Below are 72,089 nucleotides of genomic sequence, written 5' to 3' on the forward strand. Positions count from 1 at the left end.
AAAGTTCAATGTACAAATATGCAATGTGCAAACTGCGAATAAAGTGCAAATATTACAATTAAAGTGCCATGTGCTATTATTAAAGTGCCTCATTATGTTGTATGTTTAAAAAAGTGCTATTAAAACCCAGACCCAGTTGTGCCATATTCCCATAGTCTCTTGTAATGAAGGGCTCTTCTTTACAGTCCTTCTTCCACTTATAACTTTTAGCTCTGTTTATATTATAATTGGCTTTAAGAAGCAATAAAAGAGTCTATATTACACATTATGCTGCAACTAGGAAAGTGATTGTGTTAATGATGATAAAGTGTTTATGGATATTTATTGCGACTAATAACATAATGTTTTAATGAAAGAAATGTGAGATTTGAATTTGTATGTGCAATTACGTGTTTTAACTTCACGGGAAAAAGATGAAGAGAAGAAAAGGAACAATTTGCAGGAGCAGTGTTTCCTCCGGGGAACTTGTGACGTAGACAAACAATCCGGTTAAGTTTCACTTTCACTTGTTGGAGAATCTGTGGCGCAGTAAGAAAAAGATCATCTGGTGAGTAAATTGAACTAACTGCTTTTAAATAACACTAAATAAACTAAATATGAACCTGCTTCACCTGAAAACGTTCAATCAGTGATGCGGGTCGATCAGAGAATCGATCATTTAACTTCATAAAGCTTCAGTATAACGACTGAAAATCGATCATTGATCAGGATCGCTGCAGTCTGTTAAAGTCACATTTAGGCTCAGACTTGTTATTCTCATATTAAACTTTGTACAGATAGAAATGATCTGGTCTCTGACTTTAAATATTATTTCTGCTGTTTGAAACTGAACAGTCCGCAATAATAAAATGATGAGTGTGTATTTATATATAAAGACGGAAGTCTTGATTATTGCAGAAGATGTTTAATCAGATATATTTATCTAAATCTTCTCTGTGTGAGTCTGATGTTTGAATTGTTTTATATCAGATTTCAGAGAAGTTACCAACAATAACCAGGAAGAGCTGTGGATCTCTCTGTCTTCTGAAGTTTAATTCAACTATTGAGATTATTTTCATCTTTATTTGATTTAAAAACACACAGGACCAAACCCTAAACAGAGTTAGTTTTGCAACTGAGAGAAAACAGTAATCAGTAGTGGTTGTAGCTTGTATGGCGCAGTGGGCAAACCCCCTTCAGCGCCCCCTATGTGTGTGTGTGTGTGTGTGTGTGTATAGTAGTCTGCTCCTCCCTTTTTCACACACATCAGAACCATAGTCTGATGGTTTTGGGGACATTAAATTAAAAAAACTTTAACCACTTACCAAAAATCAGACTTTTCCCAACTGGGGACATGACATTGTCTTCAGTTAACTGGTTTTAAGTCTGAAATTTATAGTCACACACACACACACACACACACACACACACACACACACACACACACACACACACGTGACTTCCAGTAAACGAAAAAGAGGAACAAGCAGACAGGAAGTGAAGTTGAAAGTTTTCAGTCAGACTCCATTTCACAGTCATCAGAGCAGAAGCAGGAAAACAGTGTGAGGCAGGTGAGTGTTAATATCAGGACTGTAAATAATGATTACTGTCATTATTGATCAATCTGATGATTATTGATCATATTCATTGTTTAGTTGATTAAATGTGAAATGACAGAGTTTGAGGTGTTAAACGTTGTTTCCTGTTGTTTTCCTGGTTTGTGCGTCCTCACAGCGATGTCACGTGACTCACTGCTGAGCTCTAAATAGAGAGAAGTCACAGTTAAGAAGCACACACACGTTTATCTGAAGTCTGTTTGTTGGATTTAAACCAGAGTCAAAGTTTCTCTTTGTGATGACTAGAAAACACACATACAGAAGATGAAGAAAGAGGAGGAAGAGGAGGAAGAGGAGGACGGAGCAGAGTCTGTAATATCCAGCTGTCTGTCTATGAAGAGTGATCGGTCTAATGATCAACCTCTAAACTTCAGTAATGAACCTGGACCCTCAGACACAAAGTAAGAGACTGTTTCTACTGTAAACTGACCTGAAGATGATTCAGTTTAATATCATTTGATAATCTTCATTACAACAATATTTATTTTATAATACTGTGAGTTTTTTATAATTCAGTCACTGATCCTTTTGGTCTTTGAGCATTGACTGTATTATTTCTTCATTTATATTTTTCATTTAGTGAAAGATGCTTGATTGCTGTTCTGAAATGTTTATTAGTAGCTTGAACCAATATTTAATACAGGTTAAGTAGCAGAGGACAGATTGTGTTGTTGGCTTTGTAGACAGGAACAAGTTAATATGACAGTCCAGCATCAGGCAGCAGTGCCTTTAGTTTAACCTCCTGAGAGCTTTTGGGTTTATTTTACTGTGTAACGCAATTCATTCACCAGTGTATAAAACCATGCTTCCTTACATCTACATCTTCCCTTTGCATGAAGGATAATAAAGCCCCAATGTCCTCAAACGAGTCCTAAACCAGTAGCAGCATTGTAGCTAAAATTAGTCAAATTTGTATCAAACTACAAACGTTATTAAGCATAAATAAACAAGTTTCAACCATAAAATTTGATACGGTTTTGTACCTGGTCCACTTTTGTCTGGGATCAACTGTTTTTACACTGTAATGGGCTTTTGTTACCACTAGGTGGCTCAAAAAAGTGAGTATGAACGAGGTCAACAGGTCAAAGTTCAGCAGAATGAAGTATAAGGTCTAGCAAACCTCAGAATGTAATGTCCCCATATGAGGACGCAGGGTCGTAGGAGGTTAACTGTCACTAAATAAACTGTTATATAAAATCATTAGTTGTCATTTGACATTTTAACACCTCAAATATCAGACAAACATGTAGATGTTAAAACCTCTTGAGTGAAATTGATTCATTTTGCAGCTGTAGATAAAATGTTTAGAACATGCAGAAGGAGATATGAACACAACTATTAATTATCTTTATTAAATCATGTTTCATGTTACATCTGAGCTTTAGAAGAACTAATGATATGTGTACATTTGATATTATATATATGTAGTTTTAATGGTTGATAGAAATGTGTATATTGTGTAACTACAGTCAGATGTGTAGCTCTCTATAGAAATGTACTACTGTGTTTTCTACAGCAGGAAAGTTTTCAGTGAGCTTTATTTCTGACAGCACGTCTTGTTTTTGGTTGAATAGAGATTTATTTGAAGGTGGTTATGATGCGTATGAAAACATGTTAGTGTTTGAAGTGAGGTCAACGTGTAAAATGAGTTATATAGATTTATTCATCTAACACACACACACACACACTTATACTTCATTCTGCTTAACTTTGACCTGTTGGCCTCGTTCATACTCACTTTTTTGAGCCACCTAGTGGTAACAAAAGCCCATTACAGTGTAAAAACAGTTGATCCCAGACAAAAGTGGACCAGGTACAAAACCGTATCAAATTTTATGGTTGAAACTTGTTTATTTATATTCATGACTGGGTTTATTATACTGTGTATGTGTGTGTGTCTCCAGTGTTACTGGTTTACCTCTCAGACTCCAGAAGATGAAGAAAGAGGAGGAAGAGGAGGACGGAGCAGAGTCTGTAATATCCAGCTGTCTGTCTATGAAGAGTGATCGGTCTAATGATGTACCTCTAAACTTCAGTAATGAACCTGGACCCTCAGACACAAAGTAAGAGACTGTTTCTACTGTAAACTGACCTTAAGATGATTCAGTTTAATATCATTTGATAATCTACATTACAACAATATTTAATTTATAATAATTTATAGTTTTTTATAATTCAGTCACTGATCCTTTTGGTCATTGAGCATTGACTGTATTATTTATTCATTTATATCTTTCATTTAGTGAAAGATGCTTGATTGCTGTTCTGAAATGTTTATTAGTTGCTTGAACCAATATTTAATACAGGTTAAGTAGCAGAGGACAGATTGTGTTGTTGGCTTTGTAGACAGGAACAAGTTAATGTGACAGTCCAGCATCAGGCAGCAGTGCCTTTAGTTTAACCTCCTGAGAGCTTTTGGGTTTATTTTACTGTGTAACACAATTCATTCACCAGTGTATAAAACCATGCTTCCTTACACCTACATCTTCCCTTTGCATGAAGGATAATAAAGCCCCAATGTCCTCAAACGAGTCCTAAACCAGTAGCAGCATTGTAGCTAAAATTAGTCAAATTTGTATCAAACTACAAACGTTATTAAGCATAAATAAACAAGTTTCAACCATAAAATTTGATTTGGTTTTGTACCTGGTCCACTTTTGTCTGGGGATCAACTGTTTTTACACTGTAATGGGCTTTTGTTACCACTAGGTGGCTCAAAAAAGTGCGTATGAACGAGGTCAACAGGTCAAAGTTAAGCAGAATGAAGTATAAGGTCTAGCAAACCTCAGAATGTAATGTCCCCATATGAGGACGCAGGGTCGTAGGAGGTTAACTGTCACTAAATAAACTGTTATATAAAATCATTAGTTGTCATTTGACATTTTAACACCTCAAATATCAGACAAACATGTAGATGTTAAAACCTCTTGAGTGAAATTGATCCAGTTTGCAGCTGTATATAAAATGTTTAGAACATGCAGAAGGAGATATGAACACAACTATTAATTATCTTTATTAAATCATGTTTCATGTTACATCTGAACTTTAGAAGAACTAATGATATTTGTACATTTATATATATATATATATATATATATATATATATATATATATATATATATATATATATATATATATATATATATATATTGTTTTAATGGTTGATAGTGTAGAAATGTGTATATTGTGTAACTACAGCCAGATGTGTAGCTCTCTATAGAAATGTACTACTGTGTTTTCTGCAGCAGGAAAGCTTTCAGTGAGCTTTATTTCTGACAGCACGTCTTGTTTTTGGTTGAATAGAGATTTATTTGAAGGTGGTTATGATGCGTATGAAAACATGTTAGTGTTTGAAGTGAGGTCAACGTGTAAAATGAGTTATATAGATTTATTCATCTAACACACACACACACACACTTATACTTCATTCTGCTTAACTTTGACCTGTTGACTTCGTTCATACGCACTTTTTTGAGCCACCTAGTGGTAACAAAAGCCCATTACAGTGTAAAAACAGTTGATCCCCAGACAAAAGTTGACCAGGTACAAAACCAAATCAAATTTTATGGTTGAAACTTGTTTATTTATATTCATGACTGGGTTTATTATACTGTGTATGTGTGTGTGTCTCCAGTGTTATTGGTTTACCTCTCAGACTTCAGAAGATGAAGAAAGAGGAGGAAGAGGAGGACGGAGCAGAGTCTGTAATATCCAGCTGTCTGTCTATGAAGAGTGATCGGTCTAATGATCAACCTCTAAACTTCAGTAATGAACCTGGACCCTCAGACACAAAGTAAGAGACTGTTTCTACTGTAAACTGACCTGAAGATGATTCATTTTAATATCATTTGATAATCTTCATTACAACAATATTTAATTTATAATACTGTGAGTTTTTTATAATTCAGTCACTGATCCTTTTGGTCTTTGAGCATTGACTGTATTATTTCTTCATTTATATTTTTCATTTAGTGAAAGATGTTTGATTGCTGTTCTGAAATGTTTATTAGTTGCTTGAACCAATATTTAATACAGGTTAAGTAGCAGAGGACAGATTGTGTTGTTGGCTTTGTAGACAGGAACAAGTTAATATGACAGTCCAGCATCAGGCAGCAGTGCCTTTAGTTTAACCTCCTGAGAGCTTTTGGGTTTATTTTACTGTGTAACACAATTCATTCACCAGTGTATAAAACCATGCTTCCTTACATCTACATCTTCCCTTTGCATGAAGGATAATAAAGCCCCAATGTCCTCAAACGAGTCCTAAACCAGTAGCAGCATTGTAGCTAAAATTAGTCAAATTTGTGTCAAACTACAAACGTTATTAAGCATAAATAAACAAGTTTCAACCACAAAATTTGATTTGGTTTTGTACCTGGTCCACTTTTGTCTGGGGATCAACTGTTTTTACACTGTAATGGGCTTTTGTTACCACTAGGTGGCTCAAAAAAGTGCGTACGAACGAGGTCAACAGGTCAAAGTTAAGCAGAATGAAGTATAAGGTCTAGCAAACCTGAAAATGTCCCCATATGAGGATGCAGGGTCGTAGGAGGTTAACTGTCACTAAATAAACTGTTATATAAAATCATTAGTTGTCATTTGACATTTTAACACCTCAAATATCAGACAAACATGTAGATGTTAAAACCTCTTGAGTGAAATTGATCCAGTTTGCAGCTGTATATAAAATGTTTAGAACATGCAGAAGGAGATATGAACACAACTATTAATTATCTTTATTAAATCATGTTTCATGTTACATCTGAGCTTTAGAAGAACTAATGATATGTGTACATTTGATATTATATATATGTAGTTTTAATGGTTGATAGTGTAGAAATGTGTATATTGTGTAAATACAGTCAGATGTGTAGCTCTCTATAGAAATAAACTACTGTGTTTTCTACAGCAGGAAAGTTTTCAGTGAGCTTTATTTCTGACAGCACGTCTTGTTTTTGGTTGAATAGAGATTTATTTGAAGGTGGTTATGATGCGTATGAAAACATGTTAGTGTTTGAAGTGAGGTCAACGTGTAAAATGAGTTATATAGATTTATTCATCTAACACACACAAAGACTCAAACTTATACTTCATTCTGCTGAACTTTGACCTGTTGACCTCGTTCGTACCATAGACTGTTTATAAGAAATGGACGTAACATCCGTGACGTCACCCATTGGTTTGTGGACTGCTGCTCGGAAGCCAATAGTTTCGAATCTAGGCAGCGCCATCTTGAGAATTTCAGGTGCATGCTGGGAAAAAAAGAACACGGATTCTACTTATATGGGCATGAGGCGGAGTCATGGACGGAAGTATGGGCGGGACTAACGGCGGAGCGGGGAGGCTGCGATTGGTTGCGAGGGCTGGATCTCAAGGACATTGGTCAATCAACCTGTCAATCAGGACGTAGCCCCGCGCTAATGCATACCCTGCTTTATCGTCACATATAAAATCAGGGAGGCCAAAATTTCACAAATGAACACCAGACTGCATTGAAGAAGGCTTTAAACTAGCGATTGAGACCATAAACACATTTTGAAAACGTTTACTGAGGTTAGAAATCAAGTGAGAAGTTGGTGAATTCTCCATTGACTTGTATAGAGCCGGAAGTCTTTTTGAACAATAGAATGCAGCTCTAAGTTACTTCCGCATTGGCTTCTTTTCAGAGGATAGGTACTCCCCGCCTGGTTCGTACGCACTTTTTTGAGCCACCTAGTGGTAACAAAAGCCCATTACAGTGTAAAAACAGTTGATCCCCAGACAAAAGTGGACCAGGTACAAAACCAAATCAAATTTTATGGTTGAAACTTGTTTATTTATATTTATGACTGGGTTTATTATACTGTGTATGTGTGTGTGTGTGTCTCCAGTGTTACTGGTTTACCTCTCAGACTCCAGAAGATGAAGAAAGAGGAGGAAGAGGAGGAAGAGGAGGACGGAGCAGAGTCTGTAATATCCAGCTGTCTGTCTATGAAGAGTGACCGGTCTAAAGATCCTCCTCTAGTCTTCAGTAATGAACCTGGACCCTCAGACACAAAGTAAGAGACTGTTTCTACTGTAAACTGAGCTGAAGATGATTCAGTTTAATATCATTTGATAATCTTCATTACAACAATATTTATTTTATAAAACTGAGTTTTTTATAATTCAGTCACTGATCCTTTTGGTCTTTGAGCATTGACTGTATTATTTCTTCATTTATATCTTTCATTTAGTGAAAGATGCTTGATTGCTGTTCTGTAATGTTAATTAGCTTTAGAAGAACTAATGATATGTGTACATTTGATATTATATATATGTAGTTTTAATGGTTGATAGAAATGTGTATATTGTGTAACTACAGTCAGATGTGTAGCTCTCTATAGAAATGTAGTACTGTGTTTCTACAGCAGGAAAGTTTTCAGTGAACTTTATTTCTGACAGCACGTCTTGTTTTTGGTTGAATAGAGATTTATTTGAAGGTGGTTATGATGCGTATGAATGTTAGTGTTTCACTAGCAAGGACCACACCCACCACATGATGTGCTCGAACGATTTATTGAGAAAACGATTTATGAGAATAGTTCTTCTGTATTATAAATAGTCATGGTGTCGCAATAGAACGACAGGTAGTTTGTGTTGAACGTGTAAAAGGGGGCGGCCTCAGCTGGCCATTTGGCAGAGAACGATCATCCACCATGGAAACCCCCAAAACTGGCTTGCATGGTTCTGTCTGTTTAAGTTACGGGAGTGGTGCTTGGGGGAAATGACATTACGGTGCCACTGCCCGGGAGAAATGAGCTGCAAGGACTGAATACGGGTGATCCTGGTACCTTGGTGAGGAGACAATGGGGGCGCTGGTATCCCGGTGGCAGATGTCCCAACTGAAGCAGAGTGCTGGCAGGCCTCAGTGTCAGGAGCCTTGACTAGAGCAGGCTGCTGTGGCAACTGGAGCCGAATGTCCCTGATAAAAGCTGCCTGCTATCAAAGTAGGCGAGGAGCCAAGGTTGGACGGGGTTGCTAACATCAAACATCCTGGCCGAAATGAAGTAGTGCGGATGGAGTGAAGAAACGGCAGGGGTCACTGGCATCCTGGTGCCGATGTTCTGGTCTAAGTGAAGTGCTTTGATTGGAGTGAGGAGATGGCAGGGGTCGCTGGCATGCCTGATATCCCTGCTAGGTCCTTGTAATGCAGACGATTTAGAAGTGATTTTGGGTTAGTTGTATGTGTGATAGCTGTGTCAGTAGCTTGCGAACCGGTGCTTTTAAGATAGTTGTATTTCAGAGAAGTTGTGTTAGTTGTGTTTGTAACGTGCGACACGATGCAGTTAATGGCAGATGACGCTGAAATGTTGATTGATCAGATGTACTAGCAACGTGCAACCCGGTGTTCGTAATGTGCAAGCGCACGTAACGGTGTGCAATAAGAAAGTGATGTTAGAGTAGCCTCAAGAGGAGCTTGCAGCTGGTGAAGAAGATCTTTAAATTAATTATGATTTCTTTTCTATAAGGTAGTGAAGGTGGATAACGTATGATGCAGAAATTATGTCTTGTGCCGTTGGTTTAAATAGTGAGAAGTCTGAGTAGAATGAGGAACTGTTGCAATGCAATACTACCTGGCCCCCGCCAGGGGGGGCTGTGCCTGTGGTGCTACGGGGCTCTGTGACGTCAAGCGTATCGATGCGGGCGGTGATTGGCTTTGGCGAAAACCGGAAGCGCGGGAGACTGTGGCTGTTGTTGCTGCTGAGTAAACAACGAAGCTTTACTTTAATGTAGCTGAGGTTGATAGGGAATGCATCCTATGCAGGAACCATTGGAAGCGGTTCAGTTGCTGATGTCGGGGTCCGTTTGAGGATGTAAAGGCGGCCGGAGGGAGAGTGCGAGTCCGGTGTGGTGGAGAGTTATCTGGACTGTTGAAGCGGCTGAGGAGGGGAGAGTTGAAGCTGCTGCTCCATTGGCTTTGTCTGTTGCTTCCCTGGTTTTTTGCCCTCGCTAGTGGAGGAGAGGAAGCCGGAGATCTACCGGGAGTGTCGCATCAGGGGAGCGTGAGTTGAAGAGCCCGCGAGGCCTGGCATGTGCCCCGCTGAGCGCAGTCGCTCTGCCGGGACGCTTGGCTGCGGTCTGCTGCTGGGTGACGAGAGGAGAACCGGTTTCACATGAATCTTCAGTCAAGTCGGACGGGTTGATCTGCAGTTCGTGATCCGTGGTGAGTTTGCTCTTGGAGTCGTAATCATAGCGGTTGTTCAAGTACGATCTGTTTCTAGGATAAGCATGAAAGCTTGACTGAGACTGCCTGCATGTGAAGCGCAGAATAGAGAGCGGAAGGGGAGGAGAAGTCTAGGTGGTATTTATTAGGGATCCACCGTTATGGTTTTTTAAGGGCCGATACCGATTATTAGTAGTCAAGGAAACCGATAACCAATATTTAGTAGGGCTGTCAAACGATTAATTTTTTTAATCGCGATTAATTGCAGAATTCCCATAGTTAATCGCGATTAATCACATTTTTAATTGCATGTTTAACCCTTAAACAGTGTTGTGTTATAAAATTTGAGAGTTTAAGCCAGTTTCTGTTCTGTTCAGTTAAAGTGCTGTTTTTCCCGAGTGTCTGTGAACGCGTCTTGAGAGTGAGACTTGCAGCGTGCAGGTGTGTTGTTGTTGTTAGCCTCTGAGAAGAAGACGGCAGCACATGTGTGGCTAAGGAGCTACTACATTAGGTTTGGTTGTTTTGGTGTTGGCTACGGCCCACAGTAGCCTGTGTAATAAAAAGGAATAAAGAGCTAGCTAAACCGGCTAACGTCTCGGTGTTTATTGAGGGACGTTACAATATATTAAAAATATGAGTGGAAATATTTTACTTACATCTCATTTTCCATCCCTGCCTGTTGAACGGTTTAAATCCTCTTATTTTACATTTCAAGGCAGTTTTAAGTCCACAATGTAAAGCATTTCTTACCAGAGTGTCTTAACTGGGAATCGATCACGGCTCTGCTGCACACTCCAAAACGCTTGGCTGCACCTGGGTGTTTAGCGTGGAGGTGCTAACTCAAACTCCACGTACTCCGGTGGTAGTTAAACTCCGTTTGACACAGGTTGCATTTTACTTTTGACTTGTCAACTGAAGCGTCTGGAAGTGTTTTAAAGTTAAACAAGCCGTTCAAAAGTCCAGTAGCTCTCTTACTTTCCATCAGCGCGGTAGGTTTACTGCAGGAGGCCACTTCAAAGCATAGCGCTACAGCTAGAGGAGCCGTCTACGGGAGGGAAGGAAAGGAGGAAGGAAGGAAGGAAAAGAGGAAGAAGGAAACTGGGTTGCGGTAGGTTTACTGCAGGAGGCCACTTCAAAGCATAGCGCTACAGCTAGAGGAGCCGTCTACGGGGGAGTAGAAGGGACAAAAAGGCTTGCAACATTAAAATGCGATTAAAAAATATACAGTATACTGTGAAAATCTGTGATTACAAGACCTTAAACTTTTGTAGAATAACACAAACTGTGATCTTGGTTGAAATGGTTCAAGCAATTGTTTTATTATATAAAAACAAAAAGTGCAGAGATCTCTTAAAGTTCAACAGGTTCAGCTCTTAATCTGTGGCTACTTGCTGTACCCATATGTTGCTATGTCTTCTTTTTATTAAATAAAGGAGCTCCAGGTCATGGTCACTTGATCATTCTTTTTTATTATTATTTTTTTTGCCGTGGTGCTATTTATTTATTTATTTATTTATTTATTTATTTATTTTTAGAAGCGTTTCATTTAAGCTATTTGCAAAATAGTGTCGCAATAGATGTGAATATAGGCAGGCTGGTAGGTCCTAATGTTTTCATTGAAACTCAGAATCAGGTTGAGGTGTCTTTAAAACTTCACCAAAGAGTATTTTTTATTGCAACTTCAACATTTTCTGTTGCCGTCAAACACCACACTGCTGCTTCACGGAGCAGTCCTCTCCTCCTCTCCTCTCCTCTCCTCTGCTCCTCTCCTCTCTTCTCCTCTCCTCTCCTGTCCTCTCCTCTCCTGTGTCTGTCCTTATTTACTAAAGGACAGCAGCAGCAGGTACAAAGTTTGGTCTCATGTAATACAGACTGTGTCTTAACGTGTTCCTGTTCAAAGACACTAAATATGGGAGGAGGTCATGTAAATGTATAGAAACAGCCTGCTGCAGCTGATTTATCACTGCAGACTGACCACTGCAGCAGAGGTAACAGAGTCTGATGTTTAACGTTTGGGAAAAGTCAAATGTGTCAAAGTGTTGTATCACACTCACACAGAGGGAGAGAGACTATAGCAGAAACAGAGAGAGAGAAACACTAATGAAAAGATGCATTATGAAGATATTTAGCAGAGCTCTCTGTTCAGCAGCACTACACAAAAGAGCAGCAGTCTGTTATTTTTCACTACGGTTGCAAAATTCCGGGAGACCACGCCCCTAATGCACTGTGCATACTGAGACCACGCCCCCTATATGCACTGTGCATACTGAGACCACGCCCCCTACATGTACGATGCATACTGATGCCACGCCCCCTACATGCACTGTGCATACTGAGACCACGCCCCCTACATGCACTGTGCATTCCTCTATCACATGCACAGATGATTTCTACAATCCTAGACCACACTTTTGAGCCCAGATCACACAACTTGAAGCCAGACTTTTGAGCCTGTGGTTTTGATGACATTATATGGTAATATATATTTAGGGATATTTTTATGTGTAAGTGCTATATTAGCCTTATGGTGGAAAAAATAAAACTGGTCAAAACCAAATAAACCACAATTTATACAGTAAATATCACTTTAAGAGACAGGAGTGGAACTTTGATGTTACTAGTTATATCATTTGCACCTAAGTAAATAACAATAACTAATAGTTTTTTTTTTTTTTTTTTTTTAAATATATTTTTTTCAGGCTTTTTTGCCTTTAATGTACAGGACAGTGGAGAGAGACAGGAAACAGGCAGAGAGAGGGGGGATTGACACGCAGGATAAGACCGCTCGGCTTGGGATTCGAACCGGGGTCACCTGCAACGAGGACTGTAGCCTCAACACATGGGGCGGGAGCGCTACCCGCTGAGCTATGCTCAACCCCCAATAACTAATAGTTTTAAATTTTATGAGTTGTATCTCCACCAGGATACATTGGACACATCCCCCTCAGGGATGTGTAGATTCACAGACACATCGTTGTATTCGTTGTGTGTGAAACCATTAAGAATAATAACATTTAGTTACTTTTTAATATTAAATTATAAATAATTTTATAATTTAATATAACTTCAACAACTCAGGGACATCAAGCGACATTGTGCACCTTTTTTTTATCGTCAACTTAAAATAATGTTCTGTTTTTTAATGAAGGGGTGGAATTTTTTTGTACAATTAATCAATCAAATGATGATACCTTTCCACTAAATTACCCTCAGTTGCCATAAATTCCCATTTAATTCCCATGGAAAGTTTCCAATTTGGAATATTTCCAAAATTCCCCAGCTTAAATTCCCATGGAAATTTACCTGAAACTTTCCGGAAATTTACCGGAAATGTTCCACCCCTTTGCAATCCTATGTCAAAAGTTGGCTATAAGAGACCCTTAATGGAGTGGACAAAATATTAGGAACACCATTCAATATAATGCACACCACAATCACTCAATAATGAACATAAAGCAGAATTTTGACCTTCTTGTCAAAAAATGTATTTAAGCTTCATAAATGTAGAATTCATAGCAGAGCTGCTGTATTGGATTAAATTTGATTGCACAGGTTAAATAGTGATATTCAGCTTCATAGCATCACGTTTTTGTTGAATCTGCCTCTCTCTCTCTCTTCAGGTCTGTTAGATGAGAAACATCTGAGTGACTTAAAATTGACGTATTGTAACATCAGCTGATGAAACGCGCAGCACCGCAGCATTTTACACATTATACCGCTAATATCAGCTGTTTAGTTGGAGCCGTTCATTTACTCTGAGCCAGTTAGCCTGAAACTTGTTGCTATAGTAACGTCACTGTTAGCCGGAAGCTTGTTGCTATAGTAACGTCACAGTTACCTGTCTGAGGATTAACGTTGTTAATGTTGACATCACATGGCGTTGTTTTCATTAGTGTTTCGGGCTCCGGTGCTTTTTTCTGAGCAGGTTCTGCCTCAGATGATGTAGATTTATGTTTTAACCAGCGGTCTGTGTTTGTTTCCTTAAACTTAGTATCACTGTTAGCTTGTCTGTGTTATGCTAGCGGGAGGTACGGAGAGCTACAGGTGTGTTCAGGGTCGCAGTCAGACAGTCGGACACAGCGGTTCCGGCCCGCTGCAGACGTTGGTTGGATTTGTTTATTTTATTTTATGTTATTAATTTTTTATTTTTTTTTGAAGACGTTAGTTAAGGCGGGAGGCTTGTGTTGCTTAGGCGGCCGCCTTAGCTGTAAAGTGCTGTGGGAAACCCTGGAGCTGTCGGTTGGCCTCCACTAATGTCATGTGACATAAAGAATGTGTTCATGTCCACAGAGAGAGGAAGAGGAGGGCTGTTTCTGTGGAGGAGCAGCTGTCCTGCTGTTCTTTGTGTCAGGACGTCCTGAAGGATCCAGTCTATACCAGCTGTGGACACTGGTTCTGCAGACAGTGCATCACCTCATACTGGGACCAGTCTGCTTCATCAGGACACCCCTCCTGTCCCCAGTGTGGAAAAAGATCCAGAACCAGACCTGGACTGCAGATAGACAGTCAGACCAGCACTGTACAAAGTAAGACTGAAGATCTGTCTGCTGATGTCATCATCTCTGAAAACAGGAATCTACCTCCTCTATCCTACTGAACATTAACAGTCACACTGATTTCTGTTTCATTCTACCTTTTTTCTTCTCTTTCAGCAGAAAGTGGTCTGCAGGAGGTTTTAGATGAACATCAGATCAGTCTGAGCAGCACATGTGAATGTGTGACTCAAGGAACTGATGAAGCAGGAACTAAAACCTTCCTCATCAGCATCTTCACTGAGGTCCACATCACAGAGGGACAGAGTGAAGAGGTTAATACCCAACATGAGGTGAGGCAGCTCGAAACAGCTTTCAAGGTGAAGACCCTCCATGACGCTCCAATCAAGTGTCAGGACATCTTTAAAGTCTTACCTGAGCAACAGGAAACTGAAGAGGTTAATACCCAACATGAGGTGAGGCAGCTTGAAGCAGCTTCCAAGATGAAGACCCTCCATGACGCTCCAACCAAGGATCAGGACATCTGTGAAGTCTTACACAGAGTCAGAGTGGTTCTGATGAACGGCGTCGCTGGCGTTGGAAAAACCTTCTCAGTGCTGAAGTTCACTCTGGACTGGGCACAGCGCTCCAACAACCAAGATATCAGTCTGCTGATTCTGTTCTCGTTCAGGTCGCTGAACTTGATCAAAGATAAGCAGTGCAGCCTGCTCATGTTGATCCATGTTTTCTATCCAACATTACAGAAGCTCACAGCAGAGAAGCTCGCTGGCTGTAAAGTTCTGTTCATCTTTGACGGCCTGGATGAAAGCAGACTTTCACTGGATTTCAACAACAGTGAGGTCGTGTCTGATGTCACACAGAAGTCATCAGTCAGCGTGCTACTGACAAACCTCATCAAGGGGAAGCTGCTTCCCTCGGCTCTCGTCTGGATAACTTCCCGACCTGCAGCAGCCAATCAGATCCCTCCTTCATGTGTTGACAGGGTAACAGAAGTACGAGGCTTCACTGACGACCAGAAGGAGGAGTACTTCAGGAAGAGATTCAGTGATGAAGAGCAGTCCCGCAGAATCATCTCACACATCAAGACATCCAGGAGCCTCCACATCATGTGTCACATCCCAGTCTTCTGCTGGATCACTGCTACAGTTCTGGACCACATGTTGACTACAGACCAAAGAAAAGAGCTGCCCAAGACCCTGACTGACATGTACTCACACTTCCTGCTGGTTCAGACAAAGAGGAAGAAGAACAAGTATGATGAAGGACATGAGACGAGTCCACAGGAGCTGACGGAGGCTGACAGGAACCTTCTTCTGAAGCTGGGGAGGCTGGCGTTTGAACAACTGGAGAAAGGAAACATCATGTTCTACCAAGAAGACCTGGAGCAATGTGGTCTTGATGTCACAGAGGCCTCTGTGTTATCAGGAGTTTGTACAGAGATCTTCAAAAGAGAGAGTGTGATCTTCCAGAAACCAGTCTACAGCTTTGTTCATCTGAGCGTTCAGGAGTTTCTGGCTGCAGTCTACAAGTACCACTGTTACACCAGCAGGAAGACAATGGTACTGAAGGACTTCCTGAAAGAAGAAGAAGAAGAAGAAGAAGACTCATCTCTGGATAACTTCCTGAAGAGAGCCATGGAGAAATCTCTCAAAAGTAAAAATGGACACCTGGACCTGTTTGTCCGCTTCCTTCATGGCCTCTCTCTGGAGTCCAACCAGAGTCTCTTAGGAGGCCTGCTGGGTCAGACAGACAACAGTCCAGAAACCATCCAGAGAGTCATCAACAACCTGAAGGAGATGAACACTGGGGATATCTCTCCTGACAGAAGCATCAACATCTTCCACTGTCTGATGGAGATGAACGACCGCTCAGTACATCAGGAGATCCAAGAGTTCCTGAAGTCAGAGAACAGATCAGAGAAGAAACTCTCTGAGATCCACTGCTCAGCTCTGGCCTACATGCTGCAGATGTCAGAGGAGCCTCTGGATGAGTTGGACCTGAAGAAGTACAGAACATCACAGGAGGGACAACAGAGACTGATCCCAGCTGTGAGGAACTGCAGAAAGGCTCGGTAAGTCCAGATGTGATTAACATTATAAATCAGTGTAGATTAGTAGTTTAGTTCTTCAAATATAAATAATATAAATGTTTTATTATAGTTAAAATAGTGCTCTACTTGTTTATATGTGAAATAACATGTCAGTTATATTTAGTCTCAGATGTTGTTGAGCTGTTTAAATGTTGAGTTTAAATAATGTTGATGTTTATAGCTGTTAAGTTAATGAACAGTTATTCTATTTATTTCTAGTCATTATTGGATTTGACAATGTTTTCTTCTCTTTCTCTTCCTTTGTGTGTTGGAGGATTCATTCAAACCTGGTGAAACACATGAAGGACTTTAGAGGTTGTGGTTGAGGTTTTATTACAGCAGCATTTTATCAACATATATCAGTATTTTACAGTTATCAGTGAAAACAGTAAAGTTATTATTACATGATATATAATCAGACATACAGGTAATACCTGATTTTACTCAGCAGGCTTTAAAATAAGATCTGAATTATTTTGATCTGTTTCTGAATTGAACTGATGAGCAGGTTGGCATCCTGCGTGTTAGTCATCAGTGTTTGAATATGGGTTACAATCCATTTAATGTATTTATTCTATTAGTAACAACCTGTAAACAGTTTTCATGCCTTTACAGCACTTTGTAAACTTGTGTTTGAAACATGTAGATGAAGGATTATAATAATAATAGTAATAATGAATTATTAAATGTTATTTAAAACAAGTATGTCACTATGACAGTGGTTTAGTATCACAAGTAGAGAATAGTCATCTAATCATCAAACTGATTCAGTAATGTCAGTTATACAACATCATGTAAAGTTAGCTAACGTTAGCCAACATTAGCCTCCGTAAACTTGTGTTTCACTAGCAAAGACCACATCCACAACATGATGCACTTAAATGATTTATTAAGAAAAACAATTAATGAGCATAGTTCCTCTGTTACTGAGTGTGTCTTGGGGAGGCCAGTAGGAAGTCAACCGTAGCAAGAGGAAGAAAAGGGAAGAGAAAATTGGGGTGGGGGTTGTAGAATATGAGAGCAGAAGGGGAGGAGAAATCTAGGTGGTATTTATAGGAATGGATGGAGGCGGGGAAGTTTTGGTGTAGTCCTGCTCCTGAAACTACACTTTATAAGCTTCCTTTTACTAGCAAGGACCACACCCACAACATGATGTGCTCAAATGATTTATCAAGAAAAGTGATTGTTGGGTGCATTTTAGAGGCTCATAGGAAGTCCCGGGCAGTGAGGACCCTAAAAACCACTTATGTGGATCCTAAGGATGGTGCAACGATATGTGGCAAAAGTGCTGATATAAAATGATTAAAATGATTTAGTTTGGTTCTTTAAAAGTGCATAATATTATATATTTACTCAATGTAACTGTAATCAGATTACATCCGTTACTCCCGTAGCCTGGTAAAGACACATCATTAAAGTGACTTTAGATCAATACTATAGGAACTTGCGACCCTGCACATGTAACAGCAGACAACTGATATTTAAGTGACATTAGAAGATTTTATTTAATTATGGGAACGACACGTTGTGGAGGTGGATGGACGATGATGCAAGAGTGGCATTCTGGTGTTGGTGGTTTATTTATTTGGTGTAGAGTGAAGAACTTGAGGCCGCCAGACAGTTCTGCCTGGTTCCCATGAGGGGTGCTGTGGCTATTAGGGTTATGTGACATCATGCTAGCTGATTTGAGCGGTGATTGGCTTTGGTGAAAAAAACGGAGGTACAGGAGACTTGATACATACCTGGATTGTGGAGGCAGCTGAGAAGGGGAGAGTTGAAGCCGCTGCCCCTGCCACTGCTCCGGCCCCTGTGGCTATGACTGTTGCATCCCTGGTTCTCGGCCCTCACTGAATGAGGAGAAGGAGCCTGACATCTACCGAGAGTGTCAAGTTAGGGGAGCGTGAATTGACATGACCATGAGGACAGCGGCACAGATGGGATACTTGGCTGAAGTCTGACTGTTGTGTGGTGAGGGGGAAACTGGTTTCACACAAATCCTCATCCAAATGGAATGGGTTAATGGGTGATCCATGGCGAGTTTGTAAAAAAAAAAGGGTGGTTGTGATTATATGGTTCAATTACTACAAACCACCTGTAAAAAAGGCTGTGCTCCCATGACCCGTTCGCTGGAGTCTCTGATTTCCGGCGCTGCCCTGTGTGCTCAAATGCATCATTCACTCTACTTCTGCTTGCCTGCACCTGTACAGTGAGACAGACGAAGGCAGGACCTCACTGTTTCTCACCATGGCAACGTCAGACGGACTTTTTTGTCGTGTGCGTCCATAAATTAGTTAAGTTTGTTATGTTGTGTGAAAGCTTATTTGTCGTCATGAGTGCAAGAAAAGGAGTTAATTAGTGTTTCTTCCATCCAAAATATTTAATTGTTAAGAGCTAGCTGCTGGATTGTGCTAATTGATGATAGTTAACGAGTTATGCTAGTTGAGTCTATTTTATGTTTTAATATGAATGTACACTGTACACCTGTTGACTATTGAGCATTTATTCAGTGTTGCTTGTTTTATCTTTTACGCTAATGTTGATAGCTTTCAGTTCTGATGTTATTGTAATTATTACATTCTGTTGTTGCAGAACCACACACACACACACACACACACACACACACACACACACACACACACACACACACACACACACACACACATATGTATTCAAATGACTAGATAAACAGTCACATCTCTACATGGACTCTCCATCTTCACCTGCATAATTGAAATTAGTGTCCTGACCCGACACCCTGAAGTGTTTGCTGCTAGAGATTTTTCACATCTTTCCACACACCACCTTTTCAAGTTATTTCATACAAGGTTGAGCAATACTTAATAAACACAAGCTCAAGAGTTGCAAACAATAGATATTTATCGTGCAAGGATGTGAGACAATATAAAACTATTGGAAACCAAAGGACTCACTGTCGTGCTCGGAGTCTTCCTTGTTTTCCACCTCTATCCAGCCCTCATCACCTCCGCCAGCCGAGTTCAGAGGTCTCCAATGCGCTGATGCCTCGGTAGGTTGACCTGTTCTCAACCCTCACTGAGGCCTTCTGAGCCAGCTCAATGCCTCCAGGTGACTCTGGAACAAAGAAAAGACAGCCGACAATCTGCAAATCAGAAATCACAACAGCGTTAGAGAGACTCAAACCTACCTTTTCCAGACAGACAGACATTCCTGTCATTTCTAGATAGATAACTATAAATAAAGAGACGGCAACCAAACATATACATGCAGTTCAATAAAATACACACAATACATTTACTAAAGACAGCATGAAACGCAGCACTCATCTTAACAAGTTGACTTGTGGAATCGAGCGTTTGTCTGAGTTTTATGTATTAAGTATGATTGATCTGTCCTGTTGCTGGATGCTTGACTGAGACTGTCCACAGGTGAAGCGCAGAAGGAGAGCGGGAGGGGAGAAGTCTAGGTGGTTTTTGTAAGGATGGCCAGAGGAGTCCTGCTCCTGAAACTACACTGTATAAGCTTCACTTGTAGCGTGTGTAGAAGCAGGATCATAATAGTAATAATTACATTAAATAAATAAAAAGAATAAAATGCCTCAGTATTATTTTAAATGTTAAAAAGGTGATCTGAACCACTGATGTGAAGATCAAATATTCATCAAAATAGTGAATGTCAAACTGTTTCATCATCAAATGCATGAAGTAAATATAAAGTGTCTCTTTCATGATAACATATGTTGTAATATTTGTGTCATTACAGCCTTTATAGATGTGGACTCTCAGAGACTCACTGTGAAGTTGTGGCCTCAGCTCTGAAGTCCAACTCCTCCCATCTGACACATCTGGACCTGACCTGCAACATCCTGTCTGATTCATCAGTGGAGCGTCTGTCTGCTGGACTGGGGAGTCCAAACTGTAGACTGAAGACTCTGAGGTCAGTTCACTGACTGTCTGTTACTACTGTTGATCTTAATGTTTAACATCTGAACCTAATTTATGTTCATACATAACTTACATCATGAGGTTAATTTTCTTTTTTCCATATTTAAGGTTTTACTGTACAAAGTTTAGTGTGTAGTTATAAAAGATGAGTGATTGTTAAAGGAAGTGTAGAAAATGTTCACTGTTAGTTGTTAAATGAATGTTTCTAATTGTTGGTAAAGAGTCACATCTGTAAACAGAAGATCCTCTCAACTAATATCTGTGTGAAACTGATCAAGTTTACTTGATGAAGGAGAAATATTTCTTTATTATATTCTTTAATGTGTTTGAATCAATAATGTCTGATCATTGATATTGATCCTTCACACACACACACACACATGCAGACACACACACACACACTCACACACACACACACACACACACTGTAACACACACACACACACACACACACACACACACACACACACACACACACACACACATTTTCTAAACTTCTACATTTAAATCTTCTTCAGCCCTGAACAGATTATGAAACATTTCATCATTTCAAACTTTGTTTCTAAACTGACTTCATTTATTCTTTATTCAGATTGTTTGACTGCAGGTTGTCAAAGATCAGCTGTGATTATCTGGTCTCAGCTCTGAAGTCCAACTACTCCCATCTGAGAGAGCTGGATCTGGGCTGGGACGAGCTGCAGGATTCAGGAGTGAAGCAGCTGTGTGGTTTTGTGGAGAGTCCAGACTGCAAACTGGAGACTCTGGGGTGAGTTCACTGACTGTCTGTTACTACTGTTGATCTTAATGTTTAACATCTGAACCTAATTTATCTTCATACATAACTTACATCATGAGGTTAATTTTCTTTTTTCCATATTTAAGTTTTTACTGTACAAAGTTTAGTGAGTAGTTATAAAAGATGATTCTTAAAGTCTGTGTAAAGTCAATTCATTGATTTACTTCTTAACATATTACACGTGTTGGAAAATGGTTACAGAGAACATGTGAAAAGGTTGATCACTAGAGCTGAAACGAGTATCCGGTACAGATAAAGCACTTTTGCTGAGTACCGGTATTATACGAGTAATATGAGTCAATATCAGTGCTCGGATTGAATGAAAATCCTCATTGGGTATCTGACTGTGTCTGCGTTCTGTGATAGGCTACAGCGCTCCTCCCCTACACACATACACCGCTCTGCTCACTCACACACAGAACAGCTCTCTGTCTCTCCCTCAGTCACTCAGGCTCGCCGGTCTTTTCCGTTAATGTTTAGGGTCTTCAGCTTCAGGTTTGTACTTATTAACCAGTAGAGTTCTGGTAAATGTGGGACTCGCGTTGCGTCTCTGCCTGTCGGAGATTTTTTTTTTCTTTTTCTTTTTTTAACCGTCAGCTGGCTCTAACCAGTTTTTTTTTTTTTACTTTTGAGTGTCAGACACTTTCTTGCTGTATTTCATAAAAAAAATAAAGGTAGTAGTGGTATAAATAATATTACGAATTAATTTACACCCCCCCCTTCTCTCTCTGTCTGTCTCTGTCTCTCTCTTACTCACTCACACACACACACACCTGGTGTGGAAAAAAATAAAAAAAGAGAACCAAAAAAAACCCACTCGTGATCAAAACCTTTGATCTGAAGCTCAATGCTGATGCTGTCCTGTAAATAGTTTTCTAATTAGCAATAAATATAACAATTTCTGATCAACTCATATCAATTGCATGCTTAAAATAACAGACTGGTTAATATCCCGCCCATTTCAAGACAACCCGACCCACTTCCAGATTAAATCCCGCCCACTCCAAGTACAGATACAGATAATTAATTTGGTTAACAGATACAGATAATGCTGTACTCGCTCATCCCTGCTGATAACTATGCAGCACTGAATAGTGGAGATAGATTTTCCTGATTTTCTGAGCCTGCAAAAAACAGCTACTCCATGACGTAGTGGCGTTACCTTGGTCCCTCCTCTACTATATAAGACTGAGAGTCCGCTCTCCTCAGTGGTTAACCTGCCTTGTGGCCAGTTATTGTTACTACATCTACACTACTACTACTACAGTTAGCCAGTTAGCTGAGTTAGCCGCCGAGCTAGCAGCTGAGCTAGCGGAAGAAAGCTCTCAAACGTAATTTTTTTTCAGTAACTTTTTTATTTATTGAAAAAAGAGCAAACAGACAGTATACAGTGAACAGTGTACAAGTTATACATCAAATAATAGATGAGCCAGCGGTAGTTACATTAATCAAAAATGTTGTAATGGGTACAGATATTTAACGTTTTAATAACCTTTTGATTAGTCAAATTATCAAGTAACTTAAAATAATGCTTGATTTCTTTCTGAAAAAACAACAAAACAAGGTTCTTATTAAATTTACTCTTATGGATATAAAACAAAATAAAATCAACATGTTTCTTCCTTCTTCTAATCATAGAAGCCAAACACAACATTTTCCCAGAGTAGAAGGAAATCTTTGAGGAGATGATCAATAATAAATCTGCTGATTCATTTCTTTGTGTCAAAACTGATGTAAAACGGTTTCCGGGTGTAAATCGCAAAAAGAACAGTTTGTGTTAATGTCTTTTTTAAATTTCTGCATATAATGGTTGGCAGGGTTGTATTTATGGATCATTTTGAAAGACACCTCCCTAACCTTGTTTACAATTAAACATTTGTGGGGGAGCATCCAAACTTACAGAGAACGAACATCGCTGTTCACATTTGAAGAGCTTTTTTCCGAAACGCTATAAATCCATTTTAATAGTTTTCAGGAAAATTACATTTTCTACCTAGACCCACACATTTTGCAAATATTCAATTTATCTTGAAGATTGTTTGTTGGCTTAGTCCGGACATGTTGAACAATGATTGTTAAATCAAACAACAATATTGTTGATTATAAATTCAAAGTTCATTTTATTTTATTTCAAAACGCTGTAAATCCATGGATAGTTTTTGTCTTTTTTAAAAGAAGAGAATATATATTATATCATGGGACTCATACTATAAATGAATATAGATGAAATAATGTCTGATCATGTTGATGCTTCACAACACACACACTGTAACACACACTCACACTGTAACACACACACACACATATACACACATACGCACACACACATATACACACAAACAAACACACACACACACACATGTCTGAATGTTAAACTCTGTTTTTCACTGTTTGTATTTGACTGTTTTTAACCTGCATCCTGTTGGGTTCAGCTGTTTGGAGTTTACATTTTCTAAACTTCTACATTTAAATCTTCTTCAGCTCTGAACAGATTATGAAACATTTCATCATTTCAAACATGAACTTTGTTTCTAAACTGACTTCATTTATTCTTTATTCAGATTGAGGTACTGCAGGTTGTCGGAGATCAGCTGTGATTATCTGGTCTCAGCTCTGAAGCACAACCCCTCCCATCTGAGAGAGCTGGATCTGGGCTTCAACGACCTGAAGGATTCAGGAGTGAAGCAGCTGTGTGGTTTTGTGGAGAGTCCAGACTGCAAACTGGAGACTCTGCTGTAAGTTCACTGACTGTCTGTTACTATTGTTGATCTTAATGTTTAACATCTGAACCTAATTTATGTTCATACATAACTTACATCATGAGGTTAATTTTCTTTTTTCCATATTTAATTTTTTACTGTACAAAGTTTAGTGTGTAGTTATAAGTCTGTGTAAAGTCAATTCATTGATTTACTTCTTAACATATTACACGTGTTGGAAAATAGTTACAGAGAACATGTGAAAAGGTTGATCACTAGAGTTGAAACGAGTATCCGGTACGGATAAAGCACTTTTGCAGAGTACGAGTATTATACGAGTAATATGAGTCAATATCTGTGCTCGGATTGAATGAAAATCCTCATTGGGTATCTGACTGTGTCTGCGTTCTGTGATAGGCTACAGCGCTCCTCCCCTACACACACACACCGCTCTGCTCACTCACACACAGAACAGCTCTCTGTCTCTCCCTCAGTCACTCAGGCTCGCGGGTCTTTTCCGTTAATGTTTAGGGTCTTCAGCTTCAGGTTTATACTTATTGACCAGTAGAGTTCTGGTAAACGTGGGACTCGCGTTGCGTCTCTGCCTGTCGGAGATTTTTTTTTTCTTTTTCTTTTTTTAACCGTCAGCTGGCTCTAACCAGTTTTTTTTTTTTACTTTTGAGTGTCAGACACTTTCTTGCTGTATTTCATAAATAATATTACAAATTAATTAACCCCCCCCCTTCTCTCTCTGTCTGTCTCTGTCTCTCTCTTACTCACTCACACACACACACACACACCTGGTGTGGAAAAAAATAAAAAAAGAGAACCAAAAAAAAAACACTCGGGATCAAAACCTTTGATCTGAAGCTCAATGCTGATTTCTGATCAACTCATATCAATTGCATGCTTTAAATAACAGACTGGTTAATGTCCCGCCCATTTCAAGACAACCCGACCCACTTCCAGATTAAATCCCGCCCACTCCGAGTACAGATACAGATAATGCTGTACTCGCTCATCCCTATTGATAACTATGCAGCACTGAATAGTGGAGATAGATTTTCCTGATTTTGTGAGCCTGCAAAAAACGGCTACTCCATGACGTAGTGGCGTTACCTTGGTCCTTCCTGTACTATATAAGACTGAGAGTCCGCTCTCCTCAGTGGTTAACCTGCCTAGTGGCCAGTTATTGTTACTACATCTAACACTACTACTACTACTACAGTCTACAGTTAGCCAGTTAGCTGAGTTAGCTGCCGTGCTAGCAGCCAAACTAGCAGCTGAGCTAGCAGCAGAAGTTATTGTTACTACATCTACACTACTACTACTACAGTTAGCCAGTTAGCTGAGTTAGCTGCCGAGCTAGCAGGTGAGCTAGCGGAAGAAAGCTCTCAAACGTAATTTTTTTTCAGTAACTTTTTTTTTATTGAAAAAAGAGCAAACAGACAGTATACAGTGAACAGTGTACAAGTAATACATCAAATAACAGATGAGCCAGCGGTAGTTACATTAATCAAAAATGTTGTAATGGTTACAGATATTTAACGTTTTAATAACCTTTTGATTAGTCAAATTATCAAGTAACTTAAAATAATGCTCGATTTCTTTCTGAAAAACAACAAAACAAGGTTCTTATTAAATTTACTCTTATGGATATAAAACAAAATCAAATCAACATGTTTCTTCCTTCTTCTAATCATAGAAGCCAAACACAACATTTTCCCAGAGTAGAAGGAAATCTTTGAGGAGACGATCAGTAATAAATCTGCTGATTAATTTCTTTGTGTCAAAACTGATGTAAAACGGTTTCCGGGTGTAAATCGCAAAAAGAACAGTTTGTGTTAATGTCTTTTTTAAATTTCTGCATATGATGGTTGGCAGGGTGTTTGTGGATCATTTTGAAAGACACCTTCCTAACCTTGTTTACAATTAAATATTTGTGGGGGAGCATCCAAACTTTCTTCCAATCAGTATTATTAACAAATGGGCTCCAGTATGCAGTGACATACAGGGTATTGATGATATTTTACTGGAATAATGCACATAATGCACTTTTTATTTTATTTTTTTTGGGAATGTGATGAGAAACATATTTTTCCTTCTGGGGAATCAACTGAGTTGGGGAGAGATACATGAATAGCTGAAGGCATCTGTCTGTTCCTAAAAAGCTTTAGGATGCCTGTTGGAAAGGCTTTAATAACTTAGGAGTCACTTAAAGGTTAAATCTGGATAAAACTCTATAAGAAAGTAATGATCCCTCCTCATTAAACAGTTGACTCACCAGCCAAAGTTTAAAAAAGAGACTTGTTTTTAAATAATATATGGGTGTGGTGAGAAGTTCTGCTTATATACATATAGTGTCCAGGCTAGAAGGACCTGTTTATGGATACAGACAGTTTGGCAGGGAGTTTGTCTACATTATAATTACAACTTAAAATAAAGTGCAGGCCTCCAAAGAGAGAGAAAATGTAATGGGGAATAAAATTCCAAATTGAAATAGGATATTTAAAAACATTTTTAGCCCAATTAATTTTAAGTATTGTTCATGGTAGTAAAATCCAAGAAGTTAAATCCTCCAGACTCATAATTTTTTTTATATAATGTGTACGATTTCTACATATGAAGTTAAAAGCTTCTGATCAATAGCTTTACTAATCTTACTATCTAGGTGTAATGAAATGGCAGCACAAGTTAGTCGAGAAAGTCCCTTTGCTTTAGTTATTAAAACTCTACCTTTCAAGAACAAATCCTTCTGTAACCACTGAACCAATGTAGGGAGGATCTTAACTTTAGATTTTCAGTAATAGTAAGGCCCAAGTATTTAACCTCATCTTTTACCGTGATATTACAGAGAACGAACATCGCAGTTCACATTTAAAGAGCTTTTTTCCGAAACGCTATAAATCCATTTGAATAGTTTTCAGGAAAATTACATTTTCTATCTAGACCCACACATTTTGCAAATATTCAGTTTATCCTGTGAAGATTGTTTGTTGGGTTAGTCCGGACATGTTGAACAATGATTGCTAAATCAAACGATATTGTTGATTATAAATTCAAAGTTCATTTTATTTTATTTCAAAACGCTGTAAATCCATTTTTTATATCATAGGACTCATACTATAAATGAATATAGATGAAATAATGTCTGATCATGTTGATGCTTCACAACACACACTCACACACACACTCACACACACACACACACACACACACACACACACACGCACACTGTAACACACACACACACTGTAACACATACACACCACACACACAACACACACACACACACACACACACACACACACACACACTGTAACACACCACACACACACACACACACTGTAAAAAACACACACACACACACACTGTAAAAAAAACACACACACACAAAAACACACACACCTCACACACACACACACCTCTCACTCACACAGACACACACACACACACACACACACACACACACACCTCACACACACACAGCCTGTAACACATACACACACACACACACTCATACATACACACACACTGTAACACGCACACACATACACACGCACAAACACACACTGTAAAACACACAAACACACACACACAAATTGTAAAACACACACACAAACACTGTAACACATACACACCACACACACACACACACACACACACTGTAACACATACACACACACACACACAGACACACTCACACACAGGCACACACACACACACACACACACACACACACAAACACTGTAACACATACACACCACACACACACACCACACAATGTAACACACACACACAGACACACACACACTCACACACACAGACACACACACAAACACTGTAACACATACACACCACACACACACCACACAATGTAACACACACACACACTCACACACATTTTCTAAACTTGTACATTTAAATCTTCTTCAGCTCTGAACAGATTATGAAACATTTCATCATTTCAAACATGAACTTTGTTTCTAAACTGACTTCATTTATTCTTTATTCAGATTGTTTGACTGCAGTTTGTCAGAGATCAGCTGTGATTATCTGGCCTCAGCTCTGAAGTGCAACCCCTCCCATCTGAGAGAGCTGGATCTGGGCCTCAACGACCTGAAGGATTCAGATGTGAAGCAGCTGATTGATCTTCAGCAGAGTCCAGACTGCAGACTGAAGACTCTGAGGTCAGTAGAGAGTTGGAGTCAGTCTGTGCTGGTTTCAGCAGTTTAGTATTAAACACAGTCAGTATCAAAGCAAATATCCAGTATTTCCTGGTGAAGCTCCAACCTTCTCAGTGCTGCTTTCCTCAGTGAAGCTGTGAGAGGAGAATGGTGACAGGCTTCAGGATTGGACAGAAAGACAGAGAGAGAGAGAACAGTCAGCCAATCAGATGAGCCAGAAGCTTGTTGTGATCATGTGTTTGAGTCGATGTGAAGACGACTGTTGTTGTTGTGTTGATGTCTGCAGGAAATAAAGCTGGATTACAGCTGACAGCCTTACAACATGTATAGAGACAGTGATCATCATCATCAAATCTGATCTCAAAGTGTTTGTTCTCTCATTTCAACACTAAACTTTTGATCAGTTCATCTTTGTCAGAGCTCTAAGATCAGTCTGACTGCAGCCTGCAAATCACTGGCTCTGATTTCACACAAGCATCATTACATTTAGTAACCATGTGGTCTTCATACAGACCAGAACCTCTGCTGAAGTCCAGGAATCACAGCAGCTGTTTAGCTGAGAGCTCTGACTGATTGTCATGTGATGATTTAACAGCAGGAAACATCTTTAAATCCCACAGAGACTCTGTAGCTTTAAACTTTGATAAGAGTTGACATGTATCAGCAGTAAATCCATCAGTAAACTGATGAGTGAATGTCTCTGTTTCTGCAGTAATGATGTGTTCATGACTCTCTGCACTTTATTTCCTCTGTGTACTTGAGTGAAACCTGCAGAAGAAACACACTTGATAGTAAAAGTGTGTGCAGGTGTGTGAGCTCGGAGCTCAGTGTGTTCACTCCAACACGTTAACATGAGAGCTGAAAGGAAGCAAGCTACGCTGCACAGCTGTTCCACTTGTGGTCTGAACAGGACTGAAGTCCCTGCTGCTCTTTATACTGGATGTGCTGCATCACTGACTGACAGCTGATCAAGTGAGTCTCACTAAACACTCATTTATCTCCTCTGTTCTTTCTTCTTCTCTCATCAGATGGAGGTGATCTCTGTCAGAGTGAGAGTGAACATCCAGGAATACTGAGAGAGGATCAGCTAGATCCTGATGATCCATCTGAGGCCTGTACTACGAAGCTGGATTAACCTATCCAGGATATCTCTCCGTTACCTGGATTGATTTATCCAGATATTCGCAGTCCAGGATAAGCGGTACTACGAAGCTGGTTATCAACTCGGTAAATCAACCCAGGGTTTTCCAATCTGGATCTCTGCGCGCTCACATAAAGGGGAGGAGTCTGCAGCGTCTGACCAATCACAAACATGGAGAAACCCGGCAGAGCAGACTACTTTACCACGGAGGAGCAGACAATTATTCTTAGAATATTTTATTTTCAGTTTTTAATTACAAGATATACATGTAAACACGAACACACAACACAACAAAACCCCTTACCCAACCCACCCACGAACTGGAAAGAGAGGAGGAAAAAAAGAAAATAGGTAAATAAAATTAATAAATAATGAGAATAATATCAGTAATAATGACAAGTAAATTAATCCACAAAAAAAAAAAAAAAAAAAAAAAAAAGGGATTGGAGAGGCAAGAAAGATAACAGTCCTAGGCATTGACAAAAAAAAGAGCTTTCAAAGATTACACCCGGTCCATCATAAAAGCTGGTAACGTGTCCATATAAGCCAAATAGGGCTGCCACATCTCTGTAAAAGTATTATAGTCATTCCTAAGTGTATATGTAATTTTTTCAAGTGGAAGACAGCTATTCATTTCTGAAACCCATCTTCCTATAGAAAGTTGAGAGTCAGACTTCCACGTGATAGCGATGCACTTCCTGGCAACACACAAGGCCAGTGAAAGGAACCTCTTCTGAGCTTTTCTTAATCGTGCATTAATATTTGTAGTATCTCCTAATAAGCAGGTTTGAGGATCTAATGGGAAATGTAGTCCTAGGAGTTTTGTCATGATGTCAGAGAAATCATGCCAGAATGTGTCAAGTTTTGTGCATAACTCTGGATGAAGGCTATATCTGTTTTAATATTTTTTAAATATGTTAACACCCTCTTCCTTTTAACAGGTCCGTTAAGACCATTGACATTAAAACTGACAAATTTCACCACCTTATTCATGTAAAAAGCTTAAATAATTGACAGTGACTTGCCTAGTACCATAGAAATAGTCAACTTGAAGAAAATGCCTCTCTGGAAACCAAAAAACAAACAAACAAAAAAAAAAACACCTCCCCGTTCCCCCAAGCGCCGACCCCTTGAACACTCGGCGCCATCCAAAAATACCAATCGTGACCTCCGTTGAATGCTCCCTAAAACTATCACACCCAACTACTTATTGGTCCCGGAGCTCTCATGTATTTAAGTTTTTAATCACTCGGTATATAAACAACATCAGATGTAAACACTGCAACACCCACTCTAATCAGAAGTAAATGAAAGTTCAAGTGCAACCCCACAACAATAGGATAAGTTCGGTTTTGGTCCATAATGTCCGAAAATAACGTTAAAAAAACAAAAATAGGGGTTGAGCATAGCTCAGCGGGTTGAGCACCCGCCCCATGTGCTGAGGCTACAGTCCTCGCTGCAGGCGATCCCGGTTCGAATCCCGAGTCGAGCGATCTTATCCTGCGTGTCATTCCCCCTCTCTCTGCCTCCTGTTTCCTGTCTGTCTCCACTGTCCTGTCCATTAAAGGCAAAAAAGCCCGAAAAAATATACTTAAAAAAAAAAATAATAATAAAAAAAAAATAATAATTAAAAAATAAAATAAAAATAAAAAGGGAGAAGAAAAAGAAAAAAAAAAAAAGATATGGCGGGGATATCGTTGCACTTACATAAGAGTCACTGGATAGTTCGTGGATATGTAGAATTCGCTCACCCTCAGAGTTAGAGGAGTTATGCTGCTGCACCTGCAGTCACCTGCGAGACGCAGGCTTAATCACCTCCCTGGAAGACTCGGAGGAATGATGCCGCTGCTTCTGGTGATTTGAAGAACTTTTTCTCTCCATTTGGCAGGGTGACTCTCAGGGTCGCTGGGTGGAGGAGGCTGAACTGGAGCTGCCACATCTCTGTAAAAGTATTATAGTCATTCCTAAGTGTATATGTAATTTTTTCAAGTGGAAGACAGCTATTCATTTCTGAAACCCATCTTCCTATAGAAAGTTGAGAGTCAGACTTCCACGTGATAGCGATGCACTTCCTGGCAACACACAAGGCCAGTGAAAGGAACCTCTTCTGAGCTTTTCTTAATCGTGCATTAATATTTGTAGTATCTCCTAATAAGCAGGTTTGAGGATCTAATGGGAAATGTAGTCCTAGGAGTTTTGTCATGATGTCAGAGAAATCATGCCAGAATGTGTCAAGTTTTGTGCATAACCAAGTGCAATGTAGAAATGAGCCCTCTTCTAAACCACATCTAAAACACAGGTTAGATATCTCAGGTTTATATTTATGTAATATCTGTGGCGTAAGATAGGTTTGATGAAGGAAGTTATAATAAGTCAGTCTATACCTAGAGTTAAGAGTGGCAGTTAGACTTTTTTGACACAGTTCAGCCCAGCGCTCTGTACCCATTGTCACACCCAAGTCAGACTCCCATTTCTCCCTTGATTTATGTAAACCTGGTTTTGGAGCATCACCCATCAAGAGAGAATACACTTTTGAAATAAGACGAGGTGCGTTACCCTCATGAAGCAGTTTTTCCAGGTCGCTGACCCTAGGTAAGATCATTTCAGGTCCCAAAACAGATTTAAGAAAAGATCTTAACTGTAAGTAACAAAAGAAGTTTCTACTGGACAGATCGTATTTCCTCCTTAGGTCCTCAAAAGACATTAGGCGTCCATCCTTATAACAGTCCTCCAAATGATGAATCCCTTTCTGGTGCCACGTTTCCAAGATCCCATTATCCACTGACATAGGTAGGAGTTCATTCTGTTTCAATGGTGTTCTGGGTGAAAATATATTTTTCAGTCCAATTTTTTTCCGGACTTCATGCCATGTTTAGATGATATGAGTCAAGACAGGATTGTCAGTCCTTCTGGAGATGATTGTAGGTGTCCATTTATAAATAAAGTCTGCAGGAACCTTATCCTTAAGAGCATACATTCCAATTGAAACCCAAGATGGGACACTTTCCTTTTCAAATAAAAAAGAGAGAAGTCGCATTTGGGCAGCCAAATAATGCTTTTCAAGGTTAGGCAGTCGAAGACCCCCCAGTTTGTAGTCCCATGTGAGTTTTTCCATTGAAACCCTTGGAGTCTTGCCATTCCATATGAATTGTCTAATATGTTTATTCAGGTCTTTAAAAAATCTGGATGGCACTGGAGTTGGTAAAGACTGAAAGAGGTACTGCAGACTTGGTAATATATTCATTTTAATGCAATTTATTCGGCCGATCAAGGTGATAGGTAGACTTATCCATTTCTGTAAATCCTCTATTATTCGACTAACTAGTAGTAAGTAGTTGAGTTTATACACATTTTTGAGGTTATTATCCACCATAATTCCAAGGTATTTTATCCCACTTGGAGACCATTTAAATGGACCTCTTTGCTGAAGTTCAGTGTAATCGAAATTTGAGAGTGGGAGAATTTCACATTTGTCATAATTTACCTTATATCCGGAGACAGATCCAAATGCATGCAAAACAGTTTTTAATCTAGCAAGGGAGTCAGATGGCTTTGTTAAATACAGAATTATATCATCTGCCATAAGATTGATTTTATGTATCGTCTGGTCCACTTTAACACCTTTTATCGCTGAATCTTGTCTGATTGTCTCAGCCAGGGGTTCAATAGCTATAACGAAAAGCGCAGGGGATAAGGGACACCCTTGTCTGCTTGATCTGCTGAGGGGGAAGGCAGTGGACATTTGTCCATTGGTAATTATTTTGGCCTGTGGTTTTTTATACAGCGTTCTGACCCAATTAATGAAATAGGAGCCAAATCCAAATTTAGATAGAACTTTGAATAGATAGGGCCACTCAAGCCTATCAAAGGCCTTTTCCGCGTCCAGAGTGACGGCTATACTGGGTTCCGTGCTGGAAGTTGCCATATGAATGACGTTAAGTAACCTGCACATGTTATTGGCGGAGGATCTTTTCTGGATAAAGCCAACCTGGTCTTTGTTTATCAACTCTGGTAAAAATTCACTCAACCTGTTTGCTATAGCTTTAGAAATCAATTTATAATCCGCATTCAAGAGGGAAATTGGTCGGAAAGAGGAGCATTTTAAGGGGTCTTTGTTTTTTTTATAAATCACTGTAATTACAGCCATTGAAAATGAATCAGGTAGGCTTTGTGTTTTAGATGCTAGATTAATTACATCCATCAGGAGAGGTAGAAGCAAATCCTTAAACTCTTTATAAAATTCGGGGGGGAACCCATCCTCCCCTGGTGATTTATTAGATTGCAGTGTACCTAGAGCATTTTCTATCTCTTTGGAGGTAAATGGTGAATCCAAGTACTTCTGGTCGTCCTGATTCAGTTTAGGCAAATCAATATTATTTAAGAACATATCTATCGTGGACAGATCTTCTGGTGATTCCGACTCGTATAAATTAACATAAAACTTTTTAAAAGTTTCATTTATTTCTTTTGGGTTCTGTGTAATACAGCCACTTTCATCTTTAATTTGGTTAATTGTTCTTGAACTCTCCTCTTTCTTTAATTGCCAGGATAGGACTTTATGAGCTTTCTCCCCCAGCTCGTAGTACCTTTGTTTCGTTCTTAAAATATTTTTCTCAGCCCTATAGGTGCATAATGTATTATACTGGAGTTTTCTTTTTACCAATAGACTATATATCTTCTTATCTCTATGTTGCTGAAAGTCTTTTTCCAGCCCAAGAATTTCTTTTTCTAATTCTTCCACTTCTGCTGAATATGATTTTTTAAGTGCTTTTGTATGAGATTATTTGTCCTCTTAAATAAGCTTTTAATGTATCCCATAGTATGAAACTATTAGGGGAGGAAGGACAGTTTGTTTCACAGAATAGTTTGATTTGATCTCTGACAAATTTACGGAAGTCACTTTTTTTAAGGAGGGTCGGATTCAAACGCCATCTGTACATGCTGGCCACTTTCTCAGGCATTACTATAGATAGAGTGAGTGGAGAATGATCAGAAAGTATCCGTGGCAAATAATCAGACTCTAATGCTCTGTAAGTCACATGTGTTGACAGTAAGAAAAAATCAATTCTAGTATGCGAATTATGGCGGTTTGAATAAAAAGAATAGTCTATGGTCTGGGGGTGTATTTGCCTCCAAACATCAGTTAGATTTAAATCTTTCATAAATGATAGAGTAGTTGAGGCTGACTTAGATTTTGTAGTGGAGGTTGCTGATTTGTCCAAAACCGGGTCTAAGCAAAAATTAAAATCTCCTCCCATAAGAGCATGTTCACGACCCCCTGATACTTTAAGAAAAATGTCTTGAATAAAAGAAGTGTCATCATAATTAGGGGCATAAAGGTTTAGTAAAGTCCATTGTTCAGAATAAATCAGACAGTTTATTAAGACATAGCGGCCCAGTGGGTCACTGATTGTCTCCTGAACAGTGATGGGAATGTTTTTGTTTATCAAAATAGCAACTCCTCTAGCTTTAGAGCTGAAAGATGAAGAGAAGACTTGACCAATCCATCCTCTTTTTAATTTATCATGCTCCTGCTTAGTCAAATGAGTCTCCTGGATGAAGGCTATATCTGTTTTAATATTTTTTAAATATGTTAACACCCTCTTCCTTTTAACAGGTCCGTTAAGACCATTGACATTAAAACTGACAAATTTCACCACCTTATTCATGTAAAAAGCTTAAATAATTGACAGTGACTTGCCTAGTACCATAGAAATAGTCAACTTGAAGAAAATGCCTCTCTGGAAACCAAAAAACAAACAAACAAAAAAAAAAACACCTCCCCGTTCCCCCAAGCGCCGACCCCTTGAACACTCGGCGCCATCCAAAAATACCAATCGTGACCTCCGTTGAATGCTCCCTAAAACTATCACACCCAACTACTTATTGGTCCCGGAGCTCTCATGTATTTAAGTTTTTAATCACTCGGTATATAAACAACATCAGATGTAAACACTGCAACACCCACTCTAATCAGAAGTAAATGAAAGTTCAAGTGCAACCCCACAACAATAGGATAAGTTCGGTTTTGGTCCATAATGTCCGAAAATAACGTTAAAAAAACAAAAATAGGGGTTGAGCATAGCTCAGCGGGTTGAGCACCCGCCCCATGTGCTGAGGCTACAGTCCTCGCTGCAGGCGATCCCGGTTCGAATCCCGAGTCGAGCGATCTTATCCTGCGTGTCATTCCCCCTCTCTCTGCCTCCTGTTTCCTGTCTGTCTCCACTGTCCTGTCCATTAAAGGCAAAAAAGCCCGAAAAAATATACTTAAAAAAAAAAATAATAATAAAAAAAAAATAATAATTAAAAAATAAAATAAAAATAAAAAGGGAGAAGAAAAAGAAAAAAAAAAAAAGATATGGCGGGGATATCGTTGCACTTACATAAGAGTCACTGGATAGTTCGTGGATATGTAGAATTCGCTCACCCTCAGAGTTAGAGGAGTTATGCTGCTGCACCTGAGGGGTATTGCACAAAAGTAGAATAAATAAATCCAGGATAACTGAGCAAGCGCAGCTTGATCTAGCCTCCCCGGCGCATCTTGGCTTAATTGGTTGCACGTTCGCCAAGCCCGGATGAAAAGGCGCGGCTATGTCAAGCCAGGTGTAGATAGCTGGGATAAGTGCATGTTCACGGCATTCTCAAATAGACCCATGGCATCGATCACAGAATCACAGATTGGAAAATGGAAAGGTGTCGCACGTCATTCTTCACGGCCGCTGAACAACAGCTCCTGATGGAGTTTCATGATGAGGTTAAAGAAATGATAAGAAAAAAAGGCAACACAAGCACAAAGCACTGTAATCAAGGAAAGGGAGAAAGCCTGGCAGACAATCGCGGACCGGCTCAATACGTAAGTAGTGCAATTAATGTGCAATTAATGGGTTAAGTATAGCTCAGTGGGTAGAGCACCTGCCCCGTGTGTTGCGGCTACAGCCCTAGCTGCAGGCGACCCTGGTTCAAACCCCGCTACAAGCACTCCTATCCTGCATGTCATTCCCCCCTCTCTGTCTCCAGTTTTCCTGTCTCTCTCTACTAACCTGTACATCAAAGGCAAAAAGCCCAAAAATATACTTAAAAAAAAAAAAAGTACAATTAATACAACAGTGCTCCACTAGAACTGTCAAAATTACAATTAAAGGACTAAAGAAGTTACTGTCCAAGCCCACTAATCAACAGTTGTACACTTTGATTTAAATGTGACAAGTAAAAGTGCATGCTACTCAGGAAATATAATTAAGTGCAAACAATTATTATAATTAGGTGTAGGGCAGGGGGAAGGCACATCTGCAGCTGCAGGATGCACTTCTGCAGATGAGGAGACGGCGTTGCTGGACTCCAGGCTTGAGGTATCATGTCAATTTTGTGGAAATGTCTTGCTCATTTAGCCCATAATGGATATGAAGTCAGTGATTAGGTGCTAATAGAAAATAACATGTGTAACAGGACCCAGATGCTGCTCAGCCTCAGAAGCAGCCAAGTAACATTGTGAGTATCGGCTAGTAAATAGTACAAAGTAAATCTACTGTACATTATACACAATAACGATACCACATGAATGACTATAAAATGACTGTTGCAATTAAACAGTCAACAGACTTTAATGAAACTACAATATAATTTATCTGTAGTATTTTAATGCAGGATAATTGAAATGATGCAACATATTTAGAAAGACCATGGTAATGCTGTAAAACCCATTAATTTGTCACACGATTGACAGTAGAACTGCCAGATGAATCCCTGGGAATAATCTTAGCCTGGTTGTTAGCCTGGTCTGGAGCAGGCTAGCTGCAGAGAATAAATCACCATAGTAACTGGGCCAGGATAAATTTAACCTGCTTTCATGCAACCGACTTGAGGCTAAATTCAGCCAGGATACCTAATTTATCCCGGCTTAATCCCTTATCCTGGTTTCGTGCAATACCCCTCTGCAGTCACCTGCGAGACGCAGGCTTAATCACCTCCCTGGAAGACTCGGAGGAATGATGCCGCTGCTTCTGGTGATTTGAAGAACTTTTTCTCTCCATTTGGCAGGGTGACTCTCAGGGTCGCTGGGTGGAGGAGGCTGAACTGGAGCTTCTTTGCGTGCAGCTCCTTCTTAACATGATTATATTCCTTTCTTCGTTTCACCAGGTTTGCACTCAGATCTGGGAAAAACATCACAGCATCTCCCTTGAAAGTAATCGGCCCACCTTTTTCTCTGGATGTCTTGGCGGCCATTCGGAGGATTTTATCCCGGTCCTGGTACTTGAGTAGGCGGATGAGAATGGGTCTGGGTCGCGTATCTCCTGGCGCGCGGGATGTCGGGGACCGATGCGCTCTTTCAATTATCAGCGGCTCAGGAAAGTGCTGTTGTCCCAGCACTGAGGGGATCCAATCAGTAAAGAACCGCACCGGGTCTGTCCCCTCTCCGCCCTCTTGTAGGGTAATGATGCGGACATTATTGCGTCGGCTTTGATTCTCTAGCTGGTCTATCTTGTCCACGAGAAAGTCCTTCTCCTTCATCAGACGGAGGACATGGGAGTCTAACTTAGTTAGCTTATCTTCAGCTGTGCTAATTCGCTCTTCTGCCTCCGTAATGAGTGAGCACATCCCGTCTACCACAGTTTTCAGCCCCGAAATAGAGTGGTGAATTTCGGCAGTTTTAGCATCGAGCTTCTGTGAGAGTGCTTCATTACCGCATTTTATTTCTTGTAGTATGGCGTGGCTTCCTTCCACTTCAAGTTGCTCTTCCGCGGCCATGTTGTGCTCGGTGCTCGTTTCACGTGTTGTGGCTTGAGGAGAAAAATGGTCAATAATTGAGCTTTGCATCTTATTTCCAGATCTCAGGTCCATATTCCACCAGTTGAATAAAGTTTGAGGTACAGCGGGTGTTATTTATAACTTAAAACCGAGTTTTCCTGAGGAGCTCCGGAGCACACGTCTGCCTAGCTCAGCTGCATCACCGGAAGTCCCCAGACAATTATTCTTCATAAATATGAAGAATTCAAACATCATCCAGGCCAAAAGCAACACTGTTGCAACACTGATGCAGCAGCAAAAGCCAGGAAGGAATGCTGGCAGAAAATAGCTGACTCTGTTAATGTGTAAATTCACGAGATCATACAATATTAATTTATCAGACAATATAAACGGACAGCACTCTGATCACACAATGCCACTTTATTACGGCACAGACGTTTGGGGCAGATCGCTTCCTCAGTGCCCTTCCTTTCATAGACACATTAAGTTAGTTTAATATTCAACATTCAAAATACAAACCTATTATGTGCTTCAACCATTTGAGTGAATGATTTCAAACCAACTGTATAACATACAGAATAATATCCCTCATGTGCCTCAAGGCTTATTTTACAAATATATCTTTTCGTCAATTTTTTACAATTAGGCCTACAATAAATAAATACAGTTATTATGCTCCCTGACACTTTGATCTCAGGATGTCAAACCTACAGAATAATATCCCCCACGTGCCTCAATGATTATTTTTTAAATATATATTTTGGCCAATTAAAAAATTGCATCTATCATTAAAAACTCTTTCTCTCCTAAGCGCTCCTCTCGCGATCCTCGCACCAATGTTGACAGGATCTTATAAGAATGGGCAGGTCATTTTCTAAGAGAACTGATTGGTCAGGAGGTGGTGCTTTTGTACTCATTGTTCTCTTATCCAGAACATAACCTGCTCCGGAGCAGGTTTAGCCGTTCAGCATAAGTTACCATGGTGATTTACCCCGGTAAGAAGAGAACCAGCTTCGTAGTACGGAAAACCCATAGTTAACCCTGAAGTTACCTCGATAAGAGAAAATCCAGCTTCGTAGTACAGGCCTTTGGAGTCTGGATCTGGATTTTGTCATCTTCACTTAAATCTCTTAACTGACTCCAAACTGAACAGTTATCTCTGGGACTCCTGAGCCGTCGCGAGGCTGCAGGATAACTCCTGAGCTGCTGTAGACTTTCACACTGACGGAGGTTTGGAAGGAATCACCTGCAGAAACTTTGTTGTTATTTGTCTTTTTCTACTTTTATGTCGTAAAGCAGGCATGTCCAAACTATTTCATAAATGGCCATAATGTTCCTGCAGGTTTTAATTCCAACCAATCAAGAGCACACGATCCGACCAATCAACTGTCTGAAGACTGAGATCAGTTAATTAAACTGTTTCTACTCTGACTTCATTGGATGTTTTGTATCACTCAGCATTAAGGTTTATAACCAATGATCCAATGATGCCTTCACTGGCAGTCGGGAGAGATCAGCATTGGTTTGTATTCACATATAAAGCTTTGTTACTGTTACTGCCTCCATATATTTCATCTGTTAACCCTGAAGAAACATGATATTGGTATTCGCTCACAGAATTGGTTGTTGCTCTGCTCCGTTAGTCTTTCTCTTATAATGAACTGTACACATGGAGCAACCACCAAAAGGCCTTAACATTAGATTATTACCATCAATACAGCTGTTCAAAAGCCTAATCTTAGACCTTGTTTTATTTGATTCTAACAGGTTTGATTTTAATTTTATCTTATTTCTTTTGTTTTCTTTCACCTAATATTGTTTTGTGTTTTGTTGTGTTGCTCAATGGTCTTTAGAGTTAAAATAAAGGTTAATAAAATGAGTGAACCTGCAGCCTCATGATGGATCTTTATTGTTTATTTCTGTTATAAAGTTTCCAACACGCAGCGACTCACCTTTGTTTATCTTGATGCTTGTTTAGCTGCAGCTTCTTATTGCAAACAAATAAAAACTCAAACACATATTTACTAATTAAATGAAATAAAGATGTAAAACTCTAATGGAAGGCTCTTGTCTCTTTTATTAGTTTGTTTGTTGCAGCTGATTCTCATCACTGTAATGAAGAGTTTGCTTCAACTTTCAAGCTTTAATTAACTCCCACTGCTGCAGAACAGCTGTGAGTTTTAACTCGACTTCATCTCTTTTATAAATGACACTTTCAGTATTCTTTAATTTCTGATATTTAAACATTTCATTTTCACCCCTACTTACCTTTGTACCATTGAGGGGTTTTCACTTGACTTCAACTGCTGACATTATAATAAAAAGTAGAAAAATGAGTGTTATGAAACCTTTTCTAGTGGTGGATACTTCAGTACAAGTCATATTAAATCCCACCTAAGAATTAGCAGATAAATGTGCTTAAAGTGAAGTTTCATATTTTATAACTTTTCTTACATGAAGAAGAAACAAGAAAAAGTCTCATTTGGATTTAAAGGAACAATTCAGATAATTCAAGAAACAGTTTTAAAGCAGAATTAATCTTCTCACATATGAATTACATTTTATTTTACATTTAAAGTCTTTTATTTAATTCAACTTCAAAAATACATAAAAACAGATTCAGTTCAATAACAAACAGTTTTCATGTCGTCTGTTTCCTAAAATGTTGAACTAGTCCTTTAAGCTGTGACTCAGGTTAAAGACATTAAAGGCCCATCAATCAGTTTAAAAGTGACTTTTTTTATTAACATCAACAAACACAAACACTTTATTTTTCATTCTTTCATCTTTGGGAATAAAACTTGTTGAATTGCACTTAAATATTTAAAATTAACTCTTCACCTCAAAACAATCAAATCAGATCTTGTTGACATTTTAAATGTGTACATACACACTAAACATCAGTGTGTTACTGTGAGCCAGTGTGACACACGACAAGCTTCACAAACTGTCTCTGATTTATTGTTTCTGCTACAAACGACATTCAGACCATGAACAAGTTCTTACTGTCAGTTTAAACAGAGCAGATTATAACAGGCTTTAGTTTGGCTCAATAATAAGAAATAACAGTAAAAGTGACTCAGAACAACATGAACAGTGTCGCTGCTGCTTCATCAGGAAGTAGAAACAGTAGAAATCATTTCATCATGTGAGCTTCAACTGTATTTGATTGAATTTAAATCCAGAATGAAATGTACTTGTTGATGAATCACTACCTCCATCATCTCACTTTACTCAGTTTATCTCAGATTATTGTCCAAACTTCAGTCTCAAACTAAATCTCACAATGTGGTGAGAAAAACTAAATGAGGAGAATATCACTTTGTCCCTGAAGTCTCTGGACTCACTAATGTCTGAGTGACATCATGTCTGTCACCTTTAACCCTCACACAGGTCTGAGCTACTGACTGTCTTCATCACTGTCTTCCTCACTGTCTTCATCACCGTCTTCATCACTGTCTTCATCACTGTCTTCATCACGGTCTTCATCACTGTCTTCACCACGGTCTTCATCACGGACTTCATCACTGTCTCCATTACGGTCTTCCTCACTGTCTTCATCACTGTCTCCATCACGGTCTTCATCACTGTCTTCATCACTGTCTTCATCACTGTCTTCATCACGGTCTTCATCACTGTCTTCATCACGGTCTTCATCACTGTCTTCATTACTGTCTTCATCATGGTCTTCATCACTGTCTTCATCACTGTCTCCATTACGGTCTTCCTCACTGTCTTCATCACTGTCTCCATCACGGTCTTCATCACTGTCTTCATCACTGTCTTCATCACGGTCTTCATCACTGTCTTCATCACGGTCTTCATCACTGTCTTCATTACTGTCTTCATCATGGTCTTCATCACTGTCTTCCTCATGGTCTTCATCACTGTCTTCATCACAGTTTTCATCACAATCTTCATCACTGTCTTCATCACGGTCTTCATCACAATCTTCATCACTGTCTTCATCACGGTCTACCTCACGGTCTTCATCACTGTCTTCATCACTGTCTTCATCATGGTCTTCATCACTGTCTTCATCACGGTCTTCATCAAGGTCTTCCTCACGGTCTTCCTCACTGTCTTCATCACGGTCTACCTCACGGTCTTCATCACTGTCTTCATCACGGTCTTCCTCACCGTCTTCATCACTGTCTTCATCACTGTCTTCATTACGGTCTTCATCACGGACCTCATCACTGTCTTCATCACTGTTTTCCTCAAGGTCTTCCTCACGGTCTTCATCACTGTCTTCATCACTGTTTTCCTCAAGGTCTTCATCACGGTCTTCATCACTGTCTTCATCACGGTCTTCATCACTGTCTTCATCACTGTCTTCCTCACGGTCTTCATCACTGTCTTCATCACTGTCTTCCTCACAGTCTTCATCACTGTCTTCATCACTGTCTTCCTCACGGTCTCCAACACGGTTTTCATCACGGTCTTCGTCACTGTCTTCATCACTGTCTTCCTCACGGTCTTCATCACTGTCTTCATCACAGTCTTCATCAAGGTCTTCATCAAGGTCTTCATCACTGTCTTCCTCAAGGTCTTCATCACGGTCTTCATCACTGTCTTCCTCACGGTCTTCATCACGGTCTTCCTCACTGTCTTCCTCACTGTCTACCTCACGGTCTTCATCACTGTCTTCCTCACGGTCTTCCTCACTGTCTTCATCACGGTCTTCCTCACGGTCTTCCTCACGGTCTTCCTCACGGTCTTCCTCACTGTCTTCATCACTGTCTTCATCACGGTCTCCTCTCTTCCTTTCCTTACTTCTTCCTCTCCTACCTCCCTTCCTTCTCTTTCTTTCCTTCCTTCCCCCTTCCTTCCCCCTTCCTCCCTCCCTGCCTCCCTCCCTCATTCCTTCCTTCCTTCCCTCCCTTCCTTTCCTTTCCTTTCCTCCCTCCCTCCCTCCCTTCCTTCCTTGACACAAGGACAACAGGAGGGTTAAACAATAACCGGGTGTCAGAGCATCTTTGTCAGTTTGAAGCCTTCCTACATATGGATTTAATCACACATGAACAGTTACTTCCTTCCTTTCTTCCTCCCTCCCTCCTTCCCTTCCTTCCTTGACACAAGGATGGACTTAATCACACATGAACAGTTACTGTGTTTTAATGTTCAGCTGACATTAAATGTTTGTAGTTTGTGACTCTGGAGTGATGTGACTGAAATAAACTGCTTCTCATTCCATCATAGACTCATGTGTGTGTTTCCTGTTATCTGTATGATTGCTGGTTTTTGAATAACTTGGAATAAAAAGCTCTTCTCACATGTCTGCTGCTCCTGTGATGTCTGATAGAGATGAATGTGTAACATGTCCTAATATACACAGAGCTGTTCCTCCTTAATAGGACGACTGAGTTTCATGCAGCTGGTGGATATTTTCACACCTCCACACATCCTGACTGGGCCTGCTTTGTTTCTGTGCTGTATGAAACCAGTCCTGACTGTACATTGATCCTTTGTCAGACCCTGTATTTTATGTTGTGTTGTACATTTCCTGTTTTATTTTGAAAGTGTAGTCTTCCCTTGTGCTGTAAAATTTACTTCCCCTCTTTGTTCTTTTTCCCGCCTTAGTTGATTACCTATTTGTTTCACCTGTGTCTTGCCTCCCTGTGTGTGTGTATGTATATAACCCCGGCCCCCACCAACCCCCACCCCCACGCCCCCCACCATGTCTTCCTTGCCAGATTGTCTTTGTTACCCTGTGTACTTGCTTTCTCGCGTTATTCCGGTTTGTTTTTTGACCTCAGATTTTCTGCCTGCTCCTTGCTTGATTCCTGCTAGGCTTTTCGTGTATGACCACCTGCCTCCTCTTTGGATTAAAGAATTTACCTTACTGGACTTTGTACCTCTGCCTCGCTTCCCCTTCCTGTAACTGGGTCCACACTCACCAGCCGTTACATCCTTTTGAAAAACCACAAAGACAACTTGGTCACTGTGTCAACTCTTAATTTTTCACATTTCCACAAACTCATCTTCCATCTCAACAGCAGGTCTTTCTCCATACACACCATGCAGTTTGACTTTAGGAAACATGAAATCACTCTCTATGAATTGCAGACATGTATGTGTATCAGCACTTAAATCACTGATTGTATTTTCTGCTTTTATTTGTAACATTTGTGCTTCCAACTCTTTGCTTGTCCAGAGACGACACCTGAAAATGAAAATGAGCCTTTCTGGCTAACTGGCTTATTTTCTCTGACATAAATGTTACTAATATTCACTGTTCCTGTCAGCAGGTGATTCATATCTAATATCAGACAGTGTTTGTCAATGACTGAGGTGGGTTACAGTTTGACAGGATAATATCAGAAATGTTTTCTTTTAGCGTCTTTCACAGTTTTCTGATAATGACGTCAGCAGTTCCTTAACATTTGAAAAGACACCTGCAGTTTGTCCTTGTCAGATTGACCATAAGTGGCTGGATGATGCAGCAAAGATGCAGACACAGGCGATAGCAGGTTTCACCAACGAGTGGGTGTTTATTCACCTAATAAGACAAAAACCACATACAGCGGCACAGCACAGCAGCATGCATGACTGAGAGACCTGACCAGCAACAAGGGCAGATGGTAACTGGCGCCTTTTATCCCCTGTCACCAGTCCAGTCTAATTGGAGGCCTCCACTCACGCGTTTCTTTAAACCATATGATTTCCCAGCTCCCCACAAACAATATTATTACAATGCATTGATTCCTACTGCTGTATTGCTGTTCGCTATTTACACCCCCCCCCAGAATAAACAAACCCACTACAATAAATATACATATATATATACACACACACACACACCAACTACCAAACCCCCCCTCTTCCTATCCCCACTTAGTCTCTCCCGGAACCTTTAAATTTGTGTTCGTATGCCAGGGGACTCTTTTGGCTGAACACTCTGGAGGAGACATAAGACAAAGGACAGGTAAGAATATACAAACAACTTAAAACACAGGCTGCAACTCTAACACACTAAAACACTCATTGAAATATTCTGCACATTTATGTCCTCGTTCCCTCTGTTTATCAATTATAACTGGAGGTGTGCACACAATCTTATCTAATCTAACTCCCTCTCTCCCTCAGATGAAGCAGACTATCCACACCTCCACCTGGCAGAAGACACAATCACATTTCAATCAAAGTTCAATGTACAAATATGCAATGTGCAAACTGCGAATAAAGTGCAAATATTACAATGAAAGTGCCATGTGCTATTATTAAAGTGCCTCATTAAGTTGTATGTTTAAAAAAGTGCTATTAAAACCCAGACCCAGTTGTGCCATATTCCCATAGTCTCTTGTAATGAAGGGCTCTTCGTTACAGTCCTTCTTCCACTTATAACTTTTAGCTCTGTTTATATTATAATTGGCTTTAAGAAGCAATAACAGAGTGTATATTACATATTATGCTGCAACTAGGAAAGTGATAGTGTTAGTGATAATAAAGTGTTTATGGATATTTATTGCGACTAATAAAATGTTTTAATAAATGAATGTGAGATTTTGATGCGTATGTGCAGGAGGTCAAATATTATTTTTAATTACGTAGTTCGACTTCACGACAGAAAAGATGAAGAGGAGAAACATAACCAACATGTAAAACCTCAGAAGCAGTGTTTCCTCTGGGGAAGTGGTGACGCTGCTGAAGTCACGTAGACTAACCTGCAGTTAACTGTAAATGAACATTTTCACTTTCACTTGTTGGAGAATTTGTGGCGCAGTAAGAAAAAGATCATCTGGTGAGTAAATTGAACTAACTGCTTTAAAATAACACCAAATAAACTAAACACGAACCTGTTTTACCTGAATACTTTCAGTAAGTGATGCGGGTCGATCAGAGAATCGATCATTTAACTTCATAAAGCTTCAGTATAACGACTGAAATCGATCATTGATCAGGATCGCTGCAGTCTGTTAAAGTCACATTTAGGCTCAGACTTGTTATTCTCATATTAAACTTTGTACAGATAGAAATGATCTGGTCTCTGACTTTAAATATTAATTCTGCTGTTTGAAACTGAACAGTCCGCAATAATAAAATGGATGAGTGTGTATTTATATATAAAGACGGAAGTCTTGATTATTGCAGAAGATGTTTAATCAGATATATTCATCTAAATCTTCTCTGTGTGAGTCTGATGTTTGAATTGTTTTATATCAGATTTCAGAGAAGTTACCAACAATAACCAGGAAGAGCTGTGGATCTCTCTGTCTGCTGAAGTTTAATTCAACTATTGAATTGAGAGAAAACAGTAATCAGTAGTGGTTGTAGCTTGTATGGCAGTGGGCAAACCCCCCCTTCAGCGCCCCCCTGTGTGTGTGTGTGTGTGTGTGTGTGTGTGTAGTAGTAGTAGTAGTCTGCTCCTCCCTTCTTCACACACATCAGAACCATAGTCTGATGGTTTTGGGGACATTAAATTGTTTAATGTCCCGAATCCACTGACCAAAAATCAGACTTTTCCCAACTGGGGACATGACTTTGTCTTCAGTTAACACACACACACACACACACACACACACACACACACACACACACACAATCACACACACACACACACACACACACAATCACACACACACAAGTTTTCAGTCAGCTGAGCAGAAGCAGGAAAACAGTGTGAGGCAGGTGAGTGTTAATATCAGGACCGTAAATAATGATTACTGTCATTATTGATCAATCTGATGATTATTTACACACACACACTTGTAGTAAAGAAGAAGGGAGGAGCAGACAGATAAGAAGTAAAGGTGAAAGTCCATTCAGACGCCATTTCACAGACAGGTGAGTGTTAATATCAGGACTGTAAATGAGGTGCTATAAACTGGGAGCACAGTGTTCTAGTAGGTTCATGAGGTTCTATGAGCTCTTTCAGATATGATGGAGCCTGATCATTAAGAGCTTTGAAGGTGAGGAGAAGGATTTTAAATTCTATTGTAGATTTTACTGGAAGCCGATGCAGTGAAGCTAAATGCAGTAATATGATCTCTCTGCATTCTGGACCAGCTGGAGAGTCTTTAGAGACTTGTTAGGGCAGCCTGATAATAATGAATTACAGTAGTCCAGCCTAGAAGTAACAAATGCATGGACTAGTTTTTCTGCATCATTGTGAGACAGGATGTGTCTGATTTTTGAATCAATATAGATTGATTGATTGATTGATTAAAGTCCGAAATTTGTAGCCAAAATAGCCTATGACAGACACACACACTCACACACATATGACCTCCAATAAAAGAAGAAGGGAGGAGCAGACAGATAAGAAGTAAAGGTGAAAGTCCATTCAGACGCCATTTCACAGTCATCAGAACAGAAGCAGGAAAACAGTCTGAGGCAGGTGAGTGTTAATATCAGGACTGTAAATAATGATTACTGTCATTATTGATCAATCTGATGATTATTGATCACATTCATTGTTTAGTTGATTAAATGTGAAATGACAGAGTTTGAGGTGTTAAACGTTGTTTCCTCTTGTTGTTTTCCTGGTTTGTGCGTCCTCACAGCGATGTCACGTGACTCACTGCTGAGCTCTAAATAGAGAGAAGTCACAGTTAAGAAGCACACACATGTTTATCTGAAGTGTGTTTGTTGGATTTAAACCAGAGTCAAAGTTTCTCTTTGTGATGACTAGAAAACACACATGGTTGTAGTTAAAGTCATGTCAACTAATAAGAAGCTACTAAGTTGAGAGGCAGGACTGGGTTTATTATACTGTGTATGTGTGTGTGTCTCCAGTGTTACTGGTTTACCTCTCAGACTCCAGAAGATGAAGAAAGAGGAGGAAGAGGAGGAAGAGAAGGACGGAGCAGAGTCTGTAATATCCAGCTGTCTGTCTATGAAGAGTGAGCGGTCTAATAATCGTCCAATAAACTTCAGTAATGAACCTGGACCCTCAGACACAAAGTAAGAGACTGTTTCTACTGTAAACTGAGCTGAAGATGATTCAGTGAGACGCTTTCATGAAGGTTGTAGTGTAGATATGAAGGAAAGAAATAATGAAGTAGCTTCCATTCAGCTGTAATCTCCAACAGATCTTCATGTTCATTTTATGACACACACACACACACACACACACACACACACACACACACACACACACACACACAGGTAGGCAGTAAAGGTTAAAGTCCTTGAAGACGCCATTTTATAATCAGTAGAGCAGAAGGAGGAAAACAGCATCAACAAGGCAACTCAGAGTGTTTTACATAAAGACAGGATACAAATACAACACATGTAAAATAAAAAGACATTTGAATACAATTAAAAAGTATTAAATTGGAAATAAAATGGAGCTAAAGTACAATAAGATAAAACCGGAGAATATAAAGTCACGATAACCAGGAAGAGCTGCGGATGTCTCTGTCTGCTGAGGTTTAATTCAACTTCAGCAGACAGAGAGAAAAAGGATAGTGTGTAATGTGAAGTAGTGGTTGTGGCATGTATGGCACAGTGGGCGAGCCCCCTTTAGCTCCCCCTCTGTGTATCAATCAATCAATCAATCTTTATTTGTATGGCGCCAAATCACAACAAAGTCATCTCAAGGCTCTTTCCACATAGAGCAGGTCTAAACCGAACTCTTCAGGTTTTAATTTTAAAGAGACCCAACATTCCCACATGAGCAACAGTGGAGAGAAAAAACTCCCTTTTAACAGGAAGAACCCTCAGAACCAGACTCAGAGTGGGAGAACATCTGCCTGGACCGGTTGGAGGAGAGAAAGGAAGGAGAGGAGAGAGAGGGAGGAAGAGGAGAGAGAGGAAGGAGAGAGAGAGAGGAGAGAGAAGCACATTGAAGGTCCGGGACTGGAATCTGTCATCCGGACGTCTCCAGGCCCAGATTACCTGTGAGACCAGAAAGCACAGACAACTCCGGGGAAGAAGTTTAGCTTATTGAATGCATTAATAGAACATGAATGTTAATGGATATAGATGGATGGATAGAGAGAGAGAGGGAGGAGGAGAGAGGAGCCCAGTGCATCATGGGAGTCCCCCGGCAGTCTAAGCCTATAGCAGCATAAACTAGGAGCTGGAACCGGCCCAAACTATAAGCTGAGCTGGGAGCGTAGTGTTCTAGTAGGATCATAAGGTTCTATGAGCTCTTTCAGATATGATGGCGCCTGATCATTAAGAGCTTTGAAGGTGAGGAGAAGGATTTTAAATTCTATTGTAGATTTTACAGGAAGCCGATGCAGTGAAGCTAAATGCAGTATATATGATCTCTCTGCATTCTGGACCAGCTGGAGAGTCTTTAGAGACTTGTTAGGACAGCCTGATAATAATGAATTACAGTAGTCCAGCCTAGAAGTAACAAATGCATGGACTAGTTTTTCAGCATCATTGTGAGACAGGATGTGTCTCATTTATGAATCAATATAGATTGATTGATTGACTGATTGAAGTCTGAAATTTGTAGCCAAAATACCTATGACAGACACACACACTCACACACATATGACCTCCAATAAAAGAAGAAGGGAGGAGCAGACAGATAAGAAGTAAAGGTGAAAGTCCATTCAGACACCATTTCACAGACATCAGAACAGAAGGAGGAAAACAGTGTGAGGCAGGTGAGTGTTAATATCAGGACTGTAAATAACGATTACTGTCATTATTGATCAATCTGATGATTATTGATCACATTCATTGTTTAGTTGATTAAATGTGAAATGACAGAGTTTGAGGTGTTAAACGTTGAGAGAGAATTGATTGAGAGAAGTCACAGTTAAGAAGCACACACATGTTTATCTGAAGTCTGTTTGTTGGATTTAAACCAGAGTCAAAGTTTCTCTTTGTGATGACTAGAAAACACACATGGTTGTAGTTAAAGTCATGTAAACTAATAAGAAGCTACTAAGTTGAGAGGCAGGACTGGGTTTATTATACTGTGTATGTGTGTGTGTCTCCAGTGTTACTGGTTTACCTCTCAGACTCCAGAAGATGAAGAAAGAGGAGGAAGAGGAGGACGGAGCAGAATCTGTAATATCCAGCTGTCTGTCTATGAAGAGTGACTGGTCTAATAATCGTCCAATAAACTTCAGTAATGAACCTGGACCCTCAGACACAAAGTAAGAGACTGTTTCTACTGTAAACTGACCTGAAGATGATTCAGTGAGACGCTTTCATGAAGGTTGTAGTGTAGATATGAAGGAAAGAAATAATGAAGTAGCTTCCATTCAGCTGTAATCTCCAACAGATCTTCATGTTCATGTTAACCAGAGACAGGGCTGCTATTGCTGTTTGATTTTCCAGTCAATAAATGTAAAGTAGCAGCAGGTAACCCAGGGTGATATTTACTAAGGATTTACTAACAAGTCAAACTGTGTCTGTCCTTATTTACTAAAGGACTGCAGCAGCAGGTACAATGTTTGGTCTCATGTAATACAGACTGTGTGTTAACGTGTTACTGTTCAAAGACACTAAATATGGGAGGAGGTCATGTAAATGTATAGAAACAGCCTGCTGCAGCTGATTTATCACTGCAGACTGACCACTGCAGCAGAGGAAACTGAGTCTGATGTTTAACGTCACACTCACACAGAGGGAGAGAGACTATAGCAGAAACAGAGAGAGAGAAACACTCATGAAAAGATGCATTATGAAGATATTTAGCAGAGCTCTCTGTTCAGCAGCACAACACAAAGAGCAGCAGTCTGTTATTTTTCACTAGTGGACTTTTCTGAGTTCTCTTACTTTTTTGAAGATGTGGACCTCTACAAGTTGGATTGGAAGCCATGTTGGATTTACCAAACACTCCTATCACCATGAAACAATCACAAATAACCTGCATAGACAGGATGAATCCCACCTGTTATAAATGAATGTGTGTTCCTGAGTGGTAAATTAGTGTGAATGATTCCCTCAAAGTGCCAGATAAGGTCAGGCATCCGGTAGGTCAAAGACTAAGATTACTTTATGAACAGAACAACAGAAATATAATAATTATTGATGGAATTGAAGGTCCAGAGAAAGCTTAAGAATGGGAAAAAACACTGTGACCATTGTCTCGACTGTTGTGTCACTTTCACAGACATAAAAAAGAAATAAATAGTTAGTAATTAACGATGTCAGTCCTTTCTCAGTCACTCAGCCATTAATCAAACACAAGTCATGTTTTATTGCTTTAGATCTGCACCACTTGTGAATTTTGTTCTTACCTAAGAGAAAATCCTAAATAAGAGAAATTGGTGGATGTGGCAAATCCTCGTAAATCACTCATGAGCACAGATTCATTTTAAATCACACGTACATGTTTTAAAAATGTTTGTGTTTCTTGCATCTGGCCCATTGCGTGTCTCCTTGTGGTCTAACTAATGTGTTGAATCCACTTCATCAAACATCTATTTTAAATCCTGCATTGTTTACGTCCATGTTTACTAGCTTACAGTCTTCTTCTTCTTCTCTGCCTTTGCTGGCACATTGTTGTCTCATTTCAAACTGAATGTGTTGGATCTCAGAGTCTGAAGAACAGAAACTGTGTAAGTGTGTAAATACTGACAGTCTGGACTGTTTATGTGGGGAAAGAGCTGCATGCAGCTTGTGAGCTGTCGGTCGGCCTCCACTAATGTCATGTGACATAAAGAATGTGTTCATGTCCACAGAGAGAGGAAGAGGAGGGCTGTTTCTGTGGAGGAGCAGCTGTCCTGCTGTTCTTTGTGTCAGGACGTCCTGAAGGATCCAGTCTCTACCAGCTGTGGATACTGGTTCTGCAGACAGTGCATCACCTCATACTGGGACCAGTCTGCTTCATCAGGAGTCTCCTCCTGTCCCCAGTGTGGAAAAATATCCAGAACGAGACCTGGACTGCAGACAGACAGTCAGACCAGCACTGTACAAAGTAAGACTGAAGATCTGTCTGCTGATGTCATCATCTCTGAAAACAGGACAGGAATCTACCTCCTCTATCCTACTGAACATTAACAGTCACACTGATTTCTGTTTCATTCTACCTTTTTTCTTCTCTTTCAGCAGAAAGTGGTCTGCAGGAGGTTTTAGATGAACATCAGACCAGTCTGACCAGCACATGTGAATGTGTAACTCAAGGAACTGATGAAGCAGGAACTAAAACCTTCCTCATCAGCATCTTCACTGAGGTCCACATCACAGAGGGACAGAGTGAAGAGGTTAATAGCCAACATGAGGTGAGGCAGCTTGAAACAGCTTCCAAGATGAAGACCCTCCATGACGCTCCAATCAAGTGTCAGGACATCTTTAAAGTCTTACCTGACCAACAGGAAACTGAAGAGGCTCATACCCAACATGAGGTGAGGCAGCTTGAAACAGCTTCCAAGATGAAGACCCTCCATGACGCTCCAACCAAGGATAAGAAGATCTGTGAAGTCTTACACAGAGTCAGAGTGGTTCTGATGAACGGCGTCGCTGGCGTTGGAAAAACCTTCTCAGTGCTGAAGTTCACTCTGGACTGGGCACAGCGCTCCAACAACCAAGATATCAGTCTGCTGATTCTGTTCTCGTTCAGGGCGCTGAACTTGATCAAAGATGAGCAGTACAGTCTGCTCATGCTGATCCATGTTTTCTATCCAACATTACAGAAGCTCACAGCAGAGAAGCTCGCTGTCTGTAAAGTTTTGTTCATCTTTGACGGTCTGGATGAAAGCAGACTTTCACTGGATTTCAACAACAGTGAGGTCGTGTCTGATGTCACACAGAAGTCATCAGTCAGCGTGCTGCTGACAAACCTCATCAAGGGGAAGCTGCTTCCATTGGCTCTCATCTGGATAACTTCCCGACCTGCAGCAGCCAATCAGATCCCTCCTTCCTGTGTGGACAGGGTAACAGAAGTACGAGGCTTCACTGACGACCAGAAGGAGGAGTACTTCAGGAGGAGATTCAGTGATGAAGAGCAGTCCAGCACAATCATCTCACACATCAAGACATCCAGGAGCCTCCACATCATGTGTCACATCCCAGTCTTCTGCTGGATCACTGCTACAGTTCTGGACCACATGTTGACTCCAGACCAGAGAGGAGAGCTGCCCAAGACCCTGACTGAAATGTACTCACACTTCCTGCTGGTTCAGACAAAGAGGAAGAAGAACAAGTATGATGAGGGACATGAGACGAGTCCACAGGAGCTGACGGAGGCTGACAGGAACCTTCTTCTGAAGCTGGGGAGGCTGGCGTTTGAACAACTGGAGAAAGGAAACATCATGTTCTACCAAGAAGACCTGGAGCAGTGTGGTCTTGATGTCACAGAGGCCTCGGTGTTATCAGGAGTTTGTACACAGATCTTCAAAAGAGAGAGTGTGATCTTCCAGAAAACAGTCTACAGCTTTGTTCATCTGAGCGTTCAGGAGTTTCTGGCTGCAGTCTACATGTACCACTGTTACACCAGCAGGAAGACAAAGGTACTGAAGGACTTCCTGAGAGAACACTACAGTTACTCATCTCTGGATGACTTCCTGAAGAGAGCCATGAAGAAATCTCTCTTTAGTAACAATGGCCACCTGGACCTGTTTGTCCGCTTCCTTCATGGCCTCTCTCTGGAGTCCAACCAGAGTCTCTTAGGAGGCCTGCTGGGTCGGAATAAGAACAGTCCAGAAATTATCCAGAGAGTCATCAACAACCTGAAGGAGATGAACAGTAGTGATATCTCTCCTGACAGAAGCATCAACATCTTCCACTGTCTGACGGAGATGAACGACCGCTCAGTACATCAGGAGATCCAAGAGTTCCTGAAGTCAGAGAACAGATCAGAGAAGAAACTCTCTGATATCCACTGCTCAGCTCTGGCCGACATGCTGCAGATGTCAGATGAGCCTCTGGATGAGTTGGACCTGAAGAAGTACAACACATCAGAGGAGGGACGACGGAGACTGATCCCAGCTGTGAGGAACTGCAGAAAGGCTCAGTAAGTCCAGATGTGATTAACATTATAAATCAGTATAGATTAGTAGTTTAGTTCTTCAAATATAAATAATATAAATGTTTTATTATAGTTAAAATAGTGCTCTACTTGTTTATATCTGCAATAACTTGTCAGTTATATTTAGTCTCAGATGTTGTTGAGCTGTTTAAATGTTGAGTTTAAATAATGTTGATGTTTATAGCTGTTAAGTTAATGAACAGTTATTCTATTTATTTCTAGTCATTATTGGATTTGACAGTGTTTTCTTCTCTTTCTCTTCCTTTGTGTGTTGGAGGATTCATTCAAACCTGGTGAAACACATGAAGGACTTTAGAGGTTGTGGTTGAGGTTTTATTACAGCAGCATTTTATCACAACATATATCAGTATTTTACAATTATCAGTGAAAGCAGTAAAGTTATTATTACATGATATATAATCAGACATACAGGTAATACCTGATTTTACTCAGCAGGCTTTAAAATAAGATCTGAATTATTTTGATCTGTTTCTGAATTGCACTGATGAGCAGGTTGGCATCCTGCGTGGTAGTCATCAGTGTATTAATATGTATGAATGAGATGTAGAGAAAACACTTCGATTGGTCAACGACTAGAAAAGCCTTATATATAAGTACAATCCATTTAATGTATTTATTCTATTTATAACAACCTGAAAACAGTTTTCATGCCTTTACAGCACTTTGTAAACTTGTGTTTGAAACATGTAGATGAAGGATTATAATAATAATGAATTATTAAATGTTATTTAAATGGAGTATGTCACTGTGACAGTGGTTTAGTATCACAAGTAGAGAATAGTCATCAAACCATCAAACTGATTCAGTAATGTCAGTTACACAACATCATGTAAAGTTAGCTAACGTTAACCAACATTAGCCTCCGTAAACTTGTGTTTCACTAGCAAAGACCACATCCACAACATGATGCGCTTAAATTATTTATTAAGAAAAACAATTGATGAGCATAGTTCCTCTGTTACTGAGTGTGTCTTGGGGAGGCTAGTAGGAAGTCAACCGTAGCAAGAGGAAGAAAAGGGAGGAGAAAATTGGGGTGGGGGTTGTAGAATATGAGAGCAGAAGGGGAGGAGAAATCTAGGTGGTATTTATAGGAATGGCTGGAGGCGGGGAAGTTTTGGTGTAGTCCTGCTCCTGAAACTACACTTAATAAGCTTCCTTTTACTAGCAAGGACCACACCCATAAAATGATGTGCTTAAATGAATTATCAAGGAAAGTGATTTGCTGAGTGCATTTTAGAGGCTCATAGGAAGTCCACCGTAGCACCCGGGTAGCGAGGACCCTAAAAACCACTTATGTGGATCCTAAGAATGGTGCAACGATATGTGGCGAACGTGCTGGTATAAAATGATTTAGTTTGGTTCTTTAAAAGTGCATAATATTATATATTTCTTTATTTCAAAATTGAAACCCTGCCAAATAATCCCCATTTTTACTCAATGTAACTGTAATCAGATCACGTCTTTTTTTCTGTAGCTGTAGTGGAACACGTTGCCTTTCTAAGTATTCCGTTACTCCCGTAGCCTGGTAAAGAGACATCACCAAAGTGACTTTAGATCAATACTATTGGAACTTGCAACCCTGCACATGTAACAGCAGACAACTGATATTTAAGTGACAGTAGAATAGTTTATTTAATTATGGGAACGACACGTTGTGGAGGTGGATGGACAATGATGCAAGAGTGGCATTCTGGTGTTGGTGTAGAGTGAAGAACTTGAGGCCGCCAGACAGTTCTGCCTGGCTCCCATGAGGGGTGCTGTGGCTATTAGGGTTATGTGGCTCTGTGACATCACGCTAGCTGATTTGAGCGGTGATTGGCTTTGGTGAAAAAAACGGAGGTACAGGAGACTCGATACTTACCTGGATTGTGGAGGCAGCAGAGAAGTAGTGATGGGAACGGCAGTTCTTTTTACTGTACTGAATCTTTAGAATCCGTTCATTAAAATGATTCGTTCAAAAGATTCGTTCACCGAATCGTTCAGTGCTCTCCAACTCCCTGAACTGATAAACAGCCAAATAATCCGTCATTCAGTTCATGATTCAGCCCTGCGGTTCACGTTCACTTACTGAGGGACGGTGCGTTCAAGGACTATATTATACAATCATTCGCGGGAGACGCAGCGCTGCTTATACATGCACTAAAAATATTACACAGTGAAAGTGTCCTCTCTGTGCACAGTAAAATAACATAACATGATGCTACACTGATGTTAGCAACACAGCGCTAATGTTAGCAGTACATGTACTGAACGTGAATCAACTCCTCAGCCCTCAGTGTCCTGAGTCAGTGAGTGACTGACACAGCGCCACTTTCAGCAGTTCGCGAACGATTCATTGAACGACATGCTGAGGACGTGAATCTCGTTCACGTACTGTGCTGAAAGTGGGCTGAATCATGAACTGAATGACGGCGAATCACGTTCGCGAACGAATCATTGAACGACATGCCCTGCACTGGTGACTCTCACTCACTCTTCTGTCTCCTCTCCTCTCATTACTTTATGTGTGCCTAAGTCCATTACGATAATGGGGATGGGGGCGTGTGTGTGTGTTTGTTTTCGTTAGCCGTTAGCTTGGAGAAATTGATGCTATTGGCATGAAAGCGTATCCCCGCGAAGGGGAAACAGAATCACTCAGAGTCAGTCAAAGTGTTGTCGTTCACTGAGTGATTCGTTCGCAGTGAACGAGTGAGTGAGTCGCGGCAGTTCCACTCCCGACCGGCAGCCATGCTCGCGGCTGAGCTCAACTGAACTGAACTGAGAAAGGAACGAATCAGTTCATGAAGTGATTCAGTTCACTTCGTTCACTCAAAAGATTCATTCGTTCGAACGATACAACACTACTGAGAAGGGGAGAGTTGAAGCCGCTGACCCTGCCATTGCTCCCACCTCCATGGCTATGACTGTTGCATCCCTGGTTCTCGGCCCTCGCTGAATGAGGAGAAGGAGCCTGACATCTACCGAGAGTGTCAAGTTAGGGGAGCGTGAATTGACATGACCATGAGCACAGCGGCACAGATGGGACACTTGGCTGAAGTCTGACTGTTGTGTGGTGAGGGGGAAACTGGTTTCACACAAATCCTCATCCAAATTGAACGGGTTAATGGGTGATCCATGGCGAGTTTGTAAAAAAGGGTAGTTGTGATTATATGGTTCAATTACTACAAACCATCTGTAAAAAAGGCTGTGCTCCCATGCACCGTTTGCTGGAGTCTCTGATTTCCGATGCTGCCCTGTGCGCACAAATGCATCACTCACTCTGCTTGCCTGCACCTGTGGAGTGAGACAGACGACGGCAGGACCTCACTGTTTCTCACCATGGCAACGTCAGGCGGGCTTTTTTGTCGTGTGCGTCCATAAATAGGTTTAAGTTTGTTATGTTGTGTGAAAGCTTATTTGTCGCCATGAGTGCAATAAAAGGAGTTAATTAGTGTTTCTTCCATCCAAAATATTTAATGGTTAAGAGCTAGCTGCTGGATTGTGCTAATTGATGATAGTTAATGAGTTATGCTAGTTAAGTCTACTTTATGTTTTAATATGAATGTACACTGTAAACCTGTTGACTATTGAGCATTTATTCAGTGTTGCTTGTTTTATCTTTTACACTAATGTTGATAGCTTTCAGTTCTGATGTTATTGTAATTATTACATCTGTATTGCTGTTCTGTTGTTGTAGAACCACACACACACACACACACACACACACACACACACACACACACACACACACACACACACACACACACACATATATGTATTCAAATGACTAGATAAACAGTCAAATCTCTACATGGACTCTCCATCTTCACCTGCATAATTGAAATTAGTGTCCTGACCCGACACCCTGAAGTGTTTGCTGCTAGAGATTTTTCACATTCTTCCACACACCACCTTTTCAAGTTATTTCATACGAGGTTGAGCAGCACTTAATAAACACAAGCTCAAGAGTTGTAAACAATAGATATTTATTGTGCAAGGATGTGAGACAATATAAAACTATTGGAAACCAAATGTCTTAAAATCAGTCCGTCCTAGAGGGCTCACTGTCGTGCTCGGAGTCTTCCTTGTTTTCCACCTCTATCCAGCCCTCATCACCTCCGAGTTCAGAGGTCTCCAATGTGCTGATGCCTCAGTAGGTTGACCTGTTCTCTCGCCTCACTGAGGCCTTCTGAGCTAGCTCAATGCCTCCAGGTGACTCTGGAACAAAGAAAATACAGCCGACAATCTGCAAATCAGAAATCACAACAGCGTTAGAGAGACTCAAACCTACCTTTTCCAGACAGACCGACGTTCCTGTCATTTCTAGATAGATAACTATAAATAAAGAGACGGCAACCAAACATATACATGCAGTTCAATAAAATACACACTATACATTTACTAAAGACAGCATGAAACGCAGCACTCAGCTTGACAAGTTGACTTGTGGAATTGAAATCATAGCGTTTATCTAAGTTTTACGTATTAAGTATGATTGATCTGTCCTGTTGCTGGATGCTTGACTGAGACTGCCCACAGGTGAAGCGCAGAAGGAGAGCGGAAGGGGAGGAAAAGTCCAGGTGGTTTTTATAAGGATGGCCAGAGGCGTCCTGCTCCTGAAACTACACTGTATAAGCTTCACTTGTAGCGTGTGTAGAAGCAGGATCATAATAGTAATAATTACATTAAAGGAATAAATAAATAAAAGGAATAAAATGCGTATTATTTTAAATATTAAAAAGATGATCTGAACCACTGATGTGAAGATCAAATGTTCATAAAAATAGTGAATGTCAAACTGTTTGATCATCAAATGCATGAAGTAAATATAAAGTGTCCTCTTTCATGATAACATATGTTGTAATATTTGTGTCATTACAGACTAAAGGGCTGTGGACTCTCAGAGACTCACTGTGAAGTTGTGGCCTCAGCTCTGAAGTCCAATCCTCATCTGACAGATCTGGACCTGAGTAACAACAAACTGTCTGATTCATCAGTGAAGCGTCTGTCTGCTGGACTGGAGAGTCCAAACTGTAGACTGAAGACTCTGAGGTCAGTTCACTGACTGTCTGTTACTATTGTTGATCTTAATGTTTAACATCTGAACCTAATTTATGTTCATACATAACTTACATCATGAACTTAATTTTCTTTTTTCCATATTTAAGTTTTTACTGTACAAAGTTTAGTGTGTAGTTATAAAGATGAGTGATTGTTAAAGGAAGTGTAGAAAATGTTCACTGTTAGTTGTTAAATGAATGTTTCTAATTGTTGGTAAAGAGTCACATCTGTAAACAGAAGATCCTCTCAACTAATATCTGTGTGAAACTGATCAAGTTTACTTGATGAAGGAGAAATATTTCTTTATTATATTCTTTAATGTGTTTTAATCAATAATGTCTGATCATTGATATTGATCCTTCACAACACACACACACACACACACACACACACACACACACACACACACACCCTAACACACACACACACACACACACCCTAACACACACACACACACACACTCACATACACATTTTCTAAACTTCTACATTTAAATCTTCTTCAGCTCTGAACAGATTATGAAACATTTCATCATTTCAAACATGAACTTTGTTTCTAAACTGACTTCATTTATTCTTTATTCAGTTTGTTTGACTGCAGGTTGTCAAAGATCAGCTGTGATTATCTGGTCTCAGCTCTGAAGGACAACCCCTCCCATCTGAGAGAGCTGAATCTGGGCTACAACGACCTGGAGGATTCAGGAGTGAAGCAGCTGTGTGGTTTTGTGGAGAGTCCAGACTGCAAACTGGAGACTCTGGGGTGAGTTCACTGACTGTCTGTTACTATTGTTGATCTTAATGTTTAACATATGAACCTAATTTATGTTCATACATAAATTACATCATGAGGTTAATTTTCTTTTTTCCATATTTAAGTTTTTACTGTACAAAGTTTAGTGTGTAGTTATAAAGATGATTCTTAGAGTCTGTGTAAAGTCAATTCATTGATTTACTTCTTAACATATTATACGTGTTGGAAAATGGTTACAGAGAACATGTGAAAAGGTTGACCACTAGAGCTGAAACGAGTATCCGGTACAGATAAAGCACTTTTGCTGAGTATTATACGAGTAATATGAGTCAATATCTGTGCTCGGATTGAATGAAAATCCTCATTGGGTATCTGACTGTGTCTGCGTTCTGTGATAGGCTGCAGCGCTCCTCCCCTACACACATACACTGCTCTGCTCACTCACACACAGAACAGCTCTCTGTCTCTCCCTCAGTCACTCAGTCTCGCGGGTCTTTTCCGTTAATGTTTAGGGTCTTCAGCTTCAGGTTTGTACTTATTAACCAGTAGAGTTCTGGTAAATATGGGACTCGCGTTGCGTCTCTGCCTGTCGGAGATTTTTTTTTTTCTTTTTCTTTTTTTAACCGTCAGCTGGCTCTAACCAGTTTTATTTACTTTTGAGTGTCAGACACTTTCTTGCTGTATTTCATAAAAAAATAAAGGTAGTAGTGGTATAAATAATATTACAAATTAATTTACACCCCCCCCCTTCTCTCTCTGTCTGTCTCTGTCTCTCTCTTACTTACTCACACTCACACACACACACCTGGTGAGAAGGTGTGTGAACCAAAAAAACCCCACTTGTGATCACAACCTTTGATCTGAAGCTCAATGCTGATGCTGTCCTGTAAATAGTTTTCTAATTAGCAATAAATATAACAATTTCTGATCAACTCATATCAATCGCATGCTTAAAATAACAGACTGGTTAAAGCCCCGCCCATTTCAAGCCAACCCGACCCACTTCCGGATTAAATCCCGCCCACTCCCTATTGATAACTATGCAGTACTGAATAGTGGAGATAGATTTTCCTGATTTTCTGAGCCTGCAAAAAACGACTACTCCATGACGTAGTGGTGTACCCTTGGTCCCTCCTCTACTATATAATACCGAGAGTCCGCTCTCCTCAGTGGTTAACCTGCCTAGTGGCCAATTATTGTTACTACATCTAACACTACTACTACTACTACAGTTAGCCAGTTAGCTGAGTTAGCCGCCGAGCTAGCAGCAGAACGCTCTCAAACGTAATTTTTTTTTCAGTAACTTTTTTATTTATTGAAAAAAGAGCAAACAGACAGTATACAGTGAACAGTTTACAAGTAATACATCAAATAACAGATGAGCCAGCGGTAGTTACATTAATCAAAAATGTTGTAATGGTACAGATATTTAACGTTTTAATAACCTTTTGCCCCTCCCTGAGCTACTACCTTACCGTGGTGGAGGGGTTTGCGTGTCCCAATGACCCCAGGAGCTCAGTTGTCGGGGGCTTTATGCCCCTGGTAGGGTCTCCCATGGCAAACAGGTCCCGGGGGAGGTCACCGGGGCCCCCCCCCTGGAGCCAGGCCTGGGGGTGGGGCTCGGAGGCGAGCGCTTGGTGGCCGGGCCTTCACCCATGGGGCCCGGCCGGGCACAGCCCGAAAAAGGGACATGGGACCCCTCTCCCACAGACCCACCACCAGTGAGAGGGGCCAAAAGGGTTGGGTGCGTAGTGAGCTGGGCGGCAGCCGAAGGCGGGGACCTTGGCGGTCCGATCCTCGGCTGCAGAAGCTAGCTCTAGGGACGTGGAACGTCACTTCTCTGGTGGGGAAGGAGCCTGAGCTGGTGCGTGAGGTTGAGAAGTTCCGGCTAGATATAGTCGGCCTCACCTCGACGCACAGCAAGGGCTCTGGAACCAGTCTGGAACCCGTCTCCTCGAGAGGGGTTGGACTCTCGTCCACTCTGGAGTTGCCACTGGTGTCAGGCGCCGGGCGGGGGTGGCAATACTTATTGCCCCCCGGCTTGGTGCCTGTATGTTGGAGTTTACCCCGGTAGACGAGAGGGTGGCCTCCCTCCGCCTTCGGGTGGGGGGACGGATCCTGACTGTTGTTTGTGCCTATGGTCCGAACAGCAGCTCAGAGTATTCAGCCTTTTTGGACTCCTTGGGGGGGGGTGCTGGAAAACACTCCCCCTGGGGATTCCCTCGTTCTGCTGGGGGACTTCAACGCCCATGTTGGTAGCGACAGTGAGACCTGGAAGGGTGTGATTGGGAGGAACGGCCCCCCCGATCTGAACCCGAGCGATGTTCTGTTATTGGACTTCTGTGCTCGTTACGGATTGTCCATAACGAACACCACGTTCAAGCATAAGGGTGTCCATATGTGCACTTGGCACCAGGACACCCTAGGCCGCAGTTCGATGATTGACTTTGTAGTCGTGTCGTCGGACTTGCGGCCGCATGTCTTGGACACTCGGGTGAAGAGAGGGGCGGAGCTGTCAACTGATCACCACCTGGTGGTGAGTTGGCTCCGATGGTGGGGGAGGATGCCGGTCAGACCTGGCAGGCCCAAACGCATTGTGAGGGTCTGCTGGGAACGTCTGGCAGAGTCTCCTGTCAGAGAGAGTTTCAACTCACACCTCCGGGAGAGCTTCAACCATGTACCGGGGGAGGCGGGGGACATTGAGTCCGAGTGGGCCATGTTCCGTGCCTCCATTGTTAAGGCGGCTGACCGGAGCTGTGGCCGCAAGGTGGTCGGTGCCTGTCGGGGCGGCAATCCCCGAACCCGCTGGTGGACACCGGCGGTGAGGGATGCCGTCAAGCTGAAGAAGGAGTCCTATAGGTCCTTTTTGGCCTGTAGGACTCCGGAGGCAGCAGACGGGTACCGGCAGACCAAGTGGAGCGCAGCTAGGGCGGTCGCTGAGGCAAAAACCCGGACATGGGAGGAGTTCGGTGAGGCCATGGAAAAAGACTTCCGGACGGCTTCGAAGAGATTCTGGACCACCATCCGGCGTCTCAGAGGGGGAAGCAGTGCGCCGTAAACACTGTGTACGGTGGGGACGGTGCGCTGCTGACCTCGACTCGGGACGTTGTGGTTCGTTGGAAGGAATACTTCGAAGACCTCCTCAATTCCACCAACACGCCTTCCGGTAAGGAAGCAGGGCCGGGGGACTCGGGTGTGGGCTCTCCTATCTCTGGGGCTGAGGTTACCGAGGTGGTTAAAAAGCTCCTCGGTGGCAGGGCCCCGGGGGTGGATGAGGTCCGGCCCGAGTTCCTCAAGGCCCTGGATGTTGTGGGGCTGTCATGGTTGACACGACTCTGCAGCATCGCGTGGACATCGGGGGCAGTGCCTCTGGATTGGCAGACTGGGGTGGTGGTCCCCCTTTTTAAGAAGGGGGACCGGAGGGTGTGTTCCAATTACAGGGGAATCACACTCCTCAGCCTCCCTGGTAAGGTCTATTCGGGGGTGCTGGAGAGGAGGGTCCATCAGATAGTCGAATCTCGGATTCAGGAGGAGCAGTGTGGTTTTCGTCCGAGTCGTGGAACAGTGGACCAGCTCTACACCCTCTGCAGGATCCTTGAGGGTGCATGGGGCCCAACCAGTCCACATGTGTTTTGTGGACTTGGAGAAGGCATTCGACCGTGTCCCTCGGGGGATCCTGTGGGGGGTTCTCCGGGAGTATGGGGTATCGGACCCCCTGATAAGGGCCGTCCGTTCCCTGTATGACCGGTGTCAGAGCTTGGTCCGCATTTCCGCCAATAAGTCGGACTTGTTTCCAGTGAGGGTTGGACTCCGCCAGGGCTGCCCTTTGTCACCGATCTTGTTCATAATTTTTATGGACAGGATTTCTAGGCGCAGCCAGGGTGTAGAGGGGGTCCGGTTTGGTGACCTCAGGATTGGGTCACTGCTTTTTGCAGATGATGTGGTCCTGTTGGCTTCATCAGACCGTGACCTCCAACTCTCACTGGATCGGTTCGCAGCCGAGTGTGAAGCGGCCGGGATGAGAATCAGCACCTCCAAATCCGAGGCCATGGTCCTCAACCGGAAAAGGGTGGAGTGCACTCTTCGGGTCGGGGATGAGATTCTGCCTCAAGTGGAGGAGTTCAAGCACCTCGGGGTCTTGTTCACGAGTGAGGGAAGGATGGAACGAGAGATCGACAGGCGGATCGGTGCGGCGTCTGCAGTAATGCGGACTCTGCACAGATCCGTCGTGGTGAAGAGAGAGCTGAGCCGAAAGGCGAAGCTCTCGATTTACCAGTCGATCTTCGTTCCTACCCTCACCTATGGTCATGAGCTTTGGGTAGTGACCGAAAGAACAAGATCGCGGGTACAAGCGGCCGAAATGAGCTTCCTCCGTAGGGTGGCTGGGCTCTCCATTAGAGATAGGGTGAGAAGCTCAGTTATCCGGAGGGAGCTCGGAGTAGACCCGCTGCTCCTCCGCGTCGAGAGGAGCCAGATGAGGTGGCTCGGGCATCTAGTCAGGATGCCTCCCGGACGCCTCCCTGGTGAGGTGTTCAGGGCACGTCCCACCGGTAGGAGACCCCGAGGAAGACCCAGGACACGCTGGAGAGACTATGTCTCTCGGCTGGCCTGGGAACGCCTCGGGATCCCCCGGGAAGAGCTGGACGAAGTGGCTGGGGAGAGGGAAGTCTGGGCTTCCCTGCTTAGGCTGCTGCCCCTGCGACCCGACCCCGGATAAGCGGCAAGAAGATGGATGGATGGATGGATAACCTTTTGATTAGTCATTTCTGTCTTTGTGTCACAACTGATGTAGAACGGTTTCCGGGTGTAAATCGCAAAAAGAACAGTTTGTGTTAATGTCTTTTTTAAATTTCTGCATATAATGGTTGGCAGGGTGTTTGTGGATCATTTTGAAAGACACCTCCCTAACCTTGTTTACAATTAAACATTTGTGGGGAGCATCTAAACTTTCTTCCAATCAGTATTATTAACAAAGCGGCTCCAGTATGCAGTGACATACGAGGTAGTGATGATATTTTCTGGAATAAGGCACGTAACTTTTTATTATTATTTTTTGGGAATGTGATGAGAAACTAATTTTTCCTTCTGGGGAGTCAACTGAGTTGGGGAGAGATACATGATTAACTGAAGGCATCTGTCTGTTCCTAAAAAGCTTTAGGATGCCTGTTGGAAAGGCTTTAATAACTTAGGAGTCACTTAAAGGTTAAATCTCGATAAAACTCTATAAGAGAGTAATGATCCCTCCTCATTAAACAGTTGACTCACCAGCCAAAGTTAAAAAAAGAGACTTGTTTTTAAATAATATGGTTGTGGTGAGAAGTTCTGCTTATATACATATAGTGTCCAGGCTAGAAGGACCTGTTTATGGATACAGACAGTTTGGCAGGGAGTTTGTCTACATTATAATTACAACTTAAAATAAAGCTCAGGCCTCCAAAGAGAGAGAAAATGTAATGGGGAATAAAGGTCCAAATTGAAATAGGATATTTAAAAACATTTTTTAGCCCAATTAATTTTAAGTATTGTTCATGGTGGTAAAATCCAAGAAGTTAAATCCTCCAGACTCATAATTATTCATAACCACACTTTTCCTTATATAATGTGTATGATTTCTCCATATAAAGTTAAAAGCTTCTGATCAATAGCTTTACTAATCTTACTATCTAGGTGTAATGAAATGGCAGCATAAGTTAGTTGAGAAAGTCCCTTTGCTTTAGTTATTAAAACTACTTTTCAAGAACAAATCCTTCTGTAACCACTGACTCAATTTAGGGAGGATCTTAACTTTAGATTTTTTACCGTGATATTACAGAGAACGAACATCGCTGTTCACATTTGAAGAGCTTTTTTCCAAAACGCTATGAAACCATTTTAATAGTTTTCAGGAAAATTACATTTTCTATCTAGACCCACACATTTTGCAAATATTCAATTTATCCTGTGAAGATTGTCTGTTGGCTTAGTCCGGACATGTTGAACAATGAAAAAAATCAAACAACAATATTGTTGATTATAAATTCAAAGTTCATTTTATTTTATTTCAAAACGCTATAAATCCATTTTTTATATCATAGGTGATTGATATTGATGCTTCACAACACACACACACACACACACACACACACACACACACACTGTAACACACCACACACACACACTGTAAAACACACACACACATACACACCCTGTAAAAAAAACACACACACACACACTGTAAAACAAACAAACATACACAAAAACACACACAAACACACACACACACACACACTGTAACACATACACACCACACAAACACACACACAGACACACACACACAGACACACACACACACACACAGACTGTAACACATACACACACACACACAGTAACACGCACACACACTGTAACACACACACACACACACTGTAAAACACACACACACTCATACATACACACACACTGTAACACGCACACACATACACACGCACACACCCACACTGTAAAACACACAAACACACACACACACACATTGTAAAACACACAAACACACACACACACACTGTAACACATACACATACACACACACACTCACAGACACACACACACACACACACACTGTAACACATACACATACACACACTCACACACACACACACACACTGTAACACACACACGCACACACACACACTGTAACACACACACACACACACTCTTACATACACACACACCACACACTGTAACACACACACACACAAACACACTGTAACACACACACACTGTAACACACACACCACACACACACACACACACTGTAACACACACACACTGTAACACACACACTAACACACACACACACACTGTAACACACACACACACTGTAACACACACACTAACACACTGTAACACACACACTAACACACACACACACACACTTACATACACACACACACCACACACTGTAACACAGGCACACTGTAACACACCACACACTGTAACACACACACACTGTAACACACACACTAACACACACACTCTTACATACACACACACCACACACTTTAACACACACACACACACACACACACACACATTTTCTAAACTTCTACATTTAAATCTTCTTCAGCTCTGAACAGATTATGAAACATTTCATCATTTCAAACATGAACTTTGTTTCTAAACTGACTTCATTTATTCTTTATTCAGATTGTGGTGCTGCAGGTTGTCAAAGATCAGCTGTGATTATCTGGCCTCAGCTCTGAAGGACAACCCCTCCCATCTGAGAGAGCTGGATCTGAGAGACAACAACCTGAAGTATGCAGACGTGAAGCAGCTGATTGATCTTCAGCAGAGTCCAGACTGCAGACTGGAGACTCTGAGGTCAGTAGAGAGTTGGAGTTAGTCTTTGCTGGTTTCAGCAGTTTAGTATTAAACACAGTCAGTATCAAAACAAAGATCCAGTATTTCCTGGTGAAGCTCCAACCTTCTCAGTGCTGCTTTCCTCAGTGAAGCTGTGAGAGGAGAATGGTGACAGGCTTCAGGATTGGACAGAAACACAGAGAGAGAGAGAGAACAGTCAGCCAATCAGATGAGCCAGAAGCTTGTTGTGATCATGTGTTTGAGTTGATGTGAAGACGACTGTTGTTGTTGTGTTGATGTCTGCAGGAAATAAATCTGGATTACAGCTGACAGCCTTACAACATGTATAGAGACAGTGATCCTCATCATCAAATCTGATCTCAAAGTGTTTGTTCTCTCATTTCAACACTAAACTATTGATCAGTTCATCTTTGTCAGAGCTCTAAGATCAGTCTGACTGCAGCCTGCAAATCACTGGCTCTGATTTCACACAAGCATCATTACGTTTAGTAACCATGTGGTCTTTATACAGACCAGAACCTCTGCTGAAGTCCAGGAATCACAGCAGCTGTTTAGCTGAGAGCTCTGACTGATTGTCATGTGATGATTTAACAGCAGGAAACATCTTCAAATCCCACAGAGACTCTGTAGCTTTAAACTTTGATAAGAGTTGACATGTATCAGCAGTAAATCCATCAGTAAACTGATGAGTGAATGTCTCTGTTTCTGCAGTAATGATGTGTTCATGACTCTCAGCACTTTATTTCCTCTGTGTACTTGAGTGAAATCTGCAGAGGAAACACACTTGATAGTAAAAGTGTGTGCAGGTGTGTGAGCTTGGAGCTCAGTGTGTTCACTCCAACACATTAACATGAGAGCTGAAAGGAAGCAAGCTACGCTGCACAGCTGTTCCACTTCTGGTCTGAACAGGACTGAAGTCCCTGCTGCTCTTTATACTGGATGTGCTGCATCACTGACTGACAGCTGATCAAGTGAGTCTCACTAAACACTCATTTATCTCCTCTGTTCTTTCTTCTTCTCTCATCAGTTGGAAGGACTGGTGGAAGTGATCTCTGTCAGAGTGAGAGTGAACATCCAGGAGTGTTGAGAGAGGATCAGCTGGATCCTGATGATCCATCTGGAGTCTGGATCTGGATTTTGTCATCTTCACTTAAGTCTCTTAACTGACTCCAAACTGAACAGTTATCTCTGGATTTAGCTGAAGATAAAAACAGGTGTTATAAGTCGGACTGTGAGCCTGGGCTCATATTTATCAAGCGTCTCAGAATCACACTGAGAGTTAACGAGGACTAAAACTAATGAATGAAGCAGAAGAGAATTGACTGTGACTTTCAGCAGGAGAAGGATTGCTGCTGGGAGAGAGTGAGACGTGGCTGTTTTACCACAGTCAGAGCAGCAGAGTAGAAATAATGATGACGTGTTGTAGTTTTCTCACAGTCTCAGCTGGAAATATGAAACAGTGGTCATTTGGTATATTATGTGTATAGACAGGTAACCAGGCAGGTAACTTACCAAGGTTATGGAACTAAACTATGAAGCCAACATTCATTATAAGATGATATTTACAAAGTGTAAAGAAAGCCTGAGAGATAAATGCAGATAACAGCAGTGTGAGTTAGTCATATCAGTGATATCTGACACATTTACAGTGTTTTTAGCATCAGATTCCCTCTTAGTGTTTCCTGTTGAGCTGTGGTGGAAGTATAGTAACAAAAAGAGGAACTTTACTTTAATGTTTTATTTTGAGAAATGTTTTATTCTGATGCTTTCCTGAATTGGTTGTGAGATTTATTTTGTGTATATAAGATGTGATGAATCTGATGGTGTTTCCTGTCTGAAATGACGGCAGCGCTACTCTGACGCCATCTAGTGGCGATTGTTAAAAAAACACCAGAGTTTCATCTCTTGTGCTTCTCTACTCTCTGGGACTCCTGAGCCGTCACGAGGCTGCAGGATAACTCCTGAGCTGCTGTAGACTTTCACACAGACGGAGGTTTGGAAGGAATCACCTGCAGAAACTTTGTTGTTATTTGTCTTTTTCTACTTTTATGTCGTAAAGCAGGCATGTCCAAACTATTTCATAAATGGCCATAATGTTCCTGCAGGTTTTAATTCCAACCAATCAAGAGCACACGATCCGACCAATCAACTGTCTGAAGACTGAGATCAGTTAATTAAACTGTTTCTACTCTGACTTCATTGGATGTTTTATATCACTCAGCATTAAGGTTTATAATCAATGATCCAATGATGCCTTCACTGGCAGTGAAGAGAGATCAGCATTGGTTTGTATTCACATATAAAGCTCTGTTACTGTTACTGCCTCCATATATTTCATCTGTTAACCCTGAAGAAACATGATATTGGTATTTGCTCACAGAATTGGTTGTTGCTCTGCTCCGTTAGTCTTTCTCTTATAATGAACTGTACACATGGAGCAACCACCAAAAGGCCTTAACATTAGATTATTACCGTCAATACAGCTGTTCAAAAGCCTAATCTCAGACCTTGTTCTATTTGATTCTAACAGGTTTTATTTTAATTTTATCTTATTTCTTTTGTTTTCTTTCACCTAATATTGTTTTGTGTTTTGTTGTGTTGCTCAATGGTCTTTAGAGTTAAAATAAAGGTTAATAAAATGAGTGAACCTGCAGCCTCATGATGGATCCTTATTGTTTATTTCTGTTATAAAGTTTCCAACACGCAGCGACTCACCTTTGTTTATCTTGATGCTTGTTTAGCTGCAGCTTCTTATTGCAAACAAATAAAAACTCAAACACATATTTACTAATTAAATGAAATAAAGATGTAAAACTCTAATGGAAGGCTCTTGTCTCTTTTATTAGTTTGTTTGTTGCAGCTGATTCTCATCACTGTAATGAAGAGTTTGCTTCAACTTTCAAGCTTTAATTAACTCCCACTGCTGCAGAACAGCTGTGAGTTTTAACTCGACTTCATCTCTTTTATAAATGACACTTTCAGTATTCTTTAATTTCTGATATTTAAACATTTCATTTTCACCCCTACTTACCTTTGTACCATTGAGGGGTTTTCACTTGACTTCAACTGCTGACATTATAATAAAAAGTAGAAACATGAGTGTTATGAAACCTTTTCTAGTGGTGGATACTTCAGTACAAGTAATATTAAATCCCACCTAAGAATTAGCAGATAAATGTGCTAAAAGTGAAGTTTCATATTTTATAACTTTTCTTACATGAAGAAGAAACAAGAAAAAGTCTCATTTGGATTTAAAGGAACAATTCAGATAATTCAAGAAACAGTTTTAAAGCAGAATTAATCTTCTCACATATGAATTACATTTTATTTTACATTTAAAGTCTTTTATTTAATTCAACTTCAAAAAATACATAAAAACAGATTCAGTTCAATAACAAACAGCTTTCATGTCGTCTGTTTCCTAAAATGTTGAACTAGTCCTTTAAGCTGTGACTCAGGTTAAAGACATTAAAGGCCCATCAATCAGTTTAAATGTGACTTTTTTTATTAACATCAACAAACACAAACACTTTATTTTTCATTCTTTCATCTTTGGGAACAAAACTTGTTGAATTGCACTTAAATATTTAAAATGAACTCTTCACCTCAAAACAATCAAATCAGATCTTGTTGACATTTTAAATGTGTACATACACACTAAACATCAGTGTGTTACTGTGAGCCAGTGTGACACACGACAAGCTTCACAAACTGTCTCTGATTTATTGTTTCTGCTACAAACGACATTCAGACCATGAACAAGTTCTTACTGTCAGTTTAAACAGAGCAGATTATAACAGGCTTTAGTTTGGCTCAATAATAAGAAATAACAGTAAAAGTGACTCAGAACAACATGAACAGTGTCGCTGCTGCTTCATCAGGAAGTAGAAACAGTAGAAATCATTTCATCATGTGAGCTTCAACTGTATTTGATTGAATTTAAATCCAGAATGAAATGTACTTGTTGATGAATCACTACCTCCATCATCTCACTTTACTCAGTTTATCTCAGATTATTGTCCAAACTTCAGTCTCAAACTAAATCTCACAATGTGGTGTGAAAAACTAAATGAGGAGAATATCACTTTGTCCCTGAAGTCTCTGGACTCACTAACGTCTGAGTGCAGCACGGTCTACATACAGGAACATTCAAATGTCAACTCTAGCTCATATCTCACTCTCATGGTTTCACATGTTATGTGTTCACAGGGACAGTTGAAGACGAGGCTGCGTTAAGTGTGAAACAGCAAAACAGCTGAGGAAGCAGGGCGTCTATCTGTAGCCATGGTGACTGTTGCTTCCTGCCCATCCATTTAACCCCCCCCCCCCCCCACCCCCTTTCATCAGAAGAACAGCTGTGGAGGCACTCATCAGAAGTGCTTCCACAGCTGTTACTGTTACTGGGTTTGGAGTGACACGGACTGAAGTGGGTTTGGGATTGGATCTGGATCTCTGACTCACTGATAAACTTTCAGGTCTCCAGATTCTTGTCAGTGCTGAAATCACTGCTGCCCCCTACTGGAGGGAGGGAGAACAGGAGTAGAGTTCTTGTTGTGTTGGTTGTGAAGTAAAGTTAAAATGAGGCAGAGTGAAGCTTGTAGGACGTAACAAATGTTTTAAATAAAGTGTTAAAGGCAAGAATATAAAACCAGAAGCTTCAAGTGAAACTTTCGTCATCACTGATGATGCTCCACCTCTCAGTTATCGTCCAATCAGCATCTTTAAACAACAACCTGCTCTGCAGCTCCGCCTACCTGAGTCTGTAGCTCCCTGTTACCCCTCTTCCACCAAAGCTGTAAACCAGTTGAGAACCAATTTGCTTTTCCACGGCTCGGTGGTTGTTAGGGAGCCACGTCATCACATCGCTGCTTTCCCATAAAGACTCACGCCAACTTCAAAGCAACAATAATACAAAGAAGAAGAAGAAGAAGCAACGACAACGATGGCAGACTAGTGTTTGTACAGCTGGTGGTCCTGGCTCACATCCAAACACGGCAGATACAACGTATTTGTGCTGCTCGACAGGATTGAGATGGTTACGTTAGCCTTTGTGGTAAGCTAACGTTAGCCTTTGTTGTAAGCTAACGTTAGCCTTTGTTGTAAGCTAACGTTAGCCTATGTTGTAAGCTAACATTAGGCTTTGTTGTAAGCTAACGTTAGCCTATGTTGTAAGCTAACGTTAGCCTTTG

The 72,089-nt window shown here is 40.8% G+C and overlaps 2 protein-coding genes across 2 annotated transcripts; both read left to right on the top strand.

Annotated features, from left to right (window-relative positions):
• Window positions 1–14,200: 14,200 nt before the first annotated feature.
• On the top strand, window positions 14,201–27,959 carry LOC128364351 (NLR family CARD domain-containing protein 3-like; the record flags this gene model as incomplete). The annotated part of the gene is made up of 6 exons (XM_053324888.1): window positions 14,201–14,306; window positions 14,433–14,680; window positions 14,792–16,344; window positions 20,101–20,274; window positions 23,640–23,813; window positions 27,794–27,959. Coding segments are annotated over 6 exons (2,421 nt in total), but the record flags the coding sequence as incomplete, so codon positions are not given.
• A 24,179-nt stretch (window positions 27,960–52,138) lies between these two features.
• Window positions 52,139–67,949, top strand: LOC128364272 (ribonuclease inhibitor-like). The gene is made up of 5 exons (XM_053324806.1): window positions 52,139–52,181; window positions 53,688–53,718; window positions 58,615–58,785; window positions 66,727–66,834; window positions 67,928–67,949. The coding sequence occupies exons 1-5, from the start codon at window positions 52,139–52,141 to the stop codon at window positions 67,947–67,949; spliced, it is 375 nt and encodes a 124-aa protein (XP_053180781.1).
• Window positions 67,950–72,089: the final 4,140 nt, after the last annotated feature.

The sequence above is a fragment of the Scomber japonicus genome, chromosome 9 (assembly GCF_027409825.1).
Source record: "Scomber japonicus isolate fScoJap1 chromosome 9, fScoJap1.pri, whole genome shotgun sequence".
Classification (NCBI taxonomy): domain Eukaryota; kingdom Metazoa; phylum Chordata; class Actinopteri; order Scombriformes; family Scombridae; genus Scomber; species Scomber japonicus.

Excerpts from the sequence above, each read along its gene's own strand:
- LOC128364272 (XM_053324806.1), top strand. The coding sequence starts at position 52,139 with ATGAAGACCCTCCATGACGCTCCAACCAAGGATAAGAAGATCT. Across the intron at positions 53,719-58,614 it reads AGGAACTGCAGAAAGGCTCA|ACTAAAGGGCTGTGGACTCT; the intron begins GTAAGTCCAGAT and ends GTGTCATTACAG. Across the intron at positions 58,786-66,726 it reads TGTAGACTGAAGACTCTGAG|ATTGTGGTGCTGCAGGTTGT; the intron begins GTCAGTTCACTG and ends TTCTTTATTCAG.